This window comes from Benincasa hispida, chromosome 6 (assembly GCF_009727055.1).
Source record: "Benincasa hispida cultivar B227 chromosome 6, ASM972705v1, whole genome shotgun sequence".
NCBI lineage: Eukaryota > Viridiplantae > Streptophyta > Magnoliopsida > Cucurbitales > Cucurbitaceae > Benincasa > Benincasa hispida.
In genome coordinates, this window is record NC_052354.1 from 9998431 (window position 1) to 10070519 (window position 72089).

The window sequence follows — 72089 nt, forward strand, 5'->3', positions numbered from 1 at the left end:
TATACAAATTTATTATATGTATGTCTCCACACGAACGATTTGGATCACATCATTGTAACTCTTACAAAGTGGGGCATATCCATAGTGTTACAAGAATAAGACATCCAACTTTATCCATATACTATAAACCCTTTAGGTTATTTACTCAAACATTATCTACAGTATGTCAACTACATGCCATCCAAGTCTCATGAAATAACCTTATATTTTTATTGTAATAGATCATTCATTATTGCAAATTTAAAATAATCAACCATTATTTTAAATAACTAATTAACTACAAGGCCTTAGGGTATAAAAATCCAACAATTCAAATTCTGTAAATAATTTTGATTCAATATTTGCCCTTGAGGATTAATGAAAGTACTCCACCTAAAAAAATTACAAAAATTTTGATAAAACTACCAATAAAATGACGATTTCGATAGATATCTCTAGAAAAATTTTAAAATAAACCATAATATCAAATAAGTTAACATGTCTATTATTTATATTATAGTTATATTAGTGGTATTTTATGCTTATTTTTTGTGTTTCATGGATCTTTTCTACGATATAATGGAAATATCGATTTGCCCACATGTCGATGTCAAACCCAAGAAACATGAAATATTGATGGAAATATCAATATATCGATAGCACTACAAGAATTTTAGACTTTAATGTCGGTTTAGAACTAACATTAAAAGGAAACCGACATTGAAGGTTGTGTTATAAAAGGTCTTTAATGTCAGTTGTCTTTAATGTGGATTTTAAATAGACATTATAACTAATTTCAGTACCTTTTATCTTCAATGTCAGTTGAAAACCGACATTGTACACCATCTTCAATGTTGATTTTTTACCAAATTTTTTTCAATAATTGTCCCTTTTTTTATGCCTCATTTTTTTAGTTGTCCAATCCATTTTTAATATCACTCAAAGAGTTAAAAATATCATGATATGTCTCATGTTGGATTAGGAAATGTCTGTCATCGTATTTTATTAAAAAAATATATTAAAAAATTGTTTATTGTAATACATGTTTATTATCATCTGCATGGTAAGCCAATAATATTTCTCTTCCACTTATAAATGCACAGAACCCAACCCTAAAATATACAATAGACAACAATACACTCTACCACAAAACTAAATACAAAGTTACTTGCACTTAAAGCACACTTCTATAATAATTTATCCACAAACAACAACTAGTACTTCTATTTCATTCTATAAGCACTTATCAAATATGAATAAACACACTAACCAACATTTGTATATTGATAACACACTTCCATATAACAATAATTAAAATCATCATATCCAACACTCATATGGAACCACTCGCTTCTCCAACAATAAAAAATACTAAACAATTCTATAATGTTAATAATCATTTCTCCCATTCACAAATATCAATTAGTACTTCCATGCGTACTTACACCAAATACCATAAACAACAAAATTATACATAAATCCTCCAAGAAAAAGATCATGGTTATATAATAATTTGTCTATCCACAAATCAACGATTAGTACTTCAGATTCATTCTAAACTTGCATATTTTTCTCAAAACTCGTCAAGATTCATTCTAAGCTAGTATTTACATTCTATTGAGACAAAAAACAATAAGTACATCCTTACACAAATCGCCCAAAAAAAACTTGCCTATTGTGTTCGAATTATGTCAATCTCTCCTTGAGTATATGCATTTTTTATATTGAACTACAAAAAGAAAATAAAAGATAAACTCAACATAAGTTTACATCATTTATTAAAATAAAGCTAGTATATAAAACATAAATAATTTGCATACAAAGCTAGTAATGGGAGTAGTAGAATTATGCACTATTTCGTGTAGCACATAGTACCCGCATCCTAACAAATCTAATTGGCGGGGGCACTGCATGTGAAGAAGTTGAAAACAATTATTCTTATGTTTGAATAACATAATTTGTTAAAATATGAATGTAAATTTACCTTTATAGGTTTCCATTTTGGAAAAGACCGATGGTGTTGGAGATCGTGCTTGACTTGCCATGTTTTCAATCTACTAAAGAGTTTGAAAACATTAGCCAAACATAAATACTTGAATTAAAAGCTAAGAAAGTTTAGTTACACTTACATATTTATAACTCCATAAAATTCTTCTTGAAACTTACTTTGAATAGAGTCCAAAATATAAATACAATTTTCTTGAAGATTGATTACAATCAATATCCAACGATAACTATAATAAGCAACAATTTAAAAAAATTAGTACGTGTATAATGCAAATTAAAAATAACTAAAGAACTTGTATTTACTTACCCTGTGTTATATGGAATAAGAATTAATTGATCCAAATTAGTCAATTCTCGTTGGTTGGCTAAATTTCTAGATCGAAGATCTAGAGACTTCACATGTGGCGATATTTTTGCTTGGTCATATAAAAAACTTCTTGGTAATATCACGGAAACATTCAACCTAAAGATACCTAAATAAAGCAAAAGTTATTATTTAAATATGAAAAAAAAATATACATGAGGATTGTGAATCAAGATGAGTATATGCAATGTATGTCAATGTACACATATAACCAATTTCAACCATACTGCAATAATGAATCAGATAATCAAGGCCTAAATAAACAAATTTTCCCCTTCCAAATATGTGTTCGTTCAAATTGATATGAATCATGTGTACATCGTTCATGTTGTGTATGACATGGTCCATTCAAGAGCTTGATGGTGCCGTTGGTGTCCATATATTTGGCGGAATTGATATTGGCAAACCCCTAAACCATACTCAGTTGACAATCTATTCATTTTCATCCATGAATTATCCATGTTTGTAAAATATGCAACTTAATCTACAAAAAAGACAAACAATAACAAGGAAAAATTACGTAACCTTTAGCTTATAAACGTAACCATAATCAACAAGAAGACCTAAAACTTGTTTATATCAACATGAAAAACACAAAAAAATACAAATAAAATATTTTCAAGACTAAAATATAACCCAAGAAAATGTTCTATAGACACATTATTAGCCACCAAACAAAAAAAATCATAGCAAAACCATCAAACAAGTTCATATTCATGAACTAATTTTCATCTTAACACTTTAAAATCTTATGAACCATAATCAACAACAATACCTAGATTAGTTTAACATTAAATTTTGAGATGAACTCAAAAGAATAACACAAATAAAATATTAAAGGTTAAAATATAATTGGAAAAAATGGTTCTAATATACACTGGAACCACACCAAGCAAGACTATCAACCAAGTACATGTTCTTGAACTAATTTTATTTCAACATTTCAAAATTTCAAGAAGCTTAATCATTGGAATAAAAATAAAATGAATGAAATAATACTTGAACCACACTAAGCAAGTTTAATCAATCAAGTAAGACCAAATTAGTTTTTTATATAATTGAAAAAAATATGGTTTTAATATACACTTGAACCATACCAAGCAAGAATACCAACCAAGTATATATTCTTGAATAATTTAATTCCAATATTTCAAAATTTCAAGAAACTTAATCATTAGAATAAAAATAAAATGAAAAAAATAACTTTAAAATACTAAATTGAGAATACATATGAAAAGAAAAATTTACCTTTCCAAGAAAACAACTCAAACAACCCACAAGCTTGAAAAGATCCGAACCGAAGCTCGAAGATTGAAACAAAACTGACGACCAGACGGCTTACCCAACACGAATGAGCATGTAACACCGACGACAACAACCTGTGAATGTTGGATCTGCACGGTCGGATCTGCACGTGAAATACAATCCACATGGTCGGATCTGCACGTGAAACATGATCTGCACAGCTGAATCTGCACGCGAAACGCGATCTACACGACCACACAAATGTTGGATCTACACGAGAAACTCGATCAGCATGGTCGAATCTGCACGTGAACGCCAGATCTGCACGTGAACAACACGACGATAACCCACGAATGCCGGAGATGATTTTTACGGTCAACTGGAAGAGAGGGCTTGTAAGAGAGAAGTGAGAAAGGAGAGAGAAGAAAGGTAATGAAATGAAAAAGAGAGATTTTTTATTAATGTTAAAACAATAAATGAGGATCTTTAATATCGTTTTTAAACCGATATTATAGCCTATCTTTAATATCAGTTTAAAACCGGTTTTAAAGAACCATTTTTTTTCTAAACCAACATTATACATTCGATTTCACTTTTTCCATCTGACATTAAAGCCCAAAATTCTTGTAGTGTAGAAATTTAATACTACAATTTTATCTTATATATATATATATACACCCCTAACAAAATTTTAGTGGTGGCATTCATATAAGCTCTAAACTAATAACTATATCAATTTAAACCTTGAACTTTTGTAAGTGTGTCAATTTACACCATCCATTACGTTATGTTTAAAAAAACTCTCGCGTGAAACTTATAATTATATCAATTAAACTCTCAAACTTCCACAAACATATCAATTTAGACTCTTATTCAAAATTTCTTTTGAGAATCATCCATGTGTTTACTTTAATCATTCATTTTATAAAATCGACATTTGAAAAAATATACACATGTTTTAGCATCAATTAATGAAGAATTTCAGAAGTAATCTTATTGAAATGTCAAAATTAATTCACTACAAGAAAAAACGACTCTCCCGACGCCTAAAACAACCATCGGGAAATACATCATTGGGAGAGAAACTCTCTTCTGACTACGTAAGGGTGCCATCAGGAGTGCTCAATAACTCCCAACACAGTATGTGCCTCATCAACAATTGATAAGAACTCCTGAAGAGTCAAAAGTAAGCATTGGGAGTTCGACCAAACTCCCGACGCCTCACCATGCCCCTTGGGAGATTGGAACAGAAGGCCAATCTGGACGGGTTGAACTCCTAATGAATTAAATAATTCGTCAGGAGTTGTGTAGGAACTCCCAATGGCTACGATAGCCTGTCGAAGTTTCGTTTTAAAACCCCCAAATCGAACCCCTTGCTTCTTCTAACCCTAGCACACAGATGAGAAACCCCCAAATCGAAGCCAGTTGTTTGTCTGTCGTCCGTCCGTTCCACCATCGCCCACTGCCCATTGTCCACTCATCCTTTAATCTTGAAAGCAGATAGTTGTCCGTCCGTTGGAAACTACTTTTGATGAATTAAACTTTGACTTTACTTTTGGTGAGTTATATTGAAGGAATGGAGCTTACACATATATTTTCTTGGTTTGCTCGATAACAATTTCCTTGGTTTTGTCTTTATGTGATGTTTGATTCGGACAATATCAAAAGCATTCCCTTCTTTTCAAGCCTAAACAATTTTTTTTACACATTAAATAAATTGTATATGCATAGGAAGAGAATCAAAGTGGAAATTAAACAAGCACCTTAGCTCAAGTTATACATTTTTAAATTGTAAAATAGTTTCTAAATTTCAACAATGCCATCATGGCACAAGGAAATTTAATTGAGAATTCATAATATTTTTTGCCATTGATGCCTAAATTAGCAAACAATTTACCAAAATATTTTTCTTAACTTTTCCACTTTTTCCCATTGTGGTTTTTAAATTTATTTATTTTCTTATTCTTAAAATTTTCTAAATTTTTACTTTTCTTGGACGATTTAAATGTTTCTACTTCAATCTTTGTGCTTAATAGAATTCCATGCTTTAAAAAATTTTCTAATATTATGTTTGTTTAGTCATGTAATTTAACATTTGTCTAATAGTCTACAAATGTTATGTTTGTTTAATAATGTAATTTTAAAAGTAAGTAAATAAATAAATAAATTGATTTCCTCTGAAGAGTTTTGTAAACTGATTTAGCATTAATCTCTTTTTGGCATTAAATTTGGTCAATAGGTTTGTAGGATGAGAATATAATGAAAGGAAAGAATAAATGGGATGGGTCATACTTGTTGGGTTGAGGGTTTTTCTTATAAAATTTTAATATTACCTCAATCTTATAGTTTGGAATGACTTTGGATCCATGATCCATAGCAAAAAAAAAAAAAAAAAAAAAAAAAAAAAAAGAAAAAAAGAAAAGAAAAGGTATTTTGAGGGTAATGTAGTAGTTTACCAATCATTGATGATTTTGATTTACCAAAGAGGTATATATAGAAAGGCTTCTAAATGATCTTTATCTTTTGTTTAATGTGTTATCTCTATCTCTATCTCTTGAAATTAGGAATTTGGAAGTGTTATGATGTTTCTAGAAGATGATTGTGCTTTTGACCCTCCCCCGCAATTTCTTTTGCTATGTTATTGTCTAACTTTGTTGATAAGGTGTTTGTGACTTCTATTTAGATTTTTTTAGGGACAGTTGTAAATATAGACATTTAACCCAAAGTATTAGCAGATATAACATAATGTAAAAAAATTGCAAATATGACCAAATTTAAATAGTCTATCAGTGATAGATCATATTATTGGTAGGAGTCTATCAATGATAGACTATATCACTAGTAAGAATCTATCATCGATAGAAGTCTATCGTTGATAGACTTGTCTATATTTACAATTTTTTTTAAACGATGTCATACACTTGGTAATTATTTTTAAAAATGCTACCAATTGTAATTACCCATTTTTTTATATTAATTAATGAGTTTGTATAGTTTTCTTGTTGAGCATGATTTTAGAAAGTTGTCCAAAATAACCCGTTTTAGTTTTCACATTTAAAAAATAACACGCTTTCTAAAATTTGGTAGAATTAGTTTTTCTTGGGCGAGATTGAGCTCGAGATTGTGTTAATTATTTTTACTTTTGAATATCAAATGCAATTGATGGGAAATGAATTTTACGAATATGCCCTCAGTAATACAAAAATAATATAATTATTATAAAACTCATTTTTTGGGAAAGAGATGATTGGCTTACTCAACAAGTTTCCTAAAGTGATCTAAAATTTTTCCTAATGTTTGGCAATCCTCAAAACCCTCAGGTCTCATCTTTTTGCACACATTCAAGAAAAACAAGGTAAATATAGCAATATTGTCTTTTGTAAATATGTTGCAGTTGTTATTAGCATGTTGTTGAGGTCAATAATTTATGTTTTCGTGGTTGTTTACATATTCTCGGTGGAAATTCAATAATCTCAGCCGCGATTGAGTATAATTCCACCAAGATTTAGCATAGGGTTTGAAATCTCGGGTGAGATATGTATATAGTTGCACTGAGATTATTGAATATCCCCAAGATTTTGACTGAATTTGTTAAGTTTGTTGAATCTGTATATGATTTTTTTCAAGGATGCCTCGTATATTTGTTTGTTTTGGGGGTGAATGGAAGGAGGATGAGAAAGAAAACATAGGGGATCAGTTGAAAGGATTGATTATCGATGTCGGAATAAAGTATGAGAAGTTTTTACGGGAAATATATAGAATTAGTTGGATAAATTCTATTGAGTTTGAATTGGTTATAAGGTGTTTATACAATGTTAGACCGAATGTATCTACCTTTGTGATCAGTAATTAAGAAGATCTCTATTTTTTCTTAACTAGTGACAATGTGTCTCAAGTGGCCCTTTTAATATTGAAGTTACCAGTTGTATTCGATAAACCTAGGAGTACGACCGTCATATCAAGTTCATGTGGCCCCAACCACAACTATAAAAATCCTCCCACCCATCAATCAACCCCAACATGTTCCAGTTCATGTGTTGCCTCTGTTCCCTTCCCATCATGGCCAACTCAATGAAATAACAAATAGTCATCTTCATCGCGTCCTCATCACTCTAAAACTGATAATCCAGGAGATCATTGTCCAACTCAATCTCATTCAAGTTAGACCTATCCTCAAATACAACTTCTTGAGCCTAAGAGCTCTATCTTGATTAAAATCAACTTCATGCCTACAAATGAACAAGGAGAAAACTCTATGAACATTACAAATTACAATCGTATAGAAACATACAGTTATGCAATTAATACATAAATTATAGCATGGATAACTACAAATGAATAAGGAGAAAACTCTATGAACTTTTGTAGACTCATTTCCACACTCCTTGCTCACGAACGCTCGAACAGCATGACCGCTCTGCAACATGAATACCGTGTACTCATCCTCAGCGATTGCCTCGGTCACGAAATCCTCAGCAACACGAACGACCTCCACAAAACCTCGAAGGTGTCGAGTTAAGTATAAAACCACCAAGAAGGTTACCTTGGTATTCTCGGTGTAAGAATCCAAAGGGTGGGCTCTGTTTGGGCTTGATATGAGGCAGACAAAGGAGGAAAGAACAATTGTGTACACGATCGAGAAAGTGGGAGAAGATAGAGACCTATCGTATAGGACGATGCCAAATTGCTTAGCTAAAGCTAAGCGATCGTATAGCAAAAGCTAAGTGATTGTTTAGCTCAGTGTCTGTTGCCTACAGACACTACACGATCGTCTACTTTGGGCAAATTGTCGCTTAGTAAATACTGCACGATCGTTTAGCTCGCCCAAGCTATCGTTTAGTAAATCTATTTACATGACAATTACCATGAGTTTCTTTTTGCAAGAGAGAAAAAACTCAAAATCAATTTTTCAACGTTTTGTAAAAACTTTTGTAAAACTTACTTAAATTAGGAAAACATTTTTTCTTTTTATCTCACGGTTACCATGAAAACCACTGATAACCTCCCACTCAATTGGTTATTAAAGAAAAAGGATTAATTATCCAATAATTAATATTATTATAAATATAAATGATAACCAACTTATCATACTATATTTATAACCTATAGTTTTAATTTTTCATCTCATGAAACATATAAATCATAGTTCTTTTTCTATTCCATGGTACTTAATGTAAATCTCATTTACATTAATCCTCCACTAGGTGTATCTCATACACCATACCGATTATATCATATATAATCAAAATACCTCTTGTGAATTTGAACATTTCAAATCAACACCAAGAACTGATCCTCAACTGAATCATTAAGCTACCAAGGGGACCTTATGAACCTATAGCTCGAAGCTCCAATGGTATGTGATTAACTAACTAATCTCTTTAGTCATGGGATCCACCATCCATTAACTGCCAGACACTCCACTAAAGACCAACAGCTAAACTCTTCTTACCACAGATATATTATGTGTCCATCTTAACCAATCAGAAGTGCGACAACCCTTCAGAGATTGCTCGTAAGTACAGCTGGGCCAATAACCGTTATGACCCTGTAGTTACTTCTGCCTCTTTAAGTACCACTGATCCCTCTAATGAAAATAAGTCATAATCCTACTATGACTGAGTCTTCTCTTCAAAAAAGAAGTTGTGGCCACTATGTTCAAGCCCTGGAATCAGCCCTTAAGGGAGCAATCTCTCTACTTATCCCTGCTTCGGGAAAGAAGTGAATTTCATCTTGTGGATTGAGTTCCCAACTCCCAGATCAGACAAGTCCCCAAAAGAGTAGACATGTTGAGTTGGCAATCTGGCCCTCTCACCCATACTAATCAAAGGATCGCCCTCAAAGGTACGAGTTCCCAAAACACTCAAGATTAAGCTCGTGTCACCTATGGTTTTTTAGGTGAGATGCAAATCTCTAGTATCAACGGTGTTATATACAGATTCTAGTTATCTCGTGGTCCAGGTCTTATACAAACCCTCTGTATAGGACACCTCCACTTGCACGTCTCCACATGAATGGTTAGGTTCTACCATCTTGAGTAGTTTACAACACTTGCAAACCTCTACAAAGCGGGTCGTATCCGTAGTGTCACCAGGATTAGGTATCCCACCTTAATCCTTTTACTACAAACCTATTTAGGTTATCACTTAAGGCATGATCCACTTGTATATCATATATACATACTTAAGTTCACATAAGATAACCAAGGAGCTTTGTTTATTGGATATGAGTAAATACTATAATTAAAATGTGAAAACTAAAGAGGGTTATTTTCTACAATTTTCCCATGATTTTCATAACCCCATAATTTAAATGATTTTAATCTTTGGTTTAGAGTGATTATTTATTTTTTTAATTATTATTTTTATAAGGCATAGCTATGCTCAAAGAAAGTAAGGCTCGGCTACATTTTACCTTGAATGAAAAGAGGAGATGGGAGTAAGCAGGCGTTCTATATACTATGAAAAACCTTTGGAATTTCTTTCATTTTATGATGTGATGAGATTTTATTCCCCATTCTCTTTATTCATGAACCACCATCTATTAAACTGTTCCAATTTGATATTTGTATTATCCATTATCTAAATAATATTAGTTATAATTTGTTTTGGATTACAAGTTGGTCAGAAAAGGTTCATTTTTAAGGATGAATAAAGAATGGATCAAACTTAGAAATAAGTTGTCGGTGGAGTATAGAGAAAGAGTATCCTAGTTTTTAGATGTTGCGAAGTTTCATGTTAATGATTCCAAATGAATATGATGTCTATGCAAGAATTGTATGAATTCAATGTAGGAAAAATTAGATGTTGTGGAGTGACATTTATTAACATATGGAATATCTCCCTCATACTATGCATGTATATATCATGGAAAGCCAGTTAACTTATCTAGAGGTTTTGAAAGTCAAACAACTCATTCAATACACACTGGTACCTTTTCACTTGCAATGGGACCTTCGTATTTTGATCGTTTCTTTTCACTTGGCTACATTAACATATAATGAATTATCAGGTTCTACAATTGCATAGGAGAGAAGATCTCTCTGATGATTTCTTTTCACTTGCAATGGGACCTTCGTTTGAGGTACGCTCTTACAATGGATGCATTGCTAATGGGGTACCATTTCACACTGTAAAGCGTGATAATTGTCAAGCTACACAAAATAATGGAGTCCTGGTGGCCAGGGAGATTAGTGGAAACAAAAGTGTTGATAACATTTTTTACGATATCGTAGACGAAGAATAGATTTCCAATATGTAAACAGAACATGTATTTTTATGTTCAAGTGTAGATGATTTGACACAGATAACAACAAAAGTAATAGGACACACATGGATTTAGGATACAAATCAATCAATGCATCTTGCTTTTGGTATGTGATGAATATTTCATCTTTTCTATCCAAACACAACAAATCTTTTACTCAACAACATAAAATATGGTAGTAATTGGAAAGTTTTTCAAGTAGTCCAAAACAAGCGAATATGGGATGTACTAGAAGTGGAGGATGTTGAAAATGAAGATCTTGATTTACTATAAATTGTCAGTGGAGTTCGAGTGGATGAAACCATTGAGGAGGTTATTTTATGCAGAGTCAATGTTGATCCTACAGTTATAGAACAACCAATTATTTGGCATGATGATGATAACTTCATAAACGATGATGAAGAACAATTATTTCACAATAACAGTTTGTGGATGTTTATGTTGTATGGGGTAGGTTGAGATTAGTTATACTTGTTTTGGAGTTCAACTTGGAATTTTTTATTTGTTTGTGGAAGTTTATAGATTTTGAATGTTGTGTGGGATGGGTTGATATTGGTTATCTTTCTTTTGGTATTCAACTTGTGGTTTTTGTGTGTTTGTAGAGGTTTCAGGTTGAGAAAATGTGGTTTTGAAAGTGTGTTGATTTTCTTTATTTTGTAGGATTGTAGGATTCATCTTATTTCTTTTTTTTTTTTTTTTTTTGTGAATGTTTATGAATTTTAAATGTTGTGTGGGATAGGTTAAGATTAGTTATTCTTTTGGAGTTCAACTTATGGTTTTTGTGTGTTTNTGTTTATGAATTTTAAATGTTGTGTGGGATAGGTTAAGATTAGTTATTCTTTTGGAGTTCAACTTATGGTTTTTGTGTGTTTGTGAATGTTTAAGGTTGAGAACATGTAGTCTTGGATATGTATTCATTTTTTTTAAGGATTGTAGGATTTTTTTTTCTTTTGTAGGATTGTAGGAATTTCTTTATTTTGTAGGATTGTAAGATTTTCTTTGTTTTGTAGGATTGTATGATTCACCTTATGGTTTTTGTTTGTTGTGTAGGATGTCATTTGGAGATACTGTTCAAATGTTTTTGGAGATGTTGTGTTAGAGATGATGTTGAGAGTTCATTCTTCTATGTATTTGTCAGAAATTTCTTTTGTAGACCATTTTACCAACTTTTCTCTTGTGTAATAAAGAATAGTATGGACTTTGTTTGTTTGTTTTGTTACTTATGTGAATATTTTATATTTTCTTAATAATGTTATACATTTTAAGTTATTTAGATCAAATTTTAAAAAATTAAAATTAAAAATTAAAATAAAAAGACAATCTTATTGGGTTATATGTTCTAAAACTCGTAGTTTGTAAACTTTAAATATATATTTTTTTTACAATAAAGATGTTATCAAAATTTTCTCAATAAAACTGTTATTCAACATATAAATTGCATTTATAGATTCCTAAATCCAATAAACTAACAAACTCATGGCTATAACATGAATACTTAACTTTATGTAGAGACATAAAAGAGGATCAAGTTCGAGTATATAGCCAAAAGAGGTATAAGTATATGGATAGAATTGGGTACCTTATCTTGGGGACACTATGGATGCAGCTGTTGGTTTAAAGAAACATACAAAGGAAGAAAACAGGATCATTAAACATTCTAAATCCTCAATTTTGACATCAAATTAAGCATGTTCATGGGGTATCAAGAGGGTCTCATTACATACCTTTGAAGATTCTTCTTTCCAACGAAATACAACTGCAATCTTCTCCAATTCAGGTTGTGGACCGTAACTAGAGCTTTCCTACTATTCTCTAAGAACTTTAAATTGAGTTGTGGGACTCAAAACAAGCTTGAATTTGGGAATTGAGAAGAGAAAACACACTGGTTCAGCACTGTTGAAGAACCTTTCTTCAACCTGAAGAACACAACAAATACCACTTATTTGCATAGTCTTTTCCAATCAATAAAGAGTGATTTTATTCAGGCAGTTCATGCAATCAGAATGCATGCATGGATTCCAGCTCCTCTTTCAAAATTGAGCTGGAAAATATGGTGCAAAGATGACGAAGGTGTAAGCTTGAAAATTGGAAAATCTCACCATGGGATTTTTCTCAATTTTCAATTTCTTTTTTATTTTGAATTTTGATTTTCAAAATCAAACTTTTTTCAATATTAGTTCTTTAATTTAAATTTAAATTTTATTAATTTTACACAAAATTAATTCAATACTCAATTTTTCTAATAAAATTAATAATTAATAATTCATTAAACAATTTAATAAATTCTATTAATTGAATATCAAATATTAAATTAATTTTGTCACCAATTTCATCACCATGAATCTCCATTAATGAAATTAATATTTAAATCATATTTATATATTAATCGATTCTCCAATTACGTTAAATTCCAAAATTAAACGTGTAATTATATTACATATAATTATTAATTCCCTTATTTTGAATTTGAACGTTTCAAATCAACTTATCACGCTATTCTAAGGCTAATCCGTTTGTGAGCTAGTATGGAGACCTAATGGACCTACATATCATGGGGTATCATGATTAATTGGTTAAACTCTTTACACTGAATTAACCCTCATTCGTTAACTACAAGGTCATTTCACTAAAGCCTAGTAGTAACACTTCCCTCACTGTAGATATATTGTGTCCACTCGATATAATCATGATTAGTTGTTGCAAAACGTTGGTTAGCCCTAAGGGAATTTTAGTCTTTTACTTGGTGTCTACAGTCTATGGGTTCTGATCTATGGCTATTTATATCTATACCTGTACTGTGTACTGTGAATAAAAAATTAATTAAAAAAACTCTTATCGTGGTTTTTTCTCCCTGGCCTAGGATTTTCCATGTAACCTTGGTGTTTTCTCTTCTACCCTTTATTTTTCAATATGATATCAGAGCATGGTGATGAGACTATAGCTGGGATAGAAGAAATCCACTCATCAACCCTAGCAGAAGATAGAACTCTGGTGGAAAATTCCCAAAGTGCTGAAATCAGGGCTGCCGTTGACCAGTATTTGCGATCTCTACTTGGGCCATTGCAGGTCCAACCACAACCAATTGGAGAAAGAGCAGTCGCGCCCCAGCCATTTGTGCAGCATCAATCAGCCAACGATAGGGCAGATCCAGCAGACCCCTTTCCCTTTCTCGCACAGCTGCACCGTGGCCTTCCTCCAATTGAATAGTCTTTCCCTTCCTTGACTGGTTCCCTTACTCGACCGAGTGCTCCAGCCGCCATCACAAGCTTCGGCAATCAGTCTTTACAACCGATTGAACAGCCTACAGCCATATCCCATTCGACCTACCCAGGTGCTCTTCTACCCAATTCTTCAAGCCAATTGTCGAACTAACCAGTCCAGCCGAACCCGGTCCAACCGGTTCATCAGGCCCAGTTCTTTGTCCAGCCGGTCACTTCCTCCACGCTAGCAAAAACGAATTTTTTGGGGGTTTATGGGTAGAAACAACCCATGCTACTACATTTCCAAACTTGACAGTGGGTTATGGCGGGAGCATTGGGTTTCAACAGCAACTGACTAATTTTCAGCAACAGATTTCTGCGCTCGGGGTAGCCTTTAGATCCATGGAAAATTCTCTGACTGATTTTCATCCAAATGTGTATTTTGGTCTTCTGTTACGTTCAGAAACACTGGTAACTACTTACCCTACTTTACTTATTACAAACATTATATCTGGTTCTTTGAACAATTATGCAGGAATAACCATCGGAGAAAAACTTAACGGCCAAAACTATTTTTCCTGGTCTCAATCTGTGAAAATGGTCCTCGAGGGATGGCACAAGTTCGGGTATCTAACCGGAGAGATACCAAGACCGAACCCTGGGGACCCTCAAGAACATATATGGAAGGGGGAAGATTCCCTTATCCGCTCGATTTTGATAAAGAGTATCGAAACTCAGATCAGAAAGCCCCTACTTTATTCATTATCAACTCCGAATATTTAGGAAGCTGTCCAGAAACTACATTCGAAGAGCAGAACGCTTCACGACTTTATACGTTGAAGAAACAAGTACATTAGTGCAAGTAGGGGACTCTTGATGTAACGTCCTATTTCAATAAATTATCATTATTCTGGCAAGAAATGGATCTCTTGATGTAACATCCTATTTCAATAAATTATCATTATTCTGGCAAGAAATGGATCTATATCGCGAAATGGTTTGGAATTGCCCAGTCGATGGGGTTCAGTATTCGAAGATTGAGGAGGCTGACCGTGTCTATGATTTCTTGGCTAGCTTGAACTCACGTCTTCCGGAGTTGGATTTTGGGACAAAGACCAATGTCGTCCCTTATGGAAATATGTTCAGAAGTCAAATTAGAAGAGGATAAAACCAGCGCTATGAATGGTATAACAACCACTACCTTAGACTCTACTGCGTTTGGAGCCAAGTCGTCTTGATCTGAGAGTGAAAAACAGAATGGAAAGTCCCCTCTAATTTGTGAACATTGTAAGAAACCATGGCACACAAAAGACCAATGCTGAAAATTACACGGTCGTCCACCAAATGACAAGTGGCATTCTCCAAATGATAAGTCTAAATCCAGTTAAACCTTCATTAGTGAAGCGGTTGATGAAGCTCCCTAGGTGACCAGCCTTATTGCTCCAGGTACAGTTAGAACCGACAAATTGTCCAATCAGGTACTCCTTAGTCCTTTAGTTTCTTTGTTGAGGGGGATGAATCTTGGATTCTTGACTCGAGAGCAACTAATCACTTAACTGGATCATTTAACCAATTCCTCTCATTCCAAGCGCTGAAAATGAGAGAATACCAATTGTAGATAAGTCTTTTACCCCCACTGCTGGGAAGGGTCACTTATCTCTGATTCATGGATTGATCTTACAGAATGTTTTACATGTTCCAAAGATATCTTACAATTTGCTATCGATCAGTAAAATAACTGAAGATTTGAATTGCAAAGTTGTTTTCTCACCAGATGATGTTTTGTTTCAAGACCTGAACTCGGGGAAGACGATTAGCACTGCCCGGCACAATAGGGGGCTCTATTTCTTTTCCGATGAAGCTTCTTCTAGGAGTTTGTCTAGGACTAGTTTATTATCTTCTCTTACTGTTTTTGAAGCTGATTTTTTATTATGGCACTTTCGTCTTGGACATCTAACCTTCATTATATGAAATACCTATTTCCTTACTTATTTCTTAATGTGAATGTGTCCTCTTTATCTTGTGATGTTTATATTCGTGCAAAGCAACCCAGGGCCTCTTTTACTTCTCAACCCTATAAACCTTATCGACCTTTCCATTTGATACATAGTGACGTTTGGGTCCGTCTAATGTCACAACTGTGTCAGGTAATGGTAGTTTGTCACCTTTATTAATGATCACACTCGTCTTACATGGGTGTTTCTCCTTACGAAAAAATCTGAAGTGATGGCGGTATTCCAACAGTTTTACACTACCGTCGAAACTCAATTCAATACCAAAATCTCCATTCTTCAAAGTGACAATGGACATGAGTTTATTAATCAGTCTCTTCGTGAATTTTTAACCTCTAAAGGCATCATCCACCAAAATTCTTGTGCTTATACCCTTCAGCAGAATGGGGTGACTGAGCGAAAAAACTGCCATCTTATTGAAGTAGCCCAATCTCTCATGATACCTACATCCATACCCTCGTCTCTTATACACATCTAGATGTGTATAAGAGACAGATCGGATGCCCTCCCGTGTGCTCAAATTGCAAACCCCCCTAAAGTGTTTTAAAAAGTCTTTCTCATCCACTCGCATTTTCCCAGATGTTCCCCTTAAGGTGTTTGGTTGTACCATTTTTGTTCATAATCATGGTCCTTACAAGAGTAAGTTTGCTCCTGGGGCCCAAAAGTGTGTGTTTGTTGGGTATCTACTTCATCGATGGTGTTACAAGTATTTTCAACCTTCATCGATGGGGCCCAGATCTGTTTCTTGAGCCTATCATTGAAACAAATGACCCTGTCCTTCCTACGAAACAAGTGCCCTGGATAACCTACTATAGGAAGAAACTCCAAAAGGAAATAGTTCTCGAAATAGTTCCCCTTGTTGCTCCACCGGAAGTTGTCCAAGAGTTAGAACCGAAATTAGCTCAAGGTACCTCTATTCTTGATGATAATGAAAGTGTTAAAGGTGATGTAGTGAACTTTGACGAAGTCAGGATCGACGGTGGTAGTGAATTACCAGGTGATACACAAGGAACTAAAAATGTGCAACAGTCAGGTACAGATAAACATGAGTTTGATGCTACCTTGGATTTACTGATTACCTTACGGAAGGGTATGAGATCCTGCACCAAGCACTCTATGAAAAGCTTCTTGTCCTACAGTAACTTGTATTCGAGATTTAAGGCTTTCACTACCAGTCTGGATACCGTGATGATTCCAGGCGATGTGCACAAGGCTTTGAAAGTTCTTGAATGGTGAGCTGCAATTATAGAGGAAATGTGGGTATTTGAGATACAAAGAACGTGGGATCTGGTCGTTCTGAAAGGTCACAAAACAGTCAGGTGCAAGTGGGTGTTCACTGTCAAATACAAGTCTGATGGGACTCTCGATAGATATAAGGCCAGGTTGGATGCTAAAGGGTTCATTCAGACATATGGGGTGGATTACTCATAAACCTTCTCACCTGTGGCAAAACTTAACACGGTTCGTGTTCTTCTCTCAGTTGTCGTTAACTAAGACTAGCCCTTACATCAATTGGATGTGAAAAATGCATTTCTGAATGGTGAGTTAGAAGAAGAGGTCTATATGAAGCCACCTTCAGGTTTTGAAGCACGGTTTGGTAATCAGGTTTGTAAATTAAAGAAGTCTCTGTATGGCCTAAAGCAGTCTCCTAGAGCCTGGTTCAATAGGTTCACTACCTTTGTCAAGTCTCAAGAGTTTGTTCAAGGGCATTCTGATCACACCTTGTTCATTAAGAGGTCGACACCAGGAAAAGTAGCTATTCTGATAGTCTATGTTGACGATATTATCTTGTCAGGGGATGATTCAGTAGAGATTAGCAGGTTGAAATAGAGGATGGCATATGAGTTCGAGATCAAAGACCTTGGTGACTTGAGATATTTCCTTGGAATGGAGGTAGTAAGACCAAAGGAAGGGATCTCCGTGTCTCAAAGGAAATATACGCTAAACTTGTTAAGAGAAACTGGAATGATTGGGTGCAAACCTGTAGATACACCGGTGGAAGTCAATAGCAATCTGGTAGAATCTGTAGAAGATGTTCCTGTTAACAAGGAAAGATATCAACGTCTTGTAGGGAAGCTGATCTATCTTTCACATACTAGGCCTGATATATCGTATGCAGTTAGTTTGGTCAGTTAGTTTATGCAGGCTTCTTCTGAAAGACACATGGAGGCAGTTACATAGATTTTGAGATATTTGAAGTCTACATCTGGAAAAGGCATGGTATTTAGAAAACATGACAAAAGATGCATTGAGGTCTACACAGATTCAGACTGGGCTGGTTCTATTACTGATAGAAAGTCTACCTCGAGATATTGTATATTTGTGTGGGGAAATTTAGTTATCTGGCAGAGTAAGAAGCAAGGTGTCGTGGCTAGAAGCAGTATCGAAGCTGAATACAGAGCTATGAGCCTAGGAATTTTTTAAGAAATTTGGTTGAAAAAGGTTATGGTAGATCTTCATCAGGAAAGTCATGACTCTATGAGACTTTATTGCGATAATAAGGCTGCTATTAATATTGCTAACAATCCTGTCCAACACGACAGAACCAAACATGTTGAGATCGACCGACACTTCATCAGAGAGAAACTGGATAACGGTAGTATCTGCATTTCTATGTTCCGTCTAGTTAATAGATTGTGGATGTCCTCACTAAAGGGTTAACGCGATAGACATTTGACACATGTGTTAGCAAGTTGGGTCTTATTGATATCTATGTTCCAACTTGAGAGGGAGTGTTGCAAAACGTTGGTTAGCCCTAAGGATATTTTAGTCTTTTTCTTGGTGTTTACAGTCTAGGGGTTCTGACCTATCATTATTTATTATTTGTACCTGTATTATGTAGTGTATCAAAAATTAGTAAAAAAACTCTTATCTTGGTTTTTTCTCCCTGGCCTAGGGTTTTCCACGTAACCTTGGTATTTTCTCTTCTACCCTTTATTTTTCAATATTAGTAAGTTAACCTTTCATAGGTTGTTCGTAATAACGGTTAGGTCAAATGATTGTTTTACCCTCGAGATTACTTTTTGATCCTTAAGTTCCATTGATCCTCTAATGAACAATTTGTTTGTGATCAAATCAACAAACAGAATCCCTCTCAGGTCAATGAGAGGGTAAGGCCCCTTGTTCAAGACCCAGAATCAGCACTTAAAGGAACAACCTTTGTACTATCCCTGAAAGCGGGTAGGAGTGAGTTCCATCATACACCTTATGTCTCCAGATATCTACTCGGTCTTACCCTTGAAATGAGAGGCTTATTGAGCTGGCGCTGTTGAGCCAATCCTCACCTATGAAAATCTAAAGATAATCCCGAATAAACAAAAATTCATAGTTAGCTCAGGATTAAGATAAAGTTACCTAGGTCATCGCTATAAAATAGAGTTACCTAGGTCATCGCTATGAAATAGTCAGTCTTAAACAGTAAACAACATTATAAAATAAGAATGACTTATTTCTTGGTCTGATCTTATGAAAACTCATTGCACATGACGCTCCCACTCCTCATGTCACCACATGAACGAATCAGGATCACTTCATTTGTAGCACTTTACGACTCCTTGTAACAACTACAAAGTAGGTTGCATCCAATAGTGTTACCAGAATAAGGTACCCAACCTTATTCACTATAAATCATTTTGACTATTTACTCGAACCTGATCCACTTTTATATCTCCACATAAGGTTCAAGTACTCATATAACATTCATGGATCTTTTAGTTTTTTGGATTTATTTCTAAAATGAAATAAACAATTCATAAATTCAATAACATCTTTATTGAATCAAACTTCAATAATAACTTTATTGAATTTCATAATAAGTTTATTGTTTTACAAACCACGAGTTTTAGGACATAAAACTCAACAGTTGCCTGCTTTGTATATTGATACAAACGATGTGATCTCTAAATCGCTCATGTGAAGACATGCAAGTGGAGGCATCCTATGCAAAAGATGTTTGCATAAGACCAGACCACAAAATAGTCACTTTTATTTATAACGACCGTTTTCTATCAAAACTGACTATTTCAATTTGGCGACCTAAGGTAACTCAATCTTAATCCTAAGCTAACTATGAACTCTTATTTATTCGGGAGTATCCTTTAATTTGCATGGATGAGAGTAGCACAACATCGTCGCTCAATAAATCTCCCATTTTAGGGGTAAGACCGGATAGATAGGTAGGGACATAATCCTGCAAGACGAAATTCACTTTTGCCTATTTTAGGGTTAACAGATAGGTTGTTCTCTTAAGTACCGACTCCTGGTCTTGAACAAAGGGATCCCACCCTCTCTATGGCTGAGAGGGACTTGGTTTATTGGTAGGACTATAAACCAATTGTTCATTAGTAGATCAATGGAAACTTAAGGAGCAAGATATATTACAGGAGTAAAATGGTAATTTTGACCTAACTGAATATACGAAAAATCTATGAAGGATCTACTTACTGATTATGGTTAAATCAAGTGGACAAAAATATATCTACAGTGAGAAGAGTGCAACTACTGAGCTATAGTGGTGTGTCTTGGTAGTTAACGAGTATTGATTAATTCGGTTTAAAGAATTTAACCAATTAATCTCAGATTGTTGCAACTCATGATCTGTAGGTCCATTAGGTCCTTCTACTAGCACACAAAAGTATTACCTTAGAATAGCATGTTGAGTGGATTTCAAATGTTCAAATTTGGATTAGGATTTGGATTATAATATTCGATATAATTAATGTTTAGTTATCGAATCAAACGTTATGGTTTTAGAGAGTTGAGAATATTTAAATATGATTTGAATATTTTAATTAGATGTTTTATTAATTTAATATTTGATATTAAATTAACATCAAATTAATTAATAAATTATTTATCCAAGTTAATTTTATTGAATTTTGAATTTCATTTAAAGTATAAAATTGTTTTTTTTCCCATTTAATATATTTTGGAAATTGTTCCGATTAATAAAAAGAAAATGATTAAATGGAAAGTGGGATAATCCCACATTTTCCATTTAAATCACACATAATCCACTTATCTAAGTGGGGGATTAAGTAGCAAATTCTTGTTGAAATTGATTTGCATGCTTAAGACCTATAAAATGATTGAATCTAATTTATTTTAGGGTTCATGCAATCATAAATTTAGAAGGAAAAAATTTGTAGTTGAATACTCTTTAAAAACCTTCTAAATTCATCCCAAATCTCACTCAATTTGGGTTCCATCACCCAATCTAAGATCTGAGTATAGTAGAGAAGGCTCTTGTGGTAGTCTATTTCGAAGCTTGAAGAAGAAATTCTTGGAGATTTGGAGCAATTTGAGGATTCATCAATGGTTATGTTATGGAAACCCTATTTAATGTATTTTATAAACTTCTATGTTTCTTTACTTTAGAGTGTTTAAAATCCAAATAGCTTCCGTATGTTGAATGTCAACTCCATTAAATCAACCGAAGAAAAACGTCAGGAGTTTTTATGTCTCCTGACAGCGATCATTTAGAAATTCAAATTCTGAATTTGAACTCCCAACGGCTTGTAAGAACTTCAGACGATGTATGGACATCGTCGAGAGTTCTGAACTCCCGACGTCGTAGAACAAGCGTTAGGAGCTTATACAAACTCCCAACGGTGTATGTTGTCGTGTTGAGAGATGCTCTCCCAATGGATATCTCGACGGGAGTGGATCTCCCGACGTATTTTTTACTATTTTCCAGTGATTTTAAGCGTCATAAAAGGGGTATTTTCTTGTAGTGATTGGTTTATAAAAACTTAAGAGTTTAATTTACTCAAATCATAAATTTCACGTGATATCAGTAGAACTAAAATCTAGAGAAAGTACTAAATAGATACACTTAGGAAAGTTCATGCTTTAAATTATATAATTATTATTTTTAATTAATATATAGCTCCCAATATTTAGGGCTATATAAATTGATATTATTTATCAAAAATGAAAAATTATGAGAAACTTTTAATTAATATACTACTCTCTTTAGGGGTATATAAATTGATATCATTTATAAAAAAAAAAAAAAAAAAATTATGAGAAAGAATGGAACTATATTTTAATGTTCAAGCTGAAAAACTTTTGAATTTGCAATATAAATTAATTATATTCCACATTCTTTCTTAGAAAACTGATTGTGATTGTGATTTATTCCGAAAATTAAATAGTGTGGTTAAAATTTTAAAAAGTAGTGTTTTCAACTAATTTGAAGTCTTTTCTAAGAAATTATAATAAAAATGAAATTAAAAATTCTAAAAACAAATAAAAGATGATAGGTTAATAAATATACCTGTCAGCCATGGACTTTCAGGCAAGTAAATCATTCGTTTCTAAAGTTAATTATATATTTTGTAATAATTTAATTAGTTTATTATAATATGTAACCATTTAGTTGGTGTTTGGAAATCATTTCGCTTTTTGTTTTTGTTTTTTAAAATTAAACATGCTTTCTTCCAATTTTTTTACATGATTTGCATCTTTTCTAAATACAATGACTGAATTCTTAGCCAAATTTTAATAACAAAAACAAAATTTTTAAAACTACATTTTTTAGTTATCAAATTTTGGTTTGGTTTTTTAATCCATTGGTAAGAAGGTAGATAACAAATGAAGAAATTTAGAGGCGAAAGTAGTGTCTCTTAATTTTCAAAAACAAAAACAGAAAACGAAATAGTTACCAAACTTAAAGTTCAATGAAATTTGTTACATACATCTAAGAATTAATTAGACATCAAATATATCTATACAAAATATAAAGATCACTAGCCCCATTTGGTAACCATTTCATTTTTTCTTTTTGGTTTTTGAAAATTAAATCTATTTCTTATCCATTTCTTATAATGATTTGCATATTTCTTGAATTACAATTGTTGAATTCTTAGACAAATTCCAAAGATAAAAACAAATTTTCAAAAGCTACATTTTTATTTTTCAAAATTTGATCTGGTCTTTTAAACTATTAAAAATTTGGAAGGAGAGAGTAATATCTATAGACTTAATTTAAAAAAAAAAAAAAATCAAAAACCAAATAGTTACCAAACGAAACCTTAATTATTACCTAACAAAAAACGATCTGCACTTATGTTTGATGAAAAAAAGAGGAGTGAATCCCTAACATGCATTCCTATAAATTACTAAGAGTTGTATTTTTCTTAAAAGCAACCATCTTGAATCATAAGTTAAAAATAAAGGACAAGTCCAAAACATTGTAAACATAAAATGCATGTATACCGTAAACAAAAGGAGTGCATGTTCTTTAATTGATGGAGGATTTAATTGATGAATGTGGTTTTTATACTCCATTCATTGATGATTTATATATAGGTAGTACTCTATTAAACAAATAAAAACAAAAAGTAGAAACCGATGATTTCATTTCTAAATAAAACAAATTGAAATCAAGAAACATACCCAAAATTTTCGGCAGCTGTTGCAAGAATGTGGTTTATATACTATTTAGAATATTTCTCTAATTAGTATTTTTTTTTATATAGAATGGATATATTTAACATATACTTTGAATCTCTAACTCATTATAACGTCGTGGTTTCGTAAAGACTTTTAGTTTTATAATGTCGACACGATGTTTTATAGTGGCTTTTAAAGCGTCGATGGTCTCCTTCTGGTGATACGATTATAGTAGATCTTAGTTTCTAGCGAGGTTCGCAGCGAATGAAAAAGTGTCAACGAGCATGTTTACAATGAAGGGGAGGGATTGCCTTTTCTCCATTTTTCTTCACTTACGATAATGGTTTTATTTTCCTAAACATATAGAAACTATGCATAACTCTATCTTAATATTAAGACTATACATAGAAATAAAACTCATTTGCTTATGAATAATTGGTAACATTTTTTCATCTTATTGTCTGTTATTTTTCTTTAATAGTAATTACATAATAGTTTTTCTTTCTATTTTATTAGTATATTTTTTTTAATTTAAATTGAAAGTGAAATAAAGTGAAAGAAGATATTGCCATGTCTAAATTGATTTACATAGAATGAAAACAAATAGATTTTAATAATAATATTTCCATCCTTCCTGTCGTATTTTTGTGTCTCATTCTCCATATTAAATGTACTAAACCAGTGGATTCAATTGCATGTCAAAATAAACCAAAAGAAATCACAAAATCTGTAATGGATTCAGATTCTCAATCTTCCCATCATATTGTTTTCTTCCCATTCATGGCTAAAGGCCACACAATTCCTCTTCTTCACCTCCTCCGCCTCCTCCGCCGCCGTTTCCCCCACCTCTATCTCACCATCTTCACCACCGCCGCCTACCGTCCCTTCATTTCCCAGTTCCTCTCCGACTCCGGCACCGATTCCATCTCCATCGTCGACCTCTCTTTTCCTCAAAATGTCCCCGGCCTCCCCGCCGGCGTCGAATCCACCGATACCCTCCCTTCTCTCTCCCTCCACACTGAATTTTGCGCCGCCACAGAGCTTATGCAACCGGAATTCGAAGAACGGCTCCGGTCCCTCCCCGTTCCAGTCACCTTCTTAATCTCCGACATGTTCTTCTGGTGGACCCTCGAGTCCGCTTCCAAATTGGGAATCCTCCGAATTAATTTCAGCGGCATGTCCAATTACTCCGCTGCCGTCACATCCTCTGTCGTGAAAAACAGAGTCCTCGCCGGAGCTCAGTCCGTCGACGAGCTGGTCACCGTCACTGATTTCCCTTGGGTGAAAATCACCCGCGGTGATTTTGATCCGGTTTTCTGGCCGGAAGCCTACCTGACGAGCGGCCACTTTCAATTTCAATTTATAATGAAGTCAGTGCACGCAGCAACCAATAGCTATGGATTCATCGTGAATAGCTTTTACGAGCTGGAGCCAATGTTCTTCGATTACATGAGAAACAGGTGTTCGCCACTATTTCTTGCTAACCCACTTATATTGTTGAATTATAAATTTGCCGTATTGTAGGTATCTAAGTGTTTATCTTCTAAAAATTCATTGTTTTTCTTATCATTTTTAGGCAAAGATTTGACTTTTTAGCCCATTTTTTAAAATAAAAATAAATTTTTAAAAATTAAGACCTCCTTTGTAATCATTTCATGACTTTGGTTTTTAATTTTTGAAAATTAAGTATATTTCTTTCTAAATTCTTTAATGATTCATATCTTTCTTAAATAAAATAATTGAATTCTTAGCCAAAACCAAAAAACCAACGATGGTCAATTAAAACCCTGTTTAGTAACTATTTCATTTTTCTTGATTTTTGGTTTTTTGAAAATTAAGTTTATTTTTTCTCAATTTCTTACAATGTTTTGCATATTTTTTTTATTTATAAGAGTTAAATTCTTAACAAAATTCCAAAACCACAAAAACAAAATTTTAAAGATTATTTTTTTTAGTTTTTAAATTTTGGCTTGGTATTTGAAAATATTGATAAGAAGTAGAAAACAAATCAAGAAATTTAGAGATTGAAAGAGTGTTAATAGGCTTAATTTTTAAGAACAAAAAAACAAAAAACCAAGCGTCGTTTGGTAACCATTTTGTTTTTTGTTTTTTGTTTTTTTTGTTTTTTCAAAATTAAGACTGAATATTATTTCTATTTCCAAACTTCTTCATTTGTTATCTACTTTTTACCAATGGTTTAAAAAACCAAGCCAAATTTTGAGAACTAAAAAAAGTAACTTTCAAAAAGTTATTTTTATTTTTGAAATTTGGCTAAGAATTCAACCATTATAGTTAAAAAAAAAAGATAAATCATTGAAAGAAATGTGGATGCAATAGGCTTAAATTTCAAAAACAAAGACCAAAAACCAAATAGTTACAAAACGAAACCTAAATAATTACCAATGGGGTTAAAAACCTTCGTTTTTTATTTTTTAATTTTGAAATTTATGCTTATTTTACTCTATGTTTTCAATCATGTATTTCACATTTCTACCAGACCTAACTTCCTAACTAAATTGTAAACACAAAAACATTTTTTGAAAATTATTTTTAAAACTTGATTTGCTTTTTTAAAACATTAGTAGAAAGTAGATAACAAAACACATAAATTTATGGGTGAAAGAAATATTTATTAACACTTTAATTTTCAAAAAGCAAAAAAAAAAAAAAAAAAAAAAAAAAAAAAAAAGATAAGGCTAAGGGATATTTGTTTTTAGTTTTTTAGTTTTTAATTATGTTTGTTTTTTCATAGAACACTTTAATTCTTAGTCAAAATTTTTAAAACTATTTGGAAAATTACAGTAAATTTGTAAATTTGATCTCTATGATTATGAAAAAAAACCCAAAAATATAGTTCCTGATTTAATAATTAAAATTTAGTCCTTATTATGATGATTTTGTGAAATCATAGCCACTATTATGAGTTAATTATGTCAAACCACTGTTACTAAATTTTAGGATTAAATTCTAACTTTCTCCCAATTATATGGACCTAATTTGTAATGCAACCTAAAGATTTTTTTTTTTTTTTTACTTGATTTAAAAAAAAAAATTGTAGAAAGTGAATAACAAAACTGTTGATGAAAATATATGGTTTATAAACTTAATTTTCTAGAACAAAAAATCAAATAGAATTTTTGTTTGTAAATTTATATTTGAGTCCTTGTGAATTGAAGTGTTCCATTTATAAGTTAATAATTCATGGAATTTTGGAATGTGGATTTATCAGTCCAGCTTAATTATCTACATTATTTCGTCATAAATTTTCTCAAACAGCAAAAAGACTTGGAACATTGGACCACTTTGTCTGGACCAGTTCTGTTCTAATTCTGTGAGAAATCGTGAATCGACTCAAAAGCTTCAAATGCAGGGGTGGTGGGAATGGTTGGAGGGAAAACTCAAGCAAGGAGAAGGGGTGTTATACGTGGCATTCGGTTCACAGTCGGAGATTTCATGTAAACAAATGAAAGAGATAGAGATTGGGTTGGAAGAATCAGGAGTAAACTTTCTATGGGCAAAAAGAGAGGAGATCAATGAAATGGAAGATAAAGGGTTTGAAGAGAGAGTAAAAGGGAGAGGGATTATAGTAAGGGAATGGGTTAATCAATGGGAAGTGTTAAAACATGAGGCTGTTAAAGGGTTTTTAAGTCACTGTGGTTGGAACTCAGTGGTAGAGAGTTTGAGCTGTGGAGTGCCAATTCTTACTTACCCATTAATGGCGGAGCAGAGTTTGAATGCGAGGATGGTTGTGGACGAGTTGACGGCGGGGATGAGGGCGGTGGAGGGGACATCGTCGATGAAGGGGGCTGTGAAAGGGAAGGATTTGAAGAGATTTGTGAGAGAGTTAATGGAAGGAGAGAAAGGGAAAGAGGTGAGGAAGAAGGCAATGGAGATTTCAGAGATGGCCAAGAAAGCTATGGCAGAAAATGGATCCTCGTGGAAAAATTTGGAACTATTAGTTATGGAAATGTGTAACAAATCACCATTACTACCGCATACGGATTTGCCATCATTCAAGGGACATGGAGCAAATTATGCATAATGAAATGATGTGTGCAGCTCACAAGAAATCTCTTTTTTAATGTTTTTTTTACTATGTACCAAAGAATGTTGTCCCTAGTCATTGTCACTAGAAAATACTTTCATGGTTGCACCTATTTTTGTTGATCCTATTAAATTGTCCAATTATTATTTGTCACATACCAAATTCATTCTACTTCTTTTTTAAATATTTTAATTTTTTTTTTATTTGTGTGTAATGAAAATGGAGATGACACTACAAAAAAAACCCGCCTATTTCGACCATCTTTTATCGATGGATATAAAAAACCTTTGAAAAATATTAAATCAAAGAGGTTTAAAAGCCTTTAAAAAATATTTAGTGTTTATCAAACCTTATTGAAAACTCTTTGAGAAAAATATTTAGTGTTTATCAAACATTATTGAAAACTCTTCGAGAAAATATTGTATTTATTATAGGACATTAAAAAAAAACCTTTGAAAACTATGTATTCTTCATCATAGGTTATTGAAAACCTTTGAGAAAGATATTATATTTATCAAAGGAGTTAAAAAACCTTTAAAAATTATCTACTCCTTTAAAAATTATCTACTTTTTCTCGAAGGTTATTGAAAACCTTCAAGAAAGATATTATATTTATCAAATGCTTTTAAAAAAACCTTTGAAAATTATCCACTCTTTATCGAAGGTTATTGAAAACCTTTAAAAAAGATATTATATTTGTCAAAGGAGTTTAAAAAACCTCTGAAAATTATATACTCTTTATCGAGATTATTAAAAACATTTAAAAAACATATCATATTTATCAAAGGAGTTTTAAAATTTTTGAAAATTATCCACTCTTTATCAAATGTTATTGAAAACCTTTGAGAAAGACTATCTACTCGTTATCGAAGGTCACTGAAAATATTTAAAAAAGATATTATATTTATCAAAGAACATTAAAAACCTTTGAAAATTATCTACCTTTTATCGAAGGTTATTGAAAACCTTTGAAAAATATATTATATTGACAAAGAATATTAGGAACCTTTGAAATATATATATATATATCAAAGAAGTTTAAGAAATCTTTGAAAATTATCTATTATTTATTGAATGTTATTAAAAACTTTTGAAAAGGATATTAAATTTATCTAAGAACATTTAAAACCTTTGAAAAAATATTTTATTCTTTATTAAAGGAGTTTAAATAACTTCGAAATATGCTATCCTCTATTGAAGGCAATTAATTAAATAGTCTGGACCAATATGGAAGTTGGAAAAAAATATTTTTCTTAGTCCAGTTTAGAATTCGTTTTCTTTTTTTTTTATCTTGCTTCGATGGATGTTTACTAAGCACAGAAAAGTTCAACATATTTATTTGTTGTAAGATCTCTTCTCCAGTCATTACAATTGGAGGAAGTCTACGTTCAACTTTTCCATCATGTTGCCTACTTCTGCGCCAATTATGATTCTTTGGAAGATAATGCCGATGTCCCATAAATGATATTTTCCCTCTTATCCCGAAGGACCATTTATCTTCTTTGCATATGGTATATATTTGATAACCTTTGGTACTCCACCCAGATAAGTCACCGTATGCAGGGAAGTCATAAGTAGTCTATAATAAGGTGGCATATAGTTGAAAAAACTCACCAGTAACAGAATCATAAGTTTGCGCATCAATTGTCTATAACTCTTTCAACTATTCAATCAACGGTTGCAAGTAAACATCAATTTCCTTTCCAGGAGATTTTGGACCAAGTATGAGCAAAGATATGAAGAAATCTGTTTCCTTCATGCATTTTCAAGGGGGGAAATTATAAGGGATTATCACCACAGGCCACATACTATAAGAAGTACTCATATTGCCAAATGGATTGAACCCATCTGAAGCTAATCCCAAACAAAAATTTCAGGGATCTAAAGCGAAATGAGTAAATTCACGATCAAAATGTTTTCACCCCTCTGCATCAGCTGGAAGTCGCAATACATCCTCCATTTCAACTCGCTTATCTTTATGCCATCTCATGTCAGAAGCGCCTTCTTTTGATGCAAACAATCGTTTTAATCTCGGTATCAATAGAAAATGACACAATACCTTATATGGTATTTTTTTACCCTTGCGATCATTAACTTTTTACTAAGACTCACCAAAAACGGGGCGTTGTTGCAATTCTACAAATTCTTTTCGATACAAAACACAATCATATTTGCACGTATGTATAGACTCATAACCTATACCTAAATCACACAATTTTCGCTTAGCATCATATAAGGAAGTACGTATAGCTGTTCCAGTTGGAAAAATTGCTTTAACAATTCCAGCAACATGTCAAACAATTTGTTACTCCAATCATTGAGAACTTTGATATGCATCAACTATTGGGAATGATGTCCTAAATCTCCTTGTAATCTCGTAATTTGTAAACTTTGTATAAACATATTGGTGTTAATAAAATAAGTATTATTTTATAAGCATATACTCAATCCAATAAACTAAGATCCGAGATTATTTCATGTAATTTAAACAAGTATGTAGACACATACAAGTGAATCTTGTTTAAATAATAACCTAAATGGTCTGTAGTAGATGGATAAGGCTGGATACCTTATCCTGGTGAAACTACGAATACGGCCCATTTTGTAGGTATTATAAGTGTTTTAAAGTGCTATTTTATAATGATCTGATCCTGATAATTCATGTGGAGACATGCGAGCAGGGGTATCCTATACAAAGAGTTTGTATAAGATCGGACCACGAAATGATTAGTCTCTTTATCTAACGTTGCTAATAATAGAGACTTACATTTCACTAAGATGACCATCGATGACATGACCTGAATCCTGAGTGAGTTATGAACTCTTGCTCATGAAGGCAGTCCTTTGATTTGTATGAGTCAGATTGACCAGATTGTTAATTCAACAAGCCTACCATTTTGGGGATTCATCTGACTGGGGAGTTGGGAACTCAGCTACACAAGATGAAATTTACTCATTTCTTGATGTAAGGGCAAGTAGATAAATTGCTCCCTTAAGGGCCGATTCTGGGTCTTGAATATAGTGGTCACACCCTCTCCTGGCCCGAGAAGACTTGGTCATAGTGGGAGTATGACTTATTATTCATTAGAGCAATCAGTGGTACTTAAGGAGTTAGATGTAACTACAGGGGCAAAACAGTATTTTGGCCTAGCTGTACTTACGAGCAATTTGTGAAGAGTCATCGTACTGTTGATCGGTTATATCCAATGGACACAGAAATATATCTATAGTGTGAAGAGTGCGGTTGTCGGTCTTTAGTGGAGTACCTGAAAGTTAACAGATAGTGAATAATGTAATTAAAGAGTTTAATTAATTATTCATGTATCGTTGGAGCTTCAAACTACAGGTCCATGAAGTCCCTTGGTAGCTCGAAAGGATTTACTTGAGAACAAGTCTTGGATTAATTTGAATTATTCAAATTAATAGAGGGATTTAATTATATATGATATAATTAAATTATTTCAATTATACGTGATATAATTGTCATAATGTATTTGATACATTATAGTTTAATGGGAGGAAATAGATATTTGAATGAGATTCAAATATATTTTCTATGAATTGTATTCATAGTTATTAAATATAATATAAATATGATTTATATTAAATGTCATGTAATAGAGAAAATAAACTATAGTTTATATTGTATGTGATACAATATTAAAACTATAGGTTATATGTTATATTTGATATAACGTATAATTTAATATAAATATAATTTGATAAGTTAGCTATCATATTTATTTATATTATATTATTATTTGAATAATAAGGAAGGGAATTACAACTCTCTTTCCCATCTTTTCTCTCTCCATCCACTTTAGTGGAGGTGATTATCTTTTATGGCAAGAGGAATAAAAGAAAAATTGGTTTTTCTTTTTCCTCTACGAATCGCTACTTGGTTGAACGATTGAGAGAAAGTGGTTACAGAAAATTTATGTGATTTTGTCTTGTGAGAAAGCTCTCAATCTTCTTCCTCTACACATTAACCTTTCCTTTTAAACCAAAATAGTCAGAGCCCACCACTCCTGGGTTTTCACCCTGAGAATAATGAGGTAGTATTGTGGTTGTGTCCGATTTTGGTTCGAAAAATTCTTGAATAAGGTCTTCAAGTTGTTCATGACTGTTCGAGAGAGAAACACGAAGAAAGGTTATTCAAAAATGAGGTTTCTTGAAACCCATTTTCTTTATAAAGTATGTTGTGATTTAATTTTGAATGCATATCTATTTGTATGTTTACTGCAAACTTTGTACTTGATAATTAATGGAATTTGGTCGATCCGCTTCCACTCAAGGTTCTCCTTAGTCGAGTTCTTTCATTAACTTCATTAAAAAGTTCAAGGATGAAAATTGCGAACAATCAGGGTATAGTTCATTACATGCTTCGGTCATTAAATCCTCGAATAAGTTCGAGGCATCTCTTTCTTGACCATTAGAGGATATTTCATTCTCAATCCCTTCTTCATTTGCATCTTTGTTTTCAATTGGAACTTGTAGATCGTTTATAAGATTCAACATCTCATTTTCTTCAACAACATTATCCTCTATACTATTTATTTCAACATTGTGTATTGAATGAGTTGTATGACTTTCAAAACCTCTAGATAAGTTTACCGACTCTCCATGATATACCCATTCACGATATGAGGGAGATATTTCATATGTTAATAGATGTCATTCCACGATATCTAATTTTTCCCAAATTGAATTCATACAATTCTTGCATGGACATCTTATTCGTCCGGAACCATTAACATGAAACTTCGCCAGATCTAAAAACTGGGATACTCCTTTGATAACTTATTCATTAGTTTGATCCATTCTTTTTTCATCCTTAAAAATAAATCTTTTCTGACCAACTTCTAATCCAAAACAATAACCTATATTAGAGGACAAAGGACAAAGACTACTCATAAATCTTGGAGGGCCCTTAAATTAATTAAAAACAAAACAATGAAATGCCTTCTCATTATTTTTATTTTAAGAGAGAGAGAGAAAAAAAAGAGAGGAATATCTTTGACAAATATGAAGGTGAAAAGGGAAAAAGAGTAGGTGAAATTGAAACCAATGTCTATTATTTTATTTATCCAACAAAATAACAAGGTTCAAAGATGTCTTTTATTTGATGATTTTTTAAATGGGTTACACTGAAAAAAAATTGAAGGATTATATTGTTAATTTAAGGTAGATTAGTTCTGCTCTAATTCAAAGTAATTTTAAATTAGTATAGTGTACAAAACCATCCAGATTGTCATTGCTGATCTAATTAATGAATAAACATGATTTTTCATCTCCTAATCCTCTCTCACAAAGCAAGAAATGGAAGGAATAATAAAAAAAAAGATAAGGAGAATGGGATTTAGATTCACTACTTAAATAACCTTGGCCTTGAGATTCACTACTTAAATAAACTAAGTCCCAATTTTCTTTATTTTATTTCCATAACCAAACAGAGGCTATTGATGAAAAATTAATTAACTAATTAAGAAGGGAAAATAAAAAGGATAAATATGGATGATTAAGTTAATTAATTCAATGGGGTTTTTATAAACAAAGTCATGCATTGGTAATAGCTATTCAATAGGTAAACTGAAGTTGGTGTATTGTATTATTTGTAGGCTAACACACATAGTTTGATTAAGAAGGCTTTAGAGTATTTCTTTGTAACCTTGTGCAGAAATATGACACTAGAACACCAGAAAATGTATCAGTATTCCTCCTATTTAGATGAATATCGATATCATTGGTAATCAACATTATACCAATACAATTTATATATCAAATTATTTAAAATTACTGATATTAATTTTAAGTATGACAAAAACCATATAGATAGTAATTGATGGTACGAATGTATCGTAAGGACAAAATCTCGAAAATGCTCAAAGGTTTCCCAAAAATAGAAATGGATCCCACATAATTGTCAATGATAATTAGATTGCAACTTTTGTTATAAAGTCCAAAATTGATTGCGATTGTAGAATCCAAACAAATCCGACAGTAAGAATAGTATAACGGCATAAGAACAGTATAACAACGATCAAAATTACAAGAAATCATAGAAATTGGAGGGAAGATAACTCATGAAAATGTAGGAACAAATGGTGGCGATGACGGCGAACGAACAGCGGCGAAGACGAAAAATGAATTGTGGAAAATGAACTAGTGACCAACGACTGTTGATTGTGAATGATGAACAACAACCAACCAATAAACCAATGCTCTCGGACAACTAGCAACCGACGACAGCTCTCTCTCTCTCTCTCGAACAAACCAGTGACCAACGAACGACGAAACCTCTCTCTCTCGGACAAACCAGCGAATGACGACACCTCTCTCTCAGCTTCACTCTCAGACGGTGCCATTTGGGGGAAGAAGGCAAATGGTCTCTCATGCGCTCTCTCTAGGGTTCCAGAATCTAGGAAAGAAGAAGTTCCGATCTGATTTTTATACAAGATCTCCCGATAGCCCTTGATAGTCGTCGGGTAATTAATTCGTTGAGAGTGACAATAACTCCCAACGATTAATATATGGCGTCAGGAGTTATTTCTAACTCTCGACGCTTCTTTTACATCGTCAGGAGAGACCCTGTCTCCCAACGATCGATCTCCTGACGGCTGATTTACGCGTCGGGGCAACCTTTTTTTTCTTGTAGTATTTTTAGTTTGCTTTGGTAATCATTGATTAATTTAATTTTTTCAATAATAGGACATTTATGATTATTTCTGTTTAGTTTATATTGTGATTTTCAATTGATTTTGTCTATGTTGCCACTGTGCATCATGAAAATTTAAAAATCTATGTTGCCACACTTTTAAAAAAACCCTTGAAGAAAATATATTTTTACAAAAAATTATTTAAAAATTTTGAAATGATTATATTCATTAACTAAGAAATGTATGAAATTTTTTTGGAGAAAAAATGTATTAATCTTTATCAAAGCATTCAGAAAACCTTTAAAATACTTATTTTTATTGAAGGTTATAAGAACTCTGTGAAAAAATGTACATTAATCGAAGAAATTTTAAACCTTTGTAAAAAGTTCATTTAAATTTTTTATATTTTCTAATTTAGAAAAGAAAAAAAAAACTCTTCTCAAGGGTTAATTCTCACTTCATTTCTTAGGGCTGAATTTCCTTCCTCTCCGGCTGAATTTTCTTCCTCTGTTTATCTCCAACTCGATTGTCGAGGTCATTTGATCACATTGTTCAATTGTCCTCAACAGTGTGAGGACAATTTCTATCCTTTGCCTTTCGAGTTTCATCATGAGGTATGGACTTAGACGATTTTTGTTCTTCAATAAACTCTACGATTTCCTTTGCTTTTGGATCTGGATTTCGAATCATTGATTGTTTGGATTTGTTCGTTTATTGTTTGTATTTGGATCCACGGTCACTTCCAGTTCTGACGACCAAGTAAGAGAAAATGACATCAACTGTGAAGGATGACATCGATCAATTTTTGAATGCTTCAAATGTTATGTTTCTCCTCCTCGTAAATACTATATCTCTTGTTTATTTTGATTCTCTTCAATCCTGGAAGCCTAGCATATTCCACAAAGCAATGTATTGTGAATCTCATTTTTAGAAGTTATCCATCATCTTCCTAATCAGAATTTGCTATGAGGGAAAAAAAGAAGAGAAAAAGTAAATGGAAGCATGTTTATGAATTATGGAGAAGAAACATGTGATATCTTTGTAGAATAATTAAAAGCTTTCTAAGAAGAAACATGTGATATCTTTGTAGAATGATTAAGAACTTTCTCAAGGAGAGAGGGTGAGTTTTGAAGAAGAAACATGTGATATCTTTGTAAAATGAAAGAGGGAGGGAGAGAGAGAGAGAGAGTATTTTATTTATTTTATTTAAATTTGGTCAAGGCATGATTATTTATGAAAAGAAAATAAGATGAAAAAAGGTAAAAAAATAAAAATAAAATAAAGCTTGTTATAAAGTGGATGTTGAGAGTTGCTACATGGAAGTGGAACCCTTTGGATATATCTTACCATATTTTGAAGATAGTTAATATGCTACTTCCTTTCATTTTTAATTATATACAGCCCTCCGAATTGGGTGTCTCATTCGCATATGTTTTGCTTTTTTTTCAATTGCCATTGAAACTAAGAAACAATGCAAACTCTCAAAATCGTGCAAATCCTTTTCTTTCCCTTTTCTCTTCCATATCTTTCCAAATCAAGGCAAACTGTACCTTTTACATTAGGTTGGACAAGATCCAAATTATCCAAACTAATGCCACAACATGACTTACAATTTTCAACATAGTATTTCAAATTTGTATCAAGTAATATCAAAGTCATGTCCGTGAAAAAATACTTGAGTACATCCTAGACTGCATCCATCTAATTGCCACATGACAATTTTTACTTTTTTCTTTTTGAAGAATTATATCTTTTAATATTTTTCCGTATTAATTGAAAGCGACAAAATTGAAATGGACCAAATCTCCTCAATTAAGATCTGAACCTATAATCAATAGATTAATAGCAAACCGCACTACCACTAAGCTATTGAGGACAACGGTAAATTAGATCTCAAGAATTCAATTCCCTTTCTCAACCCATGACCAATATGAGCTCAAGGACTCCTTCAAAACTCCTAGAACTTCTTCAAAATCGGTTTTGGAGATGGGTACAGTCCCAAATATTACTCTCATGTCGGGGTACAAATCTAAAGTAATGAATAAATATGGTAAAACTTGATGACATAGTCATAGTGATCCACGATTAAGCTTCTACCAAACAAGCAAAGTGCTCCAAGAATCAACTTGGATAAGAATAGACTCTCATTGAAGTTGAAGAGATGATCGGATAAATGAATATGAGAGGAGACTATATTGTCTTTTATTCGAAGGGAAGATCGTTGGAAATATAAACAAAAGTCTCACATTGATTAGATAAGGAGAAGATCATGAATATATATTAATGATGGGACTTTTTGAGTGGGACAAAAAACAAAGTCATGAAGACATAATAGAGATATGTGAACGTCGAATATCCCAAATGACTATTGAAAGGTGACCCCATCGAGTAATTAAGTAAAAAGAGAATGCATAAAAATTGGAGTTCAGAGATGGACATGTGTGTGTTAGATTAGTTTGGTTAAGGGAAAATGAAGGTAGTTTTCCGCCAACTCTATAAAGAGCCCTTACAAGAACAGAAATGTTTGATCTAATTGACCTCCTATTTTGCACTTCCAAAGGGTAGGGGAATTTCACGGTGCCTTTTCTCATGTTGAGATGTCGTTTTTGCTTATTAGGCCTATTTTGGACCAACACACAAACTCCAATTCAATCCTATCCTTTCTACCATGCAATTTCCTTTTATTTTCCTTCATTTTCATTCAAGTTTTCATCTCAACTCCAATCGCTTCTTTTTATATTTTCTTTGGTTGTTTACTAATTTTTCCTTCTTCATTACCTCCATATTCTTTTACTTTTACGATATACATAAGTTTTTCAATAAAATTGTTGAAATGCCTTAAATCTGTTTGTTGGCACTTTGAACAATCAAGTACCTATTCAGATTTCAGATTCCGCATATTTATTTATTTGTAGTTATTTACGATTATGACCCTAGGGTTTAGAGTAATGCGTTATATAAACTCTCTAATCTTAGAGGCGCCGTTTTTTTTATGTAATTTCTGAAAATATTCTTTCTAATAATATTGTTCTCCCTCTGCCCGTGGATGTAGCTAACACACTGTTAGTGAACCACGTATATCTGTGTGTCGATCTTTTCTATCTCTACGTTCCTTTTTGTGTTCTTTAATTGTCGATTTTGCAACAGAAACACTACTTTTCTACAAATCAAGCAACACTATTAAGGATGTATTTGGATTAACTTTTCAAGTGTTTAATTTTGAAAATAAATCATTTTGGAAACATTGAAGTATTTAACAACCACTTAGCTTTCGGAATATTTTCAAAGTATATTTTAAGCATTTTTTAATCAAAAAATTTAAATAAAAATGATTTAAAAAAAAAAAAAAAAAGAATTCCCTAGTCAATCCAAAGAGAAGTCTTTGACAAAAGTTTATTTTAATGACACGGAAAAAGCCCCTCCCAATCCGAACGCTTCCCTCTTTTATTGTTCTTAGTCCTACCATATATGTGGTTGTATGTGTATATTTATCATATTTTTGGTTTTCTTCAATAAAAGTTAATTTTGACAATAACACATGTTTGATAAAATGATCAAGTATGTGTTTGGTATATCAATTTACTTATCTCAAGTTTTGTACATATTTGTTAATTACATAGGCTAATCCTATGTTATTGGCATATGAAGCTTGATATTTATATTATACATCAACCTTGCAGAAACCATGAGCAATATAGACAGATTTTCATTGTATATTCTTTTGTGCGATCTAAACACATATATATTATGCAAAACTAAGGTTATTAATGCTAAACAAATACTTATTAAGATGAAGAACAAAGTAGATAAGTACTATTTCACTATTGGTTAGCAACAAAATATGAGCTTCTCTTTACTTTGAGGTTTTTTTTTTTTTCTCATTGAAGAGAGTATTGGTCCACACCATGAACATGAACGAAAATGAAAAGCTTTCATCTTGAATTTGTCATTTCATCTCTTTCTTTTTGCTTTTCGTTTATGGTATTTTCATTTAATTTTGTAGGGTTAGCGTCAGGTTTGAGTTAAGTAATTTGCAATGGTATTGAATGAAGGGATGCTTTAAGCAATTTGGAAACTTGTCTCAATCCGACCAAACTCTACCAAATTCAACACACATCAATCACTAATTACTTTTTTAATTCTCTCACTTATATAATAATTTATTCTTTAAATTACAACTTCTACTCCCTTTTAACTTTTACCTTTTTATCTATTTGAATGTCTCTAATTCCTTCAAAAAAAATTGAAACTTGATATATTGATGTTAAATTAGACTTTATGTTTGATGAAATTTTAAATTTTCAAATTGATTAAAGCACCCCCTATTTTTAATAATAATTTGCATCTTTCTTAAGTATAATGGTTTAATTCTTAACCAAATTCCAAAAATAAATTTTTAAAAGCTATTTTTTTAGTTTTTAAATTTTGGCTTGGTTTTTTTAAATTATGGGTAAAAAGTAGATAGTAAAGGAAGAAATTTGGAAATGGAAATGGACCCTCTGATCTTTCATGACATAAGAGGAAGGTAATGCTCATTCTTTATTTAATTAGATTGTGTCTCCTTTGTTTCAGGGATGTCTCAAATAATGACTTGTGTGGAACAATACCAATCAGTGGACCATTTGAGTATATACATTTAGACAAGTACTAATTTGGTTCAAGTAATCTATTACTTTTTTACAAAGAAGTGTATAACATGAATAGAAGTTGGATGCAAATTGGAAATCGAGTATTGCAAGAATATAGATACGGAGTTAGAAGTTTTTTGGATTTTGCATTTATGCAAGCAACGTCTGGTCAAATATCTTGTCCATGTAAAAGATGCAATAATGTAGTACTTAAGACTCGAGATGATGTTGAAGCAAATTTGTTAATGTTTGGAATAGATCCAAGTTACACTAGATGGACAATGCATGGTGAAGAAAGTTTACTTATGAAGTAGGAGAAAATAATAATGAGATTAATGATGAAGATGTTTTGGAAATACTAGATGATCATTTTGGTGGTTTTAACACGGATAACTGGATTGGTAAAGGAGAATTAAATAAGCATGATTATGATGAAGAACCTAATGAGAATGCTTCTAAGTTTTATAGATTGTTGAATGATGCAGAAAAAGAGCTTTATTTTGGGTGTCAAAAATATTCTAAGTTGTCTTTCATTATGAAGTTGTTTCATCTAAAGTCTTTTGGAAGTTGGAGTAATAAATCATTTACTTTACTGCTTGAGTTATTAAAAGATGCATTTTCAGAAGGTACTGATTTACCTAATAATTACTATGAGACAAGGAAATTCCTTCAAGATTTAGGGCTTCATTACTCGAAGATACGTGCATGCTCTAATAATTACCAATTATATTGGAAGAAAAATGCGAACGTTGATGAATGTTCAATTTTTGGAGAATCTAGGTGGAAGCCAAATGAAATAAATAAAAAGAAGAAGATTCTACAAAAAGTTTTGCGATATTTTCCTATAACTCCAAGATTAAAAAGATTAAACATATCAAGAAAGACCGCATCAAGTATGACTTAGCATTTGAATGGATGAGTAGATGATGGAGTTCTTAGGCATCCTGTTGAAATTATTGCTTGGAAAACACTTGATGTATCATATAGTTTATTTTCTTTAGAGCCTCGAAATGTTCGACCTGGATTGGCTAGTGATGGATTTAATCCATTTGGAAATATGAGTCTCTCTTATAGCGTCTGGCCTATCATTCTTATCCCATATAATTTGCCACCATGGATGTGTATGAAAGAGCTATTGGGAATGCAACCAAAGTCCCACATTGGTTAGATAAGAGGAGGATGATGGATATATAAGTGAGAATGACTATCTCCATTGGTATGAGACCTTTTGGTTTGAAACCAAAAACAATATTATGGACAGTTAATGATTTTCCAGCATATGAAAACTTATCTGGTTGGAATACAAGAGGTACTTTAGTTTGTCCTTCATGTAATTTTGATACTCAATCACTTTATTTAAAAAATAGTGGAAAGATGTGTTACATGGGTTATCGTCGTTTCTTACCCATAGAACATGAATGGAGACTACAACAAGAGTTTTTTTATGGGTTTGTTGAAGAAAACCTACCTCCTACCTCCTAAGAATTTGTTTGGAAGTGATATACTTGAACAAGTGAACCAATCTGGAGAACATGTATTTGGGAAGAGTTTGAAAAAGAGAAAACATTCTAAGATTGGCTAAAGAAAAACATATTATTTGAGTTACCTTATTGGAGCACTTTATTATTGCGACACAATTTAGATGTCATGCATATTGAAAAAAAATGTTTATGAAAACGTGATCAATACATTGTTGAATATTAAAGGGATGACTAAAGATAATTTGAAGTCTCGTGTTGATCTTGAATAAATGGATATAAAAAAGGAATTGCATCCAATACAAGAAAAAAACAAATTATACTTACCAACCTCATGTTGTACATTGTCAATAGATGAGAGAAATGCATTTTGTGAGTATTTGAAGAAATTAAAAGTTTTAGATGGATTCTCTTCTACTGTTGGAAGATGTGTCGATCTAAAAGGGAGAAAATTATTTGGTTTTAAAAGTCATGACTATCATATTATTATGGAATATTTGCTTCCATATGCACTCCAAGGGTTGATGAGAAAGGAAGTTGAAGGTGTATTGATTAAATTGAGAAACTTTTTTAAGATCTTGTGCTCAAAAGTGGTTAAAGTGGACGATATAAATCTTCTTAAAGTTGAAATAACAAAACTTCTTTGTAAAATAGCAAAATTTTTATTCATTTTAATACATGATAGTATTTTCTATGTAGGTTACTAAATTGTATATCGATAGAAGGAACAATGTTGACAAACAATTATTAGATTTATCTCGAGGTCCATCACAAAAAGTAACATGCTACAAATGGTACATTGTTAATGGAATTAGATTTCGTATCAAGGATGGTGATGACTTAAGAAAAAAATAGTGGGATAGTAGTGAGAGGAACTGATGATCAAGAGTACTTTGATTTATTGTATGATATTATTGAATTGCAATATATGGGTGGAAACAAAGTTGTTTTGTTTAAATGCAAATGGTGAAATATCAACAATCTTGGTAAAGGAATTAGAATTGATGGTCATGGACTAACTAGTGTGAATATAATGTACACATTCGTTACAAATGAGCCATTTATATTAGCGTGTCAATCTGAACAAGATTTTTACTTTGAAGATAGAAGAAAACCGATTTGGTACTGTGTGTTGAAAGTTGATCCAAGAGATTATTACAATATCTAGATCATAGATGAAGATTGTCAAGAAGAAGATCATGGAGAAGACGAAAATAGAGGAATTTAATTCTTAGTTTTTTTTATCTGACGTTTATGTTATGTAATCTCTTTTTAACTTTATAATATATGATATCTCTTATTTCTTAAACTAATACTCAATTTTTATTATGTTATTTATCTAGCTTATTTTTTTCTAACAAGTTCATTATTTGTGTAAATGATGAAAAAAGTAAGAAGCACATTCAACAACAATAATAGTATAGATAGTCACGAGAATAATACGATTGCATCTACTTCTAACCAAATAGTTGAAAATCAACAATCTTCAACAAATTCTAAAGAAAAAGTTGGTTTAGAAGCTTCATCGTTTACGGGGAAATTGGATCAACTACTAGTCATGAAAAATTTCTTAATAGAGGTAACATGTTTTTAATAATATATATATATATTATTTATGTTTGATTTGTTAGTAACTTACTTTCTTTTCTTTCTAGAATCTTCTTTTAGAGTAAGAAAAGTACGTGGTCCCACATGTAATCTCAAACTAGTTAAACTACCTCATGAGATAAAATTTGAAGTATCAAGGAGGAAGAAACGATCCGTTGGAGATAATGCTGATATCTTTAAAAGCCAATACACTATCTTAACTAGACAAGTCAACTTTACTCCTTTACAGGTAAAAAGTTATATTGATACAACAAAAAAAAGGAAATTATTTGAGCTTACATTGGTATGTAAAAAAATAATATATTTTTTCTTTTAATTTACTTCCTACATCATTAAATTACAACCACCATTTTCTTTGTAGGAACGATTTAAAGTTGAAGGTCATGAGGCTTCAATATTGCTTCAAATTCACCGATCTTATAATAATTAGAGAGACAGTTGAAAGAAAAAATGGTTATACAAATATGATACAGTTGCAAAAGCTTTAGCTAATATTCCTCCATAAATTACAAGAGAAGATGCAAAATATATTTCAAAGTTGTGGAAGTCAACTGAATATCAGGTTGATTCTAATATCTTTTTCTTGTACATAAAAAAAGTTGTGCTTATTGATTTATTTTTTATTGATGCCTATACTCTACATTTGAAATACAAGAGATCTGTGAAAGAAACCAAAAGAACCGTTCTAAATTGAATGTATATCACACATGTGGTTCGCAAGTATACAATAAAGAGTTGAAAAAGAGGTAATTAAATGAAAAATTACATAAGCTTCTTTTAATTTAGTCAACTTATCTAATATATAATATTTTTCACTTAAATAGGTTTAAGTCACTAATGAAGAACTGAGTTGAATTAGAATTTAGGAGCTAACTCACTTAAGCAATAGTAGATCAACTGTGAATGAAACTACACAGGAGAAAATGGTAAGTACAAAATCATGGATAGATATGATGTTATTGGTTAAAATTTGAGTCAAGGTCATTAATTTATCATCTTTGTTGCTTTGTTCTAGAAATGATTGATTTAAAGAAGTCTCCTTAATTTGTGTTTGGATTTGAACTTGGATACAATTTATGTAGTATATAAATGTTGGGTTTTCTTTAGAATCTTCCAATTTGGAAATATCTAACCATACTTAGTTGCTACTATGATGGGATAAAGAGAAGCATAGAACACATTAGCTTTTAGTGCTTTTCCTAAGTTTGTGTAAGTAAATTCTTTGTTGATTTTGTTATTTTTCTTGTTTTTAACATGTTAGTTAGAAAATATTTGAATTGAGAACACTACAAATTGGATCGAATGATGGTCTATTTCTTGCCCAATTATATTATATAACATAATTACACCCATTAATAGAGTTGTGTTAAAGTTAATATATTATGTTAAGTCATCAATATTTATTTTGTTGTAATTGAGTGCAAATTGTTGTATTCATTTGAATGATAGAGTTTATTTCGATGATAACTATATGGGAAATCCTGATGTTGATGTATAGATTTTCATGAAGTGACATATGTTTGTTGTAAACACTTGAATTTATATGTGTTAGTTTTGAATTATAATATATGATTTTGTATTTGTAGTCGGAACTTAAATCGTATGCTTCTCAAGTGATCGATGGTACATTTGACATGAACGAGGATGAGATTTCGTACGAGTATTTGGATCAGAGAAACAAGGCGTGTTCGTGGTTATAGAGTAGGTGTTACTCCTTCTGAGTTGTTTGGATCATCGTCTACTATACGCGACCTTGAGTGTCGCCTTAATGAGTCCGAAAAACGGCTTCAAGAATCTAAACAAAAAAGAAAAGAATTTGAACAATAAAGTATTGGGAATGGTGTCCTAAATCTCCTTGTAATCTCGTAGTTTGTAAGCTCTGTATAAACATATAGTTATTAATAAAATAAGTGTTATTTTATAAGCATATACTCAATTCAATAAACTAAGACCCGATGTTATTTTATGTAGCTTTAAACAAGTATGTAGAGACATATAGGTAGATCTTGTTTAAATAATAACCTAAATGGTCTATAGTAGATAGATAAGATTGGGTAGCTTATCCTGGTGACACTATGGATACGACCCGCTTTGTAGGTGTTACAAATATTATAAAGTGCTACAAATGATCTAATCCTAATCATTCATGTAGAGACATGCGAGCGGAGGTATCCTATACAAAGAGTTTGTATAAAACCGGACCACAGAATAATTAGTCTATTTATATAACAACGTTGATAATAGAGACTTACATTTCACTAAGGATGACCATAGGAGAAATGACCTGAATACTAAGTGAGTTGTGAACTTCTGCTCACTCATGAAGGCGATCCTTTGATTTGTATCGGTGAGAGTGGCCAGATTGCCAACTCAACAAGCCTACCATTTTGGGGATTTATCTAATTGGGGAGCTGGGAACTCAACTACACAAGACGGAATTAACTCCTTACTCGATGCAGGGGTAAATAGATAATTTGCTCCCTTAAGGACTGATTCTGTGTCTTAAACATAGTGGCCACACCCTCTCTCGGCCAGAGAGGACTCAGTTATAGTGGGACTATGACTTATTGTTCATTAGAGAAATTAGTGGTACTTAAGGAGTTAGATGTAACTATAGGGGCAAAACAGTAATTTGGCCCAATTGTACTTACGAACAATTTATGAAGGGTCATCGCACTATTGATTGGTTATATCTAGTGGACACAGAAATATATCTATAATGAGAATAGTGCAACTGTCAGTCATTAGTGGAGTGTCTGAGAATTAACAGATATTGGATAATATAATTCAAGAGTTTAATTAATTATTCACGTACCGTTGGAGCTTCAAGCTACAGGTCCATAAGGTCCCCTTGGTAGCTCAAAAAGATTATATTGAGAATCAAGTTTTGGGTTAATTTGAATTATTTAAATTAATAAGAGAGAATTTAATTATATATGATATAATTAAATTAATCCAATTATATATGATATAATTAGTATAATTATTTGATACATTAATTGGAGGAATCAATATTTGAATGAGATTCAAATAGTTGTTAATTTAATATAAATATGATTTATATTAAATTCCATAAAATAGAGAAAAAGAATAATTTATATTGTATGTGATGCAATATTAAAACTATAGGTTATAATAAATATAATATGATAAGTTGGTTATCATATTTATTTATATTATTTATTATTTTGAATAATAATAATTTTTCTCAAAAACTACCTTGGTGGGTGGTTATGGAAATTTTATGGCCCTTGGAATAAAATGAAAAAGAGTTTTTCATTTTACGGCTAAGAGGCTAATACCAAAGAGAACAAAAGATTGCAAATGGGAGACTATGTAATAGTCTACACGACAAACTCAGAGCATATACGATAGGCTCTCTTTGTCTATGCGATAGCCTATGCGATAGAAAGTTTTGTTATGTGATAGCCTAAACGATTGAGAAGTTTGCTATGTGATAGTGCTTCTTCTTCGATTGTCTTCCTCCTTCAAACTCTCAAATATCCTCTTAACCAAAATAGTCAAAGCCCACCACTCCTGGGTTCTTACCCTGAGCATATTGAGGAATCTGAGTAGTAGTGTCCCTGTTGGTTCGAAGATCGAGTTATTATTTGCTCCTTGTTCGAGAGGGGTGTTTGTAACATGTTCGAAGCGTTCATGAACAAGTGTGATCGAGGGATTACTTGAGGAATGGTTCTTCAAAAGTATAATCTCTTAACCTTTGTTTTATTTCAAAAGCATGTTGAAATTTAGTTTCTATTGCATAATCTGTTTGTTGTACTATAAATGTATGTGTTCAATCACAATGGAATTTAGACAATCCGCTTCCGCTCAAGGAACTCCTCATATTGAGTTTCCTTTCAATTGGTATCAGAGTTAGGTTGTGTTCTGATTCCAAATTCTATTTGTTGTATTGAAATTCATTTATAGTTTCTAGTGGGCAATGCGTTTAAGTGTTAAATGTTTGTGTATGTTATTGATGGATAATTTCGGGATAGTTGTCTCTGTTTAATGCTTTCGTTTTACATTACAAAAGTTAATTGTAAGGACCCTGCATTTTTGGGCATTATTCTTGCAATCGAGTTTGTATTCATTTGTGTTTCTGAGTCATTCGTGAAGAAGCTTCAGACGTAAAGAGTTGCAGTTCGCTTCGATGGAGAAGACGGAACGGTGGTTGCATCATGTAGCTCAAGCCAGACGATCGTTTAGATTTAGCTATGCGTTCGTGTAGAATTGTTCTACTCGATCGTGTAGTATTTGCTAAACGATCGCATAGCTAATGCTACGCACTCGTGTAAAGAGTTTACTCGATCGTGTTACGTTGACTACATGATTGCGTAGGCGCTCGAGAGGTAAATGATTGCGCAGTATTTGATAGATAATGCAAGGCATGTGCGCTAAACAATCGTGTAGGCTATCATGCTCATCACATAGTCAGTAACTACACGATCTCATGGTATACGATACTCGACGCTTGTTACTCGATCGTGTAGTTTATCATGCTCATCGCATAGTCATTAGCTACATGATCGCATGACATGCGTTAGTCAAATTGCGTTGCACGATCGCTTGGGCTTTTATGCTCATCGCATAATCCTAAGCCACACGATCATTGCTACACGATTGTTTACACTCGACATGCGTTACTCGACAATCAAAGAATTTTCTACAGGATCAAGTGATGAGGCTTCAAGGCGGGCGGTTCAAGACCCGGTTCACCTATTCGAACCAGTTGACTCCAACTTTTGTAATAGTTTAGCATTTTTCGATTATGAGACAAATTATCCCGGTCCATCAACTTTAATTAAATATGCATGTGATGTATGTTGATTATATGTCATATAGTTTTTAAACCCACCATAGGTTATGCATTTTTTTTCATGCATCATTTTATATTATAAGTGTTATAATATATTAGTATGCATGATTTAAATTACATAAAGCATGCTCATGCATCATATAATATAAAAGTTATTGTATATGTATGCATGCACTATAGTATCTCCATGCATCATTTATATTATAAGTGTTATAATATAAGGTTGAATGGATGTATGGTATGTAAGCTCTAACATAGTTCATTACTTAGTTATATAAAAGTTATATATTAGTAATGAATGAACATTGCATGAAGTATGACACTTAGGTTTATTTATAAAAATTATAAATACCTTATGTATGTCTAACGAGCAATGTGAATGGTTTTAATTTGTTTCATTTACTTTATAAGTGTTAAAAATAAATGAAATTAGAAATTTAAATCTATAATAAAGAGTTGCATACAAACTTAGGTAAAACTATTTTTTAAAATAGTTTTAAAATATGATTGAGATAAACCTAAGCTCACAAATTTCTAATGAGATTAAAAATTAAATTACACTTTTAAATTGGTTTAATAGGATTAATTTGATTTCAATAACAGAATAAATTTGTATCAAATCTATCTATAAGAGACTTTTTATCTAAGGCGGGTTCTGGCTTAGCTGGGGTATTTAAGCTGACGAAAACGGAACACCCCTACCTGCGAACTTACCTGGAAAGGAAAATTAGATAGATTTGCTACAAGCATGCAATTGTTGATTAATGTTTGTTAAAGTGTTTAATGAATGTTAATCAAAATTATTTAACTTCCCAAAGTAATTATTATTTTGGGCAAACTTAAAAATCACTTAGTAAAAATAATTAGCCATATTTTTCCTAAGTAAATTAAACCTTAGGTTGTTAAAATACTTAGTGGAAGGAAAAGATATATATGATATGTCATTTTTCCACCCATGTTTCTCTTTTAATATTCACATCGTGAGATTCATGTTTGGCCTCGTGGCGCCCTGGGAGCGTCCTCCTTCAAATGGTGTTTGCATGGGTCAATACTAAGGTGAATGGAGAGAGTATTTTTATAATAAGTGGGAGAAGGATGTGTGTCAACATGTCCTGCAGTCTTTTTTATTGGATTACACCGTGAGACCTTCTTAAACGACTTAGAGGCGCTCTGGGAGTGTCCCCCTTCAGATGGTTTGTGCAGTTGGTCAATATCAAAGCGAACTTCAGAAATGGATAGGGTCGCTTTAGTTTTTGCCCCAGGCGGTTTTTTCCTTTGGTTGGCTAAATGGGACGGAACTCTAGGATCTAAAATGAAGAGTCACACTTACGGGAAATTGTTAAGCAAGTTAATGATTTCATGACCAAATCAATGATGATTGACTGTTTAGGAATAAGAGTTATTCTGGTGTAATGATTAGTTGGGAGTGTCTCAATTCAGTGAAGGGAGAAATTGACTACCCTTCGACAGCTTTTGTCCTAAATTATTGAAGTGTCATTGCAAAACAAAATGTAATATGGGGTTCATTTAGATTTTGAACCTGATTGGATTTTTTTTAAAGAGTTATGCTAAAATCTAACATAGATCAATATGTTTCTTTTTTCAGCAAAATGTCAATGATTGATTTTCCGTTAGTTGCCTTTTGTACTTTGACTGAGTTTAACTACATGACGTGGAAAGAATCTATTAAAACATTTTTGGTGGTAAACGACCAAGAAGTTGTCCTATTTGAGGATTGTCGTCAAGTCCCAACCCCTGATGCACCACGAAATGTTTGCAATGTTGGGATTGGTATTCTAATTCTCCTGGAGTCTCGTTGTTTTGTAAAGATACACATTGTTTAATGAATAAAATAAGTGTTATTTATTTAGTTCTGACATTTACTCATATCCAATAAACAAAGCTCCTTAGTTATCTTATGTGAACTTAAGCATGTATATGTGATATACAAGTGGATCATGCCTTAAGTGATAACCTAAATCGGATTGTAGTATAAGGATTAAGGTGGGATACTTGATTCTTGTGACACTATGGATATGGCTTGCTTTGTATAGGTTTGCAAGTGTTGTAAACTACTACAAATGGTTGATCCTGACCATTCATGTGGAGACGTGGAGTGGAGGTGTCCTATACAAAGAGTTTGTATAAGACCTGGACCATGAGATGACTAAACTCTGTATATAACGTCATTGATACTAGAGACTTGCATCTCACCTAAACGACCATAGGTGACACGACGTCAATCCTAAGTGTTTTGGGAACTCCTGCCTTTAAGGACGATCCTTTGATTAGTATGGGTGAGAGTGGCCAGATTGCCAACTCAACATGCCTACCTTTTTGGGGATCTGTTTGATCTGGGAGCTAGGAACTCAATCCACAAGATGGAATTCACTTCTTTCATGAAGCAGGGATGAGTAGAGAGATTGCTCCCTTAAGGGCTGATTCCGGGACTTGAACATAGTGGCCACAACTTCTCTTTGGAAGAGAAGACTCAGTCATAGTAGGACTATGACTTATGTTTATTAGAGGGATCAATGGTGCTTAAGGAGACAGATATAACTACAGGGGCATAACGGTTATTGGCCAGCTGTACTTACGAGCGATTTGTATAGGGTTGTCGCATTGCTGATTGGTTAAGATGGACACATAATATATCTGTAGTAATGAGAGCTCAGTTGTCGGTCTTTAGTGGAGTGCCTGATAATTAACGGATGGTGGATCCCGTGACTAAAGAGTTTAGTCAGTTATTCATGTACCATTGGAGCTTCAGAGCTACAGGTTCATGAGGTCCCCTTGGTAGCTTGGATTTTGTTGAGGATCAGTTCTTGGTGTTGATTTGAAATATTCAAATTGACAAGAGGTATTTTGATTATATATGATATAATTGGTATGATGTATGAGATACATCTAGTGGAGGATTGATGTAAATGAGATTTACATTAAATACCATGGAAGAGAAAAAGAACTATGGTTTATATGTTTCATGAGATGAAATATTAAAACTATAGGTTATAAATATAGTATGATAAGTTTGTTATCATTTATGTTTATAATAATATTAATTTTTGGATAATTAATTCTTTTTCTTTTAAATAACCAAAGTAATGGGTGGTTATTGGATCATGGTAATCGTAAGTGTAAAAGGAAAGTGGTTTCCTATTTTGAAAAGAAGTTTTTACAAACATTTGAAAAGGTTTTTGAGTTTTCTCTCGTGAAAAAGAAACTCATGAAGTCGTCAAGTAAATTCGTACTTACTAAACAACGACTGGGCTAGCTAAACGATCATGTAGGTGCAAGCTAAACGATTGTGCAGTGTTTACTAAACGATCGCATAGTTTTACTAGATGATCGCTGGCCCAACGTAAACGATCGTGTAAAGTCTATACACGACAGACCGAGCTAAGCGATAGAGCTAAACGATCGAATAGATTTTACTAGACGATCGCATAGCTTTATCTAAATAATTGGGCATTGACCTATACGATAGGTCTCCGCCATCTCCAACTTGACTAGTCGTGTACGCGATCGTTGTTTCCTCCCTTCATCTGCCTCATACCAAGTTCAAATAGAGCCCACCCTTTGGATTCTCACACGAGAATACCAAGGTCGCCTTGTTGGTGGTGTTAGACTTAACTCGACACCGTTGAGGTTTCTGAAGGCTGTTCGTGGTGCTGTGGAGGCCGTTCACTGTTGCGGAGGAGTTCGTGATCGAGAAGATCGTTGAGGACGAGCGCGAAGTGTTCGTGCGGTATTCATGCTATATCGTGGTCATGTAGATCGAATGTTTGTGGTCGTTGTTGTTCGAGCGGTCGTGCAATGGAGCGTGAAGATGCTTCTGCCTATGTGTTACATGTTGTAATTTCTGTATGAATCGCATAACCGTTTGTTTGACGTCGACTGTAAATGATTTGTTGATTCATGATTGTAATTTGGAATAGTCTTGTTCCGTTGCTCATGGAAATCTCGTTTCCGATTTCTTTCAATTGGTATCAGAGCCAGGTTCTCTGATATTCCAAATTACAGATCTGAATCGAACGCTTTTTACAGTCGTGGAGGGTTTCTGCATCTGTAGTTAATTGTTTTCTGCATTTGTGGATAAATTTGATGAACGTTTCGGATTTAAATTGCCTTTTTGTTAAAGCTTTCGGTATTACAAAGTGTTAATTGTAAGGGCCTTTGTGTTTTTGGGTGAAATTAACTTTCCAATCGAGTCTGTAAATCGAAAAGTTTGAGTTCGTCGAGTCGTTCGTGATGAAGCTTCGGCGCATGGCGATGCAGTTCTTAACGAAGAAGAAGATCAAACGTTGGTCGGATCGTGTAGCCACAGGTAAACGATCGTTGGGATTTAACTAAGCGATCGTTTAGTAGTTTTTTTTCTAGACGATTGTGTAATATTTTCTAATCGATCGCTTAGCTAATGTTAAACGATGGGGTAAATCGTTTACCATATTATGTAGCGTTGGTTGCGCGATCGCATAGGCGCTGGAGGTAGGCGATCGTAGTGGGAGCATGCGATGCTCATTGTTTAGTAGAAGGCGCACGCTAGACGATCACGTAGTGAGCAAGCTTCATCGCTTAGTTACTACCTATGCGATCGTGTGTATGCGGTACGGAGACGTTAGCTAAGCGATCGCTTCGGCAATGGTGCTTCGCGACATCGTAGTCGTTTAGACGATCGCGGAAAGCGGGTGCTGTGCGGAGCGCGCTAAACGATCGTGTGCTTCAGGCTTCATCACTTAGTAAAGGTACACGATCGTGTAGTAATAACTAAACGATCGTTTGGATTTTTCTAGACGATCGTATAGTAAATGCTAAATGATTGTTTAACTCTGGGAGCGTTGTTAAGCGATAGAGCGAAGTGCTGTCTCTTATACACATCTAGATGTGTATAAGAGACAGGCGATAGAGCAAAGAGTTTGTTTTATTGTGTAGACGATCGCGGGGTGCTTAGTACACGATGGATGGTTGGAGAAGCGATGCTTTGCTGAGCGGTTCAAGACCCAGTTCGCCTGTTTGAACCAGAGATTCCTTGTCTTTGTAATAATTAGCTTTCCTTTTTGTGTTTTAAGGCAATTTTACCCGGTTCATCAATTTTGATTGCTTATACATGTGATGTATGGTTCTTATATGCCAAAGTGTTTGTCACATAGTTAAAAACCCACCTTAGGTTGTGCAATTACTCATGCATCATGTATTATAAATGTTATAATCGAGCATGAAGAAATTACTTGAAAGCTTGCGCATGCATCATGAAATATAAGAGTTATATTTTGTATGCAGTGAGCATTATCATGCATCATCCTTTTATTATAATTGTTATAGTCTAAGGTTGAATGGAAGCATGTTTTGCTTGTTTCATTGTTGTTTTGTATAAGTGTTATATAAAAGAAGTAGCAATGAATAGACAATACATTGAGCATGACACTTAGGATGTCTATAATCATTATGAATGCCTTGCATGTGTTAGCCTCGCATTGTGGTGGTTGTTTCTGTTTATAAGTGTTATAAAGGAAACTAGACCTAAAATGAATAATTCAGAGTTGCATGCGGACTTAGGGTGAACTCAAGTTTTTAAAAGGGTTATAAAATTTGACTGAGATAGACCTCAGTTCAAATGGTTCTAAAGAGTTTAGTAACCTAGATTAATCTTTTAAAATCAGTTTAATAGGATTAAATTGGTTGAATAAAAGATTAAATTTGTTATAAACCTATCTATAGGGGACCTTTTGTCTAAGGCGAGTTCTAGCTAGGCTGGGGTACATAAGTTGACGGAAACGTAGCACCCCTACCTAGGAACCTACCTGGAAAGGTGAATTAGATAGATTTGCAACAAGCATGCGACGATTTGGTCAAAGACTCCGTTAAAGAGTTTAATGGATGATGATCAAAAGTTGTTAAACTATCCAAGGTAAAGGTTACTCTTGGGAAAACCTAAAAGTCACTTAGTTAAAATCCTTAGCCGTGTTTTTTCTAAGTAAGCTAAACTCTAGGTTATAAAATACTTAGTGGGAGGAGGAGACGTATCAGATATCAACTCACGTTTCTCCCTGTATATTCACACCTGAGATTCATGCTTGGCCTCGAGATGCCCAGGATGCATCCCCTTTAGGATGGTGTTTGCATGAGTCAATATCAAGGTGGACGGAGAGAGTATTTATAGTAAGTGGGTGAAGGGTGTGTGTCAACACATCCTATGGTCTCTATCATTGGTTCGCACCGTGAGATCATTCTGTATGCCCTCGTGTCACCCTAGAGGCGGCCCCCTTAGGATGGGTTTTGTGCAATTGGTCAATATCAAGGTGAACTCCAGAAATGGATAGGGTCGCTTTAGGTTTTGCCTCAATCGGATTTTTTCCCTTCGGGTTGGCCTTTTGGGACGGACCTCTAGGGCTTAAAATGGCGGGTCACAGTTACGGAACATTGTTGAGTAAATTAATGATCTCTTGGCCAAATCAATGATGTCTTGTCGTTATAGGAACAAGAGTTGTTCTGGTATTAATGACTGGTTGAGATCTTCTCAATTCAGAGAAGGGATAACTAACTCCCCTTAGGCGGCTTTTATCCTAAACCTTTAAAGCATCATTGTGAAACTAGATGTCACACAGGGTTCATGTTAGTTTTGCTAAAATCTTCTTGGTTGTTGTTTTGTTTTACAACTGGTATTTTCTTAAAACCTAACGTAGGTCGATGTTTTTTTCTTTTCAGCAACTCGTTTGTATTTCCGTTTAAAACTTTTAAAAATGACCGATTATTTATAGTGAAAGTGGCAAGCGACCTCCATCCTACTACTCTCCAAAAGAAAAGACAAGACAGTAAATGTGATTTATTGGTCTTGGAGAGATGTCTGATAGAGAATGATGATTCTTCCTAGATCCTTGATTCAGGTGCTACAATTCATGTCAGTTCCTTTTACCAAGGATTCAGTTCCTGGAAAACGTTGCCATAGAGAGAGATGACTCTTCGAGTCGGTACTGGTGAGTTTGTTTCAGCTGTTGTTGTAGGTAGGCTGAAGTTATTTGTTGACAAGAATCGTTATCTATTATTGGATAATGTTTTTATAGTTCCTCATATTAGGAGGAACTTAATCTCGGATTCATGTCACATTGAATAAGGCTATACCGTCTCCTTTTATGAGAATAAAGTGTTTATTTCAAGAATGGAATGGAGATTGGTTATGGATCAATGGAAAATAACTTATATGTACTAAGGTCATTAGTCATAAGAGCCTTGTTTAACACTGAAATGTTCAGTACGGCAACAACAGCTAAAAGACCAAAGGTTTCTCCAAAGGAAAACGCCCATCTTTGGCATCTTAGGTTAGATCACATTAACCTCAATAGGATTGAGCAGTTGGTGAAAAGTGGACTTCTTAAGAGTTTAGAAGAGAACTTCTTGCCAATATGTGAATCATGCCTCAAAGGCAAGATGACCAAACGACCTTTTACTAGAAAAGGATACAGAGCCAAGGAAGCCTTAGAGCTTGTACATTCAGACCTCTGTGGTCTGATGAATGTTAAAGCTCGAGGTGGGTATGAATATTTCATCTCTTTCATAGATGATTATTCAAGGTTTGGGTATCTCTTCCTAATGCAACGTAAGTCTAAAGCCCTTGACAAGTTCAAGGAGTATAAGGTTGAAGTTGAAAACCTTTTAGGTAAGAAGATAAAAACACTATGATCTGATCATGGTGGAGAGTATATGGATATCCAATTCAAGAACTATATGATAGAACATGGGATTGCGTCCCAACTCTCGGCCCCTGGTACACCTCAGCAGAATGGTGTATCAGAAAGGAGAAACAGGACCCTTGTTGGACATGGTTCGGTCTATGATAAGTTATGCTCATCTTCCAGACTCGTTTTGGGGTTATGCAGTGCATACTGCCATGTTATATCCTGAACAAGGTTCCCTCGAAAATTGTTTCTAAAACACCTTTTGAGTTATGGAGAGGCCATAAAGGTCGTTTACACCACTTCAGGATTTGGGGATGTCCGGCACATGTGCTAGCGACTAACCCAAAGAAGTTGGACCATGTTCGAAGGTTTTGCCTCTTTGTGGCTACTCCAAGGAAATGAGAGGAGAATACTTTTATTGATCCAAGGGAGAACAAAAGTGTTTGTTTCCACTAATGCTATCTTCTTGGAAGAGAGATCACATGAGGGATCATAAGCCACGAAGTACGCTTGTTTTATGTTAGATTCTAAGTGAGACTAAGACTGCTGAGGGTTCAACAAGAGTTTTTGAACAGACCGACAGATCAACAAGAGTTGTTTGAGGTCGGGATGTCTAGTCAACCAGCTCAAGAGTTGAGACTGCCTCGACGTAGTGGGAGGGTTATGAACCCACCAGATCGCTACATGGGTTTGACTGAAGCCCATAACGTCATTACGAATGATGGGTTCGAGAATCCGTTGTCTTTTAGAAAAGCAATAGAGGATGTTGACAAAGATGAATCGGTCAAGACGATCCTTCAGTATCTTCGAAGAACGAGTGTCCTACATGCTTGTGTATGGAGCTAAGATATGATCCTTACGGAATACAACGTTGCTGATCCCTTTACAAAGGCCCTACCGCTAACGTGTTTCAAGGGTCACCTGAAAAGTCTAGGTCTGTGGGAAATGGGCATCTTGTCTAGGGCAAGTGGGAGATGATACTTTGGTATGCCCTAGTTATTGTATCTTGTACATTTTTATATTGTATTGTACATTAGTATCCCGAGTCATTACGACAAGTGGGAGATTGTTGGATTGGTGTTCTAATTCTCCCGGAGTCTCGTTGTTTTGTAAAGATACACATTGTTCAATGAATAAAATAAGTGTTATTTTATTTAATTATGGCATTTACTCATATCCAATAAACAAGCTTCTTGGTTATCTTATGTGAACTTAAGCATGTATATGTGATATACAAGTGGATCATGCCCTAAGTGATAACCTAAATCGGTTTGTAGTATAAGGATTTAAGGTGGATACCTGATCCTGGTGACACTATGGATATTGCCCGCTTTGTAGAGGTTTGCAAGTGTTGTAAACTACTACAGATGGTTGATCCTGACCATTTTGTGTGGAGACGTGGAGCGGGGATGTCCTATACAAAGAGTTTGTATAAGACCTGGACCACAAGATGACTAGACTCTGTATATAACGCCATGATACTAGAGACTTACATCTCACCTAAACGATCGTAGGTGACACGACCTCAATCCTGAGTATTTTGGGAACTCCTACCTTTGAGGGCGGTCCTTTGATTAGTATGGGTGAGAGTGGCCAGATTGCCAACTCAACATGCCTACCTTTTTAGGGACTTGTCTGATCTTGAAGCTGGAAACTCAATCCACAAGATGGAATTCACTCATTTCTTGAAGCAGGGATAAGTAGAGAGATTGCTTCGTTAAGGGCTGATTCCGGGGCTTGAACATAGTGGCCACTTCTTTTTGGAAGAGAAGACACAGTCATAGCAGGACTATGACTTATGTTCATTAGAGAGATCATTGGTACTTAAGGAGACAGATGTAACTACAAAGGCATAACGATTATTGGTCCAGCTATACTTACGAGCGATCTATGAAGAGTTGTCGCACTTCTGATTGGTTAAGATGGACACATAATATATTTGTAGTAAGGAGAGTTTAGCTATCGGTCTTTAATGGAGTGCCTGGCAGTTAACGGATGGTGGATCCCACGACTAAAGAGTTGAGTTAATTATTCACGTATCGTTGGAGCTTTGGAGCTACAAGTTCATGAGGTCCCCTTGGTAGCTTGGATTCTGTTGAGGATCAGTTCTTGGTGTTGATTTGAAATGTTCAAATTGACTAGAGGTATTTTAATTATATATGATATAATCAGTATGATGTATGAGATACATCTAGTAGAGAATTGATGTAAATTAGATTTACATTAAATACCATGGAACAGAGTGTGGAGATGCTTCTGCCTATGTGCGTAAAGTTTTACTCTCTGTTCCTTTGTATGCTGTAATTTCTGTATGAATCGCATAACCGTTTGTTTGAAGTCGACTGTAAATGATTTGTTGATTCATGATTATAATTTTGAATAGTCTTGTTCCGCTGCTCATGAAAATCTCGTTTCCGATTTTCTTCACGCAATGCATATGAGATATGGATGAAGGCTAGTTCGAAGGACCGACTTCACATTTTGGCAAGCATACCTAATGAATTGGCCAAAAGGTTTGAGAACATGGTTCTTACACATGAGGTCATGGAATCATTGCAAGAATTGTTTGTGTTGGGATTGGTGTTCTAATTCTCCCAGAGTCTCGTAGTTTATAAATTGTACACATTGTTATTTTATTTTATTTTGCATTTACTCATATCCAATAAACAAAGCTCCATGGTTATTATATGTAAACTTAAGCATGTATATGAGATATACTAGTGGATCATGTCTTAAGTGATAATGTAAAACGGTATGTAGTATAAGGATTAAGGAGGGATACCTGATCCTAATAACACTATGGATACGACCCACTATATAGAGGTTTACAAGTGTTGTGAACTACTACAGATGGTTGATCCTGACCATTTATGTGGAGACATGCATGCGGGGATGTCCTGTACAAGGAGTTTGTATAAGATCAGACCACTAGATGACAAGTCTCTTTATATAACGTCGTTGATACTTGAGACTTACATCTCACCTAAACGACCATAGGTGACATGACCTTAATCCTGAGTATTTTGGGAACTCTTGATTTTGAGGGTGATCCTTGATTAATATGGGTAAGAGTGGTCAGATTGCCAACTTAACAAGCCTATCTTTTTTAGGATTTGTCTGATTTTGGGTGCTGGAAACTCAGTTACACAAAATGGAATTCACTCCTTCCCCGAAGCAGGGGTAAGTAGATAAATTGCTCCCTTAAGAGCTAATTCCGGAACTTGAATATAGTGGCTGATGCTTGTTGTTATACGATGAAATAATGGAAAAGTATGCATTGATGGAAGATGCGTTGAGCATGCAAGTTTTCTCAGCAAGGTTCAAGTATAAACCCTACTGAGTTGCCTAGTAAGCCCAGGGTCGAACTTAGGGACTAAGGATAACACTATGCGATGGTAATTTTTAGATCACATTGCGGTAACAAATAAATCAAGTGGTTGGTTGGTTTGTTGTTTACAGAATAAAAAGTATGCAGCGGATTTGAGAAAGAGTTAATAATACGGGAGATGCGATGAATATGCAGGGGAATGAGTTGAGAAGGGGTTTAGCTAACACTTCCTAGGATTGCATTCATGTTATGCGGTCTTACACACACATACAATAGCAAATCATCTCTCAATGCAAATGCTACAACTTCTAGTTTTAGAACGCATGCGATATATGCAATGATGTCTATAGGACTTACACATAAGCCTCTATTCTTGTCTATGTGATGACGAATGACACACACATACAAGGCGACTGCATATTACCATAACCTATCTCTAGGGTGCATGCGATGCATATTGGCAAACAAAGCTTAACTCTAAGTCCCTATCTCTTGCTTATGCAGATCTAATCTTGCTCTATCGAGTCTAGATTCTAACCTAGCTCTCTTAAGTCTTAGGTTTTTTCTTTAGACTCTCTCTTGAGTAGTTCTAAAGGGGTGTTGGGTGCAACATAAGACAAGATGATCACATGCAATGAAGATCCTAGGTTATATTAGCTAAGTACTTCTCAACCCATTCGATAGATTTAACTATTCATGCGTGTTTTACAGAGAGTGAACAGATGTAGATAAGAAAGTTCCATTTTATAGATAAATAATTGAAGTACAGAATGATAATGAAGAATAAGAATAAAAAGCCTGGTAGCAATTTCTTGCTTCCCAAGGCTTTTTCACTGTTCTTCGCTACTCTGTTCAAAAGATAATCTTGTTCTCGCAAGCGTCGGCCCTCTCTCTGTTGTTCCATGCCCCTGGGTTCTCTCTCGAGCTGACCAGGACGATCTTCCAGCGTCTTTTCCCTTCTCTCGCTTCCGCCTTTTAATTAGGAAAACTAAGAACTCTAAGACTGGGCGAACTAACTAACTATCCTCTTCATTGAAGATGGCCTTTGGTATTTATAGAGCTTCAGGGTGAAAAGCTTCTTCTCTTTTATGATTGCACTGATGGGATGGCATTAATTCCCTGTTTGATGCGCCAAATAATTGTCTCCGAAAAGTTGAGTGTACTTGCTATAGTAGGTTGTTAACGGCTTGTCAACTTAATTCGGAATCGACCGTCATCAACTTTCTATTCCATCGTGATTTATTAATCTTTCACCCAGATGCGCCCATCTTGATAAACCATCTCTATGGGGCATCTTCTTGAGCAGATTTTCAAACGCAAACGATTGCATAGCCTTGGGTCACAATCTCTTATGTGTTCGGACGTTAATTTCTTCAGATCGCATTTCTGCCTTGCGTCAACGCATTTTCTGCACGAAAATACATAAGTTAGCTGTTTTAATGCGATGGACGCATGCGATCGCAATGTTGTGAACTTAATGCTTTTGGACGCAATATTGTATATTTTTACCAATGCAATCCTGCATTGTTTTATAACTTTGCGCTGTAATAACGTGCATTTCTACCTGTTATCACACCCTTAAATTTAAACAATGCTTGTCCTCAAGCATAAGCTAAAGATTTCCTTTAGAAAGTCGACCGCCTTCTCTTTCCTAGATTTCTCAAGGATGCCTTATTCAAATCCTATGCACCAAAATCTCCTTAATTCTTATCCAGGTCTCTTCTTAAAATATTTCTAAATTTTAGGGACCGCAAGTTTAACCTTCAAAAAGACTTTACTGGATTCCAGGGCATCGCATGATTTATTTAAAAGAAAAACTATTTTTTTCATTGGGGTGTTTTCAAATGATTTATATCCTTGCATATTTTAGACTTTTTTTTTCCTATGACCTTGCACTGACCCAAGTGCCTAGCCTTTGTTTTGGTTTGTCCCCACGTGTGTCATGCGGACATCCAACTACGAGCAAGGCGCTCTTACTCGGTCTAACCTCATGCCTATTTGGTAGTAGAGTTGCAATCATTTATTTATGTGTTGATCACGATTCCTACCTTCGTTTTGGCTTGCCCCCATGTCTGTCATGCGGACATCCAACTACGAGTAGGATCCGATCGCAACTTTACAATTATTTTTTTTATTTTTTTATTTTTTTTCTAGACTAAAAATAGCAAGGTCGAAAAATGAATATCGCACCCCCAAATTTAAAATGCGGCAATATCCTCATTGCTAAAAGTTTAAAAGAAGTCATGCGATGCTCTTAGGAAGTCTTGTAAAGGTCAGTTTGAAAGAAAGCTAGTAGACCACTAACTTCTAGAAATATTTTATGAGTTGACTATCCTAAAATTAAGTTGATTCTAGTGTATAAAAAAAAAAAAATAGAAGCATGCGTTTCATCATTGAAATTATAATTGGCAAAGAAAAATCATGCGGTGACTTACTAAATTAAACAATATTAAATGATTGCGTCAACTAAAAAGGATGAGATGATAAAAAATTTTAGAGCTAAAATGCAATACGATAGTGCAACATTTGAAAAAAACGAAGTCAATGAGAGATACAACCCCCAAATTTGCGCTGTCGCCTGCATTATTTTTGTACGCATCCTGCTTTGCGGCGAACTGCTTTCTTTGATTGCGGTGACGAAATAAAGTAATTGCGTCTTCGTGAAGCACCTTCGCAATCATTCACCTCGATCGTTGCAAAGAAAACATTGAGAGGGTCAAATAACAATAAAACAAAGTTAACAAAACGCCATTATTATTATTATTATTATTATTTAAGCAACAGATAACGAAATGACAATACTGAAAGGGGATAGAGACGAGTTCATGAATTCAGGATTTCAACGGATACTTCACAAAAATTGCGTCCCTGATGAATTTGAATCGCATGATTGTGCAGTGACCCCCCACTTCTTTTTCATTCAGGGTTTCTCAGTTGTACGGAGGCGACCTTGCGATGCTAGTCTTCTCCGCGATATATTTTCACTCGTTGCCCATTAACCTTGAATATGTTGGTTCCGTCGTCATTGGATAACTCAACCGCGCCATGCGGGAATACCTCTCTGACTATGAAGGGTCCGGACCAACGTGACTTTAATTTCCCAAGGAAGAGTCGTAGCCGTGAATTAAATAGTAAGACCTTTTGCCCGACTTGGAGATTCTTTCCGCATAATTGTTTGTCGTGCCAGCACTTTTCATGCTCTTTGTAGATCTTTATGTTCTCGTATGCGTGAGTTGTCCATTCCTCCAACTCAACCAATTGAAGTTTTCTTGCTTCCCCTGTGGCCTTTAAGTCAAAGTTTAGCTTTTTCACTGCCCACAGTGCTTTATGCTCCAGCGCGAGTGATAAATGATATGCCTTGCCAAATATCAATGCATATGGGGACATGCCTATAGGTGTCTTATAGGCAGTCCTGTATGCCCACAGCGCATCTTCCAGCTTTGTTGCCCAATCTGTTCGTGAAGGCTTCACCACCTTCTCTAGTATCAACTTGATCTCACGGTTGGACACTTCAGCTTGACCATTTGTCTGTGGATGGTATGCGGTGGCCACTTTTATGGGGGATATTATATTTGCGCAGCAATTCTTTGACAGTGTGATTGACAAAATAGGAGCCCTTGTCATTTATGATGGCACATGGGGTGCCAAAATGAGTGAAAATATTTTTCTTTAGGAATTTGTGACTACCGCCACATCACTTGTGGTACATGCTACCACTTCTACCCACTTGGAAACGTAGTTGACGGCTAACAAAATATATTTGTGACCATTCGTTGGTAGGAATGGTCCTATAAAATCAATGCCACAGACGTCGAACAATTCTAGTTCTAAAATGATGTTAATGGGCATCGAATGTTTCCATCAAATACTACCTTTGTGTTGGCACCAGTCTCACTTCATCACATAGTCTCTTGAATCCTTGAATAGTGTTGGCCAATAGTACCCACTTTGTAATACTTTCACGGTTGTGCGTTGGCCACCAAAGTGCCCTCCATATGAGTCACGACATTGTGATAATATGCGTTGGTGAGCAGCATCTGGTACACACAAGCGCAGAATCTAGTCTAACCCCCTCTTATAAATATTTGGCTCATCCCAATAATATGATCTGCATTCATGACTGAGCCGCCTCTTTTGGAGGTCGGTATAATCTTCGGGAAATTGTTCGTAAACTAGATAATTTACCACGTCTGCGTACGATGTCAATTCTTCAATCTGCAATAGTTGCTCGTCTGGGAACGTTGCGCTCACCTCTGACTAATTGCAGTCAATCTCTTGATTTTCTAATCTGGATAAATGGTCCGCAACTTGGTTCTCCTTCCCTTTGTGATCAAATATTTTATCGTCGAATGGTCAGTGTGGATAAGTACTTTTGTTCCCAGCAAATATGCTCTAAATTTCTCCAACGCAAATATTACCACAAGAAATTCTTTTTCTGTAGTGGTGTAGTTTGTTTGAGCAGGATTTAGGGTTTTACTCGCATATGCGATGGGATGTAGTATTGTTTTGCTCTTCTGCGCCGCACTGCTCCCATCGCATAACCGCTTGCATCGCACATTAATTCAAAGGGCAGTGTCCAGTCTGGTGTGATCAACACAAGTGTGGTCGTTAATGCGTTCTTCAAAATCATGAATCCGTTGAGGCATTTGTCATCGAAGTCAAACTTTATATCTGCCTCCATCAACGCACTCAGTGGTCGTGCAATCTTTGAAGTCTTTGACAAAATGTTTGTAAAATCCAACATGTACCAAGAAGCTCCTGACAACCTTTACACTCACTGGAGGTGGGAGCTTTTCAATCCCCTCAATTTTTGCCTTGTCCACCTCCAACCCATCCTTGGAGACCTTGTGCCCAAGCACAATGCCCTCTTTCACCATGAAATGGAATTTTTCCCAATTAAGCATGAGGTTCATCTCCTCAAATCTCTTCAATATCTTCTCCATGTTGTCAAGACAGACTTCGTATGTGTGCCCATACACAGAGAAGTTATCCATGATTATTTCTTCAGAGTCTTTGAGAAATTTCGAAAAGATGGCCATCATACACCTTTGGAAACTACGCGGCACATTGCAGAGGCCGAACGACATGCGTCGAAACACAAATGTTCCAAACGGGCAAAAGAATGTGGTTTTCCTTGATCTTCAGGAGTGATCATGATCTGGTTGTAACCGGCATACCCATCCAAGAAGCAGTAGAAGTCATTTCTAGCTAGACGATCCAACATTTGGTCAATAAAAGGTAAAGGGAAATGATTTTTCTTTTTTTCCGCATTTAGTTTGTGATAGTCCATGCAAATCCGCCATCCGGTGATGGTCTTTTGTGGTATCAGCTCGTTATTTGCGTTAGGGACTACCGTCATCCCTCCTTTCTTCTACACACATTGCACGAGGCTGACCTATGTGCTGTCTGCTATTGGATAGATGATGCCCGCATCTAACCACTTGATTATCTCCTTCTTTACGACCTCCTTCATCGTAGGGTTGAGTCTGCGCTGATATTCGATCAATACTTTTTTATTTTCTTCGAGAAGAATTCTATGCATATAGTATACGTGGCTAATTCCTCTAATGTCTGCGAGCGTCCAACCAATTGCATTCACATACTTTCTTAGAATGCCTAGCAGCATATTTTCTTGGTCTTCATTAAGTGTGGAGGAAATGATTACCGGTAGTTTTCATTCTACCCCAGAAATACATACTTCAAGTGGTTAGGAAGGGTTTTCAGTTCTACTATTGGTGGTTGTTCAAAGGACGATTTTGTTATTTTTCTTTCTTCATTCACTGTCAGATTGTCTTCTTTGGATGCGATCACCTCATCTTCCTTGTTTGTTTTTTCTGTGATCACATTGCATGCTATAATGGATGTGATCGCATCCTCATCATCATTTTCATCTTCAAGCTTCTCTTCGTCATTCAAACTCTATTCATCGTCGGATTCATTAAGGTCTTCTTCATCAGGATATTTCATGGCTTGGATAATGTCAAACCTGAGCTTCTATCCATTCACGCATTCTCTTTCTTAGATTTATCAATGATGCCTTATTCAAATCCTTTACACCAAAATTTCCTTAATTCTGATCCAGATCTCTTCTTAAAATATTTCTAAAATCTAGGGACTGCAAGTTTAACATTCAAAAATGCTTTACTAGATTCTAGGACATCGCATGATTTATTTCAAAAAAAAACTTTTTCACTACAGTGTTAAATGATTTTTATCCTTGCGTATTTTAGACATTTTTTTTTTGTTTTATTTCTAACCTTGCGCTGATCCAAGTGTCTTGCCTTCGTTTTGGCTTGCCCCCATGTGTATCATGCGGACATCCAACTACGAGCAAGGCGCTCTTTATCAGGCTAAATTCATGTCGATTTGGCAGTGAAGTTGCGGTTATTTATTTATGTGTTGATCACAATTCCTACCTTCGTTTTGGTTTGCCCCCATGTGTGTCATGCGGATATCCAACTACGAGTAGGATTCGATCGCAACGTTATGACTCTTTTTTTTCTTATAAATAAGGCTAACAATAGCAAAGTCGAAAGTAAATACCGTACCCCCAAATTTAAAATGCGGCAATGTCCTCATTGCCAAAAGATTGAAGGACATCATGCGATGTTCTTAAAAAGTTTCGTAAAGGATCGGTTTGAAAGAAAGCTAGCAGACTACTAACTTCTAGAAATATTTCGTGAAGTGACTATCCTAAAATTAAGTTGACTCTAATGTATACGAAAAAATAGAAGCATGTGTTTCATCATTGAAATCATAATCGGCAAAGAGAAATCATGCAGTGACTTACTAAATTGATCAATGTTAAATGATTGTGTCAACCAAAGAGGATGTAGTGATAATTTTCAAACTTAAAATGTGATGCGATAATGAAATTTGGAATAAAGTCAAGGAAAGATACAACCCCCAAATTTGCGTTGTTTCCCGCATTATTTGTTAACGCATCCTACTTTGTAGCGATTTACTTTCTTTGGATTGCGGTGACAAAATAAAGCAGTTTCATTTTCGTGTAGCGCCTCCGCAATCGTTCACCTCGATCGTTGCAAGAAAAACATTGAGAGGGTCAAATAATATTAAAAAACCAGAGTTAACAAAATCTCTTACCGCAATCGTTCAACACTATCGCATTTTTTTTCAGATGATATAAAGACAAAGATACGATAGCAATTAAAAGATATGTGGTAAAAGTTCATGAAGCAGTGGTACAAAAAGGAAATTTCAAAAGGAATGCGTCCCTGATGAGTTTGAGTTGCATAGTAACTCAGGGACTGCTTATTTTAGGTTGGACTTTTTACGTTCACGGTGGCTTTTTCTTCTTTGCTTGGTCCTCTAGAATCTTGACTGCTTTAATCTAGAGCTTTTCCCCGTTAATGTTCATCACAATCTCCCCCTTGGGCACAACAATTTGAGCGCGGCCGACCGAGAGGAATGATCATCCCAATATGATGGGCGCATCTTTGTTCGCTTTGTAATCCAAAATTACGAAGTCTGCCGGCAAGATGAGTTTATCCATTGAGATTGCAACATCTGTCAACTCTCCCTCAGGATGTATTCGGGATCTGTCTGCAAACAGGAGAGTCTCCATCGTGGGCGTGAGTTTGCCCATATTCAATCATTTGAAGATTGATAGCGGCATTACATTTATACTCGCCTCAAGATCGCATAGTGCTTGACCACTGTAGACTCCTCTAATTGAGCATGGTATCGTGAAGATTCTTGGTTCACACATTTTTGGTGGGATCATGGCATTTTGCGTTACTGCCACTATCGCAACCTTTTCTTCATCATTCTGTTTCTTTTTCAATCATTGCGGGAATGGTGGTAGTTGGGCTTAATCTATTTCATGATCTAGAGGCCTGAGAGTGGATGCAACATCTGGGTTCATCTTATCGGGCCCTCTTGAATTACAAGTCAATGGGTCCTCGGTTGTTACCACATTTAAGTTGGTCCTGATGGGTTCCTTCTCTACATCTGCAGTCATTTTTTCGTTTAGCAAGGAGACTACTAAGCATTGTTCCTTCTCTATACCCCCAGTGTTGCGAGGGAGCTCAGTTGAGCTGGGCAAAGCTCCTCGCGATCTATTTTTGAGCTCGCCCGTAATCTGTCCTAGTTGAATTTCGATATTTCGGATGGTCGATGCTGATTTTGAAGCACTAATTCATTTTTCTCAATATACTACTTCAACAAGCTCTTTAAGGATGGAAATTGTGGTGTTTGGGAACTGCTAGCTTGGTTATACGTTGGATCGTTGGTTCGCGGGAAAATTTTGGGTAGCCCTTCTTTTTGCGCCAATGGTTGAAAGCTTTGTTGGTCATTCTCCCACATGAAATTGGGGTGGTTTCTCTACCCGGGGTTGTATGTGTCGAAATAAGGGTTGTTCTTTATGCAGCATACTAACTGAGGATTTCCTGGGCATTCTTCCATCAGATGAGCGTCTCCATAGATTACATAATTTGCGGTCGTTTGAGCAATTACATTGACCTGCCCTTTTTTCGCTCTCGTACTATTAATTGCGATGCCTTGTATCAAACTCATCATCACAGTCATTTGGTTCTGAAGGGATGCGATGGCCTCGTTGTTCACGTCAATATCTTTAATTCTTAATCTTTGATCACTTTCTCTCCAGTCCTCGTGATTTTTTGAAATGCAATCAAGGATATTCTTGGCCTTCTCATATGTTTTATCTAGCAGATCTCCAGCTGCTACCCGCTGGCAGGCAAGTCTGTGAAGCAGGGTTACGTCTCTTTGGTAAATCTCCATCTGTAACAGTCTGGTAATCCGTTGTGTGGGAAGTCCCTTGTATCAGCCTCTTAAAACCTCACCCAAGCAATCAATTAAGGCGATTTCGTATCATGTCCTGTTCAAAAATTGGTTATTATTTCTTATTTCTGACATTCTCAGTTGGTGGGAAAATATTTATTCATAAACTTCTCTACTACTTGTTTCCCAGGAAGTATCTCCCCCAAGTTCGGGAGTAGCCCATTTTCGTGCCTGATCACACATAAGAAAGTGTTGCAAATTTCTATGAAGCTCCGGAAGTGGCCGTGCGGGTCCTCGCCACGCCTTCCTCCAAACTGTCCAGCAGTCTGGATCATCTGTAACATCACCGTTTTCATTTCGAATCGAGATCTATCAAGGGTAGGCCTCATGATTCCTGGGGAGAAATCATAGAGGTTTGTCGATGCATAATCTCAAATGAGCCTATTGCGGTCGTTTGCTAGTAGGATTGGATTCACCATGACATTTTTTTTCATTTGGTGCTCTATTTTCCAGGCTGCTCCACCATGTCGTCTTTATCTGATTGTTGTTGTTGGCGTCTATCTCTCAATCTTCGTCAAAACGTTCTCTCAATCTCTGGGTAATAATTTGCCAGAGATTAAGAGCTGCAAAGAAATCAGAAAAATTACCGTTAGCACACTGAATTGCCGAAGTCTCCGGCAACAGTGCCAAAAACTTGATGCGTTATTTTATGCGATGAAATTAATGAAAGGAATTGCACTGATGGAAATGCATTATGCAACAAGTTTTCTCAGCAGAATCCAAGTATAAATCTTACTGAGTTTCCTGGTGAATCCAGGGTCGAACTCAGGGACTAAGAAAACAGTATGCGGTGATAATTTTTAAGAAGACTTTGCGGTAACCAATAATTCAAAGAGTTGTTTGAGTTCTTGTTTATGGTATAAAAAGTATGTGGCGGATTTGAGAAAATGGTTGATTATGCAGCAGATACACTGAGTATGTGGAGGAACGGGTTGAAAAGGTCTTTAGCTAGCATTTCTCGAGGATGCATTCAAACTATGCGGTCATGCTACACTCATGCGACAGCAAATCATTTTCCAATGCAAATGCGGTGCTCCTAATTCTAGGACACATGCAATGAATGCAAAATGTCCATAGAGCTTATTCCTAAATCTTTACTTTTTGCATATGCGATGATGCGTGATGCATACAAGGACAAGGTGACCGCATACAATCATAACCTATCTCTAGGATGCATGCGATGTATTAATAGCAAACAGTGCTTATTCCTAAGCTCCTATCTCTTGATTATGTGTTCTCATCTGACTCTCCCGTGCCTAGATTCTAACCTAACTTTTCCAAGCCTAGATTCTATCCTTAGACTACCCTCCCGAGTATCTGTAATGGACGAATGACACATACATAATACATGATAATCACATAAAATAAAGATCCCCAGTTATGCTAGCTAAGTGCTTCTCAACCCATTCGACAAATTTAGCTACTCATGCGTAACAAACAGAGAGTGAACAGATATAAAGAAGTAAATTCCATTTTTATAGATAAGTTCAAAGTACAAAATGACAATGGAAGATAAGGATAGAGAGCCTGGTAACAATCCCTTGCTTCCCAAGGCTTTTACACTGTCAACTCTATTCTATTCAAAAGATGTTTCCGCTTCCGTAGGAGTTGGCCCTCTCTCTAATCTCGATGCTTCTGAACTAAAAGAAAACTAAGAACAAGGTTACTTCTATCTAAGGGAAAATTATCTAACTTTCTGAACTCGACTAAGCGACTAACTAACTAGCTAACTAACTCTTTTACTGAAGGTTGCCTCTGTTATTTATAGAGCTTCGGGTGAAAGACTTCTTATCTCTTATGACTACACTAATGAGACGACATTAATTCTCTATCTGATGCGCCGAATATTTGTCACCGAAAAGTTGAGTGTACTTGCTACAGTAGTTCGTTAGTGGCTTGTCAACTTAATTCGGAATCGACCGTCATCAGCATTCTATCCCATCGTGATATTATGCTTTTCACCCAGATGCACCCACCAAGTTGCGCCGGCTCTATGCAGCGACCTTCTTGAGCAGATATTTGTGAGTGCAAAACACTGCATAGCCTTGCAGTAACGCGATCTTACGATGCGCTCGACCGTTGCTTTCATGTGACCGCATTTTACGCCTTGCATCAACGCATATTCTGCACAAAAATACAAAAGATAATTGTTTTAATGCGATGAATGCATGCAACTGCAATATTGTGAACTTAATGCTTTTTGGACGTAATCTTAAATATTTTATCAACGCAAACCTGCACTGTTTAATAACTTAGCACTGTAGTAACGTGCATTTCTACCCGTTATCAGATATCGTGACTAAAGAGTTTAATCAGTCATTCACGTACCGTTGGAGCTTCTAACTACAGGTCCATAAGGTCCCCTTGGTAGCTCAATGGATTCAAGTTGAGAATCAGTTCTTGGTGTTAGTTTGAAGTGTTCAAATTGACAAGAGAAAATTTTATTATATATGAAATAATCGGTGTGATGTATGAGATACATCAAGTGGAGGTTTAATATAAATATGATTTACATTAATTACCATAAGAAAGAAAAAGAACTATGGTTTATATGTTTCATGAGATGAAATATTAAAACTATAGGTTATAAATATAATATGGTAAGTTGGTTATTATATTTATTTATATTAATATTAATTATTTGATAATTATCTCTTTTTCTCTAATAACCAATTGAGTGGGAGGTTATTGGTGGTTTTATGGTAACCGTGAGATAAAAAGAAAAATATTTTCCTAAAATTAAGAGTTACTTAATTCGGAAAGAATCTCACAGAGATGTTGTCAAGTGAAATTGCTTCACTAAACGATAGCTCAGAGAGAGACTAAACGATTGTGGAGTGTCACTATATGATAGTTCACTCAGCTGGTCGTAGCAAAACGATCGCAAGTATTGTCTATACGATAGGCTGCCTTTTCTACACGATTGAGCATTTGTCTATACGATAGAAACTTCTCATCTCCCTCTTGCTCAATCATCTACATGATTGTTGTTCCTCCAATCTCTTCCTCTAACCAAGTTCATATAGAGCCCACAACTCCTAGATTCTCACATCGAGAATACCAAGGTAACCATTGTGGTGGTGTCCTCATTCAACTCGATTGAGTTCGAGGTTTTGTAGGCCCTTCATTGTGTGTTCGCATTGTTCATGTGGTAGTTGTTATTGATCATGCTGTGTTGTGGTCGTTGTGTTCGAGCGTTCGTGCATTTCTGTCTTGGAGATTGTTCGAGCATTCGTGATCGAGGGAGTTTGAAGAATGAGTCTTCAAAGGTATGTATATTCTATCCCTTTTTCTCATCAAAAGCATGCTATAATTTCGTATTGTGCATGACCTATTAGTTTCCATTTCTTGTACTGTAATTGTGTATGTTCAATTTCGAATGGAATTTGGAATGATGATTTCACTGCTCATGGACATCCTTATGTCTGATTTCCTTCAATTGGTATCAGAACAACCTGGCTCTTATATAGTCATGGTTGGTTTTCTACATTACGTTTAAGTGTTAAATACGTTTGTGGATGGATATTGCTGAATGTTTACGAGTTTATTGCCTCTGTTGAAAGCTTTCTTTAAAGTTACAAAGTGTTAATTTGTAAAGGCCCCTATGTTTTTGGGCATAATTAACAAGCAATGAGTCTGTAATTCAAAGTGTTTGAGTTGGTTGAGTAGTTTGTGATGAAGTTTTGAACCATGGAGATGCGATTCTCATCGAAGAAGAAGACCAAGGGTGTTGGTTGTATCGTGTAGCCTAAGGTAAACGATCGTTGGAATTTAGCTAAATGACCATGTAGATTTTTCTACACGATCGTATAGTATTTACTAAACGATTGTTTAGCTAATGCTAAATGATGGGGTAAAGCGTTTGCTCTATAGTGTATCGTTGGTTGCCCAATCGTATGGACATTGGAAGTAACGATTGAGTGGGAGCATTTGATGCTCATCGTTTAATAAAAGGCGCACGCACTAAACGATTGTGTAGTTATCATGCCTCATCGCATAGTTACTGACTACACGATTACCCGGTATACAATACCTCGCGCTTGCTCAACGATCATTTAGACGATTGTGTTTCACCGCATCGTTGTTGCTTAGCTGATCGTTTAAGGCTTGTGTTGTAGGTTGCGCGCTGCACGATCGCGTGCCTCATGCTTTATTGCATAGTAAAGGTACACGATCGTTTAGCTCAGGAAGCATAGGTAAACGATTGAGTAAAGCATTTACTCTTTCGTGTAGGCGATCACAAGGAGTTTGGTACATGATCAGTGGAGACATGTTCCTTCGCCCAGACGGTTCAAGACCCGGTTCACCTATTTGAACTTAAGACTCTTTGCTATTTGTAATAGTTAGCTTTGTTTTTGAGGATTTGAGGTAAATTATCTCGGTTCATCAAATTTTGCTCAATGTACATGTGATGTGTTTATATGCCATAGTGTATGACATATAGAGTTGAAGGTTATGAAATTATTCATGCACCGTGTATTATAAATGTTATAATATGGCATGATGAAATTACAAGAGAGCATGTGTATGTGGTGACATGAAATTGTTTATAGTTTATGCACACTACTCCTAAATATGCGTTGTTAATCATATGCTTGTAGTATGCGATAGAGTAATGCATGTCACAAGTTTCCTTGCACTGAAACCAAGTATAATTTCAACATAAGTTTCTCAGAATAATCCGAGGTCGAACCCAGGGATTGCTTTCGTTAATAAAGCAATGCGTGATACATGCGACCAGTTTTTACAATTAATAAAGAATTGGTTTATACAGGAATCTAAAGTGCGATGAAAATAAAATTGCGTTAATAAAATAAAGTTGCATTGAAAATAAAATCCTAAACTAAGATGATATAAGATACAAGATACATGATATAAGATACAAGATAAAATCCTAAACTAAGATGATATAAGATACAATGTGGTATGCGATGACAAGTCTTTATGGATGAATCAGAAATAGAAAGAGTAATTAGTAAAAACAACGCAAGTTTGTTAATTATGTTAAAGATGCAACTAAGGTTCCGCTTTCCCTTGGCGTACACCTCTCAGTGATCAGCCACGTTCCCATATTTCCATCTCTGGAAGTACTTCTCGCTTTAGTTAACGCATTCTTCCAACCCTCTCTCGATAGATGGAATAGCATCTTCACTTCTGCTCTCACAGGTGAAGATGTCATCGAGCATGCTTTAGCTAAACATAATTATTTCCTTAACACAAATTAATTTACTTGCTTAATTCTTACTAATTACCTAGGGAATTAGGAAAGCGTCATGGAGAAAATGGATTATGGATGAACAAAAATAGACAGAGAGATGATAATGGTGATGATCATAACAAATAATACTAAGATTAAGCGTTTGATACATGGTATGAATGATAGAGTAAATAAGATGAATAAAAGTGATGAAATAAAGATTTAGAGACAAATACAGAAGGAGTTTCAACGTCTTGACACAGATCGGAACGGAGGTTATGCTTGCCGGCGTGTGGAAGTAATGGAAAGAAGAGCTTCCCTCTTAAGCTTGCTCTTCTGGTAGAAGTGACCTTCGTATAGAGCTTCAAT

General features: G+C 34.6%; 1 protein-coding gene across 1 annotated transcript; it reads left to right on the plus strand.

The window, feature by feature from the left end:
- Window positions 1-24148: 24148 nt before the first annotated feature.
- LOC120080401 (UDP-glycosyltransferase 90A1-like) lies at window positions 24149-27679 on the plus strand. The gene is made up of 2 exons (XM_039035053.1): window positions 24149-24928; window positions 26745-27679. The coding sequence occupies exons 1-2, from the start codon at window positions 24201-24203 to the stop codon at window positions 27508-27510; spliced, it is 1494 nt and encodes a 497-aa protein (XP_038890981.1). The 5' UTR covers window positions 24149-24200; the 3' UTR covers window positions 27511-27679.
- Window positions 27680-72089: the final 44410 nt, after the last annotated feature.

Excerpts from the sequence above, each read along its gene's own strand:
- LOC120080401 (XM_039035053.1), top strand. The coding sequence starts at position 24,201 with ATGGATTCAGATTCTCAATCTTCCCATCATATTGTTTTCTTCCCATTC. Across the intron at positions 24,929-26,744 it reads TTCGATTACATGAGAAACAG|CAAAAAGACTTGGAACATTG; the intron begins GTGTTCGCCACT and ends TTTCTCAAACAG.